Source organism: Callospermophilus lateralis, chromosome 20 (genome assembly GCF_048772815.1).
Source record: "Callospermophilus lateralis isolate mCalLat2 chromosome 20, mCalLat2.hap1, whole genome shotgun sequence".
Classification (NCBI taxonomy): domain Eukaryota; kingdom Metazoa; phylum Chordata; class Mammalia; order Rodentia; family Sciuridae; genus Callospermophilus; species Callospermophilus lateralis.
Genome location: NC_135324.1, coordinates 10,666,656 through 10,738,744, shown reverse-complemented (window position 1 = coordinate 10,738,744; position 72,089 = coordinate 10,666,656). Strand labels below are relative to the sequence as shown.

At 39.2% G+C, this 72,089-nt stretch overlaps 1 protein-coding gene across 1 annotated transcript; it reads left to right on the top strand.

Moving 5' to 3' along the window:
• Positions 1-22,659: 22,659 nt before the first annotated feature.
• On the top strand, positions 22,660-68,207 carry Arl8b (ARF like GTPase 8B). The gene is made up of 7 exons (XM_076841125.1): positions 22,660-22,966; positions 55,126-55,206; positions 57,161-57,234; positions 57,643-57,736; positions 61,097-61,164; positions 61,443-61,513; positions 65,974-68,207. Exons 1-7 carry the CDS (start codon positions 22,844-22,846, stop codon positions 66,021-66,023), a joined length of 561 nt encoding a protein of 186 aa, XP_076697240.1. The 5' UTR covers positions 22,660-22,843; the 3' UTR covers positions 66,024-68,207.
• The last annotated feature ends 3,882 nt before the right edge of the window (positions 68,208-72,089 follow it).

Below are 72,089 nucleotides of genomic sequence, written 5' to 3'. Positions count from 1 at the left end.
TCAAACCCAACCCCACCAAAAAAAAAAAAAAAAAAAGGGTCAAAGAGGGAATTAAGGGTTGGGGTTATAACTTAGTGGTAGCGCACTTGCCTACATGTGTTAGGCACTGCATTCAATTCTCAGCACCACATATAAATAAATAAAATAAAGGTCTGTTGATGATTTAGTCAGCTTTTTCTCTGCTGTGAGAGAAAGACTTCACTGGCAAGATACAAATATATACTCCAAAGCCACACCCCAATTCCCAGCTCCTCCAGCCACACCCTACCACTTCAGTTAATCCTACTGGGGATTAATCCACTGATTAGGCTAAGGCTATACCCCCACAATTTCTCCTCCAAACCTTCTTGCATTGTCTCACATGTGAGCTTTTGGGGAATATCACATCTAAACCATAACAACTGACAACTAAAAAAATATTTTAAAAAGAGGGAATTAGAGGAAAACAATTTGGAGAGAGTTGTGATGAAATACTCTTCTCACTCTCACCCCCAAGGAGAAAATTGTGTGTGTGTGTGTGTGTGTGTGTGTGTGTGTGTGTGTTGGTGGGGGGGCGGTGCTGCCTGTCATATTAAACCTAGGGAAAGGGGCTTTAAAAGACCAGTCAGAGGACTTGCCTAGCATGTGTGAGGCACTGGGTTTGATAGTCAGCATCACATAAAAATAAATAAGTAATAAAGGTTCACTGGCAACTAAAAAAATACATATATTCGAATAAAAGACCAGGTAGAGGTGCTGTGGATGCAGCAGACTCAATACATTTTAAAGTAATCTAAAATGTGTCAAAACAGACATGCACCACCATGCCTGCCTCTGACATGGTTATCAACAGCACTCCCTTTCACTCTCAGAGGGTCCCATTAGATTTGACAAATTACATGATCATCTTTTGGAGTAGAACTAGCCGGTATGCTATGAATGGGGTTGTGATTCCCTAAAATGGTAGGCTGCACTCCTAATTCTCAGAGCCTCAGAATGTAGCCTTATTTAAAATAGGGTTCCAGGAGTGCTTGACCACTCAGCCACAATCCCAACCCTCACCCTCCCTTCTTTTTAAATTTTGTTTTGACACAGGGTTTTGCTAAATTGCTTATGGCCTCCCTGAGTTGCTGAGGCTGGCCTCAAACTTGTGATTCTTTTGCCTCAGCCTCCCAAGTCTCTGGGATTAAAGGCAGGCATCACTGTGCCTGGCTCAAATAAGTTTTCCACTGGATCTTTATAGACTCAAGTCAAGCCAGCCTAGAGTGTGATGCCCCAGAAGGTCATGTGTGAGACAATGCAAGAATTTACAGAGGTCAAATTATTAGACCATTAAAACCTTAACCTAATCAGTGATTAATCCACTGATACGAATTAACTGGCTGATAACTGTACCAGGAGGAGGTAAGTCACTGGGGGTGTTCCTTTGGGATGTATATTTTGTTTCTAGTGAATAGAGCTTTCTCTGCTTCCTTACTGCCATGTCCTGGTCTGCCTTCCTCTACCACACCCTTCTGCCACGTTGTCTGCCTCTCCTTGGGCCCAGAGCAATGAAATCAGACAACCATGGACTGAAACTGTGAGTCAAAATACATGTTTCCTCCTTTATATTGTTCTTATTAGGTCATGTGATCACAGCAATAAATATGCTGACTAAAACAGGATATCACATATATATAATGCCAGCAACTCAGGAGACTGAGGCAGGAGGATTGTAAGTTCAAGGCCAGCCTCTGCAACACAGTGAGAACTGCAGAGATCAAGCAAGACCCTATTTCAAAATAAGGGCAGAGAATGTAGCTCTATAGTAAACTCCCCTGGTTTAGTCTCCAGTACCAAAATATATATATATTGAATCCAACACCATCAACACTGTGATCTTTAACTTCTAGATTCCATAACTGGGACACATTGAATTTATAATGGTCCATTATTACTTTTGTCCTAAGAAAATAAGATAGCAGGAAATGGAAGCAGCCAAACTTGTCCTTGTCCCTTCCCAAATATCCAGTCTACACCTGCAGCTCTGCAACTGGGGTCCAGGAGAATCTTTTTTTTTTTTTTTAGGACTAGGGATTGAACCCCAGAGTGCTACCACTGAGCTACATCCCTGTCCCCTTTTCTTTTAATATTTATTTTTTAGTTATAGGTGGACTCAATGTCTTTATTTTACTTTATGTGGTGCTGAGGATCGAACCCAGTGCCTCACACATGCTAGGCGAACGCTCTACCTCTGAGCCACAATCTCAGCCTCCTTTTTGGTTTTTATTTTGAGACAGAGTCTCACTAATTGCCCAGGTTGGCCTCAAACTTGTGATCCTCCTGCCTCAGCCTCCTGAGTAGCTTGGATGACAGGCATGTGCCACCATAACTGACAGGGATCAGGAGAAATTTTTACTTGAAATTAATTTTTTTCCCTCAAGTTCTTAAGGTGTAACTGAGCTTGAAAGGCATTCAGTGATTTAAAGTGACAGCAGGATGCTTTGTTACCTAACAATGACCATGGGCAGGGAAAAAAATCATCACATGGGGTGGAGCTGTGCCAAGGGTTACTTGGAACAGCTGCAGTAACAAATGGGCGTGTTGTGGTAGAGAAGTAGACATAAGAATAAACCAACAGCGGGTCTGCTGGTTTTTTTTTATTACCCTTCTGCTGATAGTGCTGACAATGCCAGCGATAAAAACACTCATTCTCTCCCTAGGGTCCTCTCCTACAGCTCCCACCTGCTTGATATGTCATTGCTCTAGGGAGGACTGAAAGAATGGACAGGCATGAGCCAGAGACAGTGGTGGAGATAAAAAAGACTGGGCAGTGGAGAATAGGGATGGGAGGACCAGCTCAAAGATGGCCCTCCTGACATGCCCTGATATACTCTGAGATAAAAGCCACTGTATAATCCATATTCCAGCCCGCACATCACGGGAAAATTGAAATATCCAAAACAGATCGAGAGGAGCAGATCAACTTCTTATTTTGTGCCTTTAACAGAAGGAGTGCTGTAAGACTTAACCAGCACTCTTGCCCCTCCCTAAGGCCTCACTAAATTGCCCAGGCTGTCTTTGAATCTGAGATCCTCCTGCCTCAGCCTCCTGAGCCGCTGGGATGACAGGTCTGTGCCACTGCACCAAGTTTAGGAATGAGTTCAGTCTCCCTCTTCTGACATATTGAAGGTCTGTGGACTTGCCAAGAATACAATCTTTGTGGGCTGGGGTTGTGGCTCAGCGGTAGAGCTCATGCCTAGCACGTGTGAGGCCCTGGGTTTGATCTTCAGCAACACATAAAAAAATAAATAAACAAACAAATAAAATAAAGATTTAAAAAAAAAAAAGACTACGATCCTTGCCATTGTTTCTGAACCCCCACTTGTCTCTAATTTCTTTGCCTGTCAGGGAAGGGGAGGCACTGTCTCTTTTGCTTTTTTAAGGACCTAGGTGATACACATTCTCATCCTCCCCCAAAGGAAGCTGAGCTTTATTCCTCTGGGTATCTCCAAGCCCATCAGGTTCATAGCCTGTTAATTAAATTCTTCCTGAAATTTCTCCATAGAAGGTCCTCTGAGACAACCTGGAGTGCCTGGAATCCAGATTGTAAATGAAAAATCCCTTTAAAATGATCCTTTGTTTTTGATGACCCTGGCCTTACATAGACTCCTTGGACCTTGCTGGAAATGAGAGTTAATTCTCCTGGGCCCACCAATCTAGTAGACACATGAATTAGAGGAAGACATTCCAGGGTTGGTCGATATTTCATTTCATTCATCGGATCTGGAAATCCAACAGGGACCACAGGAGACCAGGAAGGTCTGCTAAGCCTGGCTCCTCCGGGGTGTTTTTCACATGGAAATGAGAAGATCTGAGGAACTTAACTGGTAAAGCAGCAATAGCTGGGCACAGTGGTGCACACCTGTCATCCCAGCAGCTCTGGAGGCTGAGGCAGGCAGGAGGATGACAAATTCAAAGTGAATCAGGAACTTAGTGAGGTCCTAAATAATTTAGTGAGATCCTGTCTCTAAATAAAATGGAAAAAGAGCTGGGGATGTGGCTCAGTGGTTAAGTGTTCCTGGGTTCAATCCCCAGTTCACAAAAAAAAAAAAAAAAAAAAAAAAAAAGAAGAAGAAGAAGAAGAAGAAAGAAAAAGAAAGCAGTAATCAGGGCTAGTCATGTAGTGTTAGAGAGGCAGGATTGCCAACCTCCTCCAAGGAGCTCTTCAGGGACTCCTCCCTATAGAGTGGGTGGTTCCCATGGTGTGCTGCTGGAGTTCTGTTTTCTTTTATCCAGATGGGAGCATCGGCCTCAAAGGTAGTGCCCAGTTCAACACTAGCCTGCCTACTAAAAAACTGGGGCAAGTTTGATCCACAGACACTCAGGAAAAGCATCTGATTGTCTTATGCTGTCAGGTGTGGCCTCAATTCAAACTCTGATGGAGACTCATGGCTGCAGAGGGAAGTCTAAACTTTAATACTATCTAGCAGCTTGGTTTGTTTTGTACAAAGGAAGGAAAATGGTCTGAGGTCCACTATGTTCAGGGTTGTTCTCTAAGGGAGAACCCCACATTATATCAGCAGTGCAAGCTGGACCCAGCTAGGACTGCTGCCATGATCAAAAGTCTAAGGAGATACCTGCCAGGGTAGAAAAGCCAGGGAAAGCCCAAGGATTCCCAACCCCTACTAACTCTGCCAGCAGCTCTCATGTCCTTCCTATCTAGGACCCCTATCATCTACCCCTAGAGGAGGATAAAACATACTTCGGCTTCAAGTAATACCAGGAGCGGGATTTGGGCCAACCAAATCCCTTTTCCCCTTCAAGGAAAGGGGATTCCTTTTCCCCTTCAAGACCTGAGGCAAATAAAGATGGGCTCAGGGAAGTTCTCAGAGGATTCAGATAAATACATTAAGGTGTTCCAAAACTCATGTCAGGTGTTCAGTATTACCTGGAAGGCTATTATGTTATTATTTAACCAAATTTTGACCTCTAATGAAAAGGAGACTGTCTTAAAGGCAGCCGAGCATTTTTGGAGATGATCTGAATCTATAAGCAGGTCTTGAAATTATTGGAAGCTGTCCATTACCTAGACAGGTAGCAGTAATTCACTACTGGGGACACCAAAGGGAATAGATGAAATATCAGAAGGTAATAGGTAACCAATAAGCCAGGGAGGTATCCAAGGGAGAACTATGTCAGCCATCACACTTATCTCCTTTACTTTGGACTGAACCTTCCCTGGATCTAAGACCTCAATATATTTGGGAGGAACTACAATATGCTTTATCTAGAGGAGGGGCTCCCCTTCCCTCCAGATGGATACAGACAGAAAATAATAAACTTTGCTCACCTGCTAACTCCCAATGGAAAATTCTACATACACTCTATCAGTCTTTCCACTTAGGAGTAGAAAATACTCTTAAGATAACTCAAAGAGTTATTTGAAGGAAAAGTCACACCCAAAACTGTTCGTCAGGTAGTCAAGGCAAATATGCCATAGAAATAACCCACTTTACTAAAAAGGCCTCCAGGACTGAAGGGAGCAGGAAAATTCCCTGAAAGAATTGGCAACTTGATTTCATTCATGCCTAAGAGAAGTGGATTCCAGGATGCTAGTCATGATAGATACCTTTACTGGGTGGGTTGAGGTTTTCCGCTTCAGAACTGAACAAGTGAGAGAAGCGGCAAATTGTCCCTGGATTTGGATTGCCCTGCAGCCTTCAAAGTGATGATAATGGAGCAGCTTTCAAGGCAGCTGTCACTCAGGGAAGAGCAAAAGCCTTAGGTATAGAATATCATCTTCACTGTGCCTGAAGACCTCAGTTATCGGGGAAAGTAGAAATGGCTAATAAGAATCTAACCATGCATTTGAGGAAGCTCACTCAAGAAAGTCAGTATCCTTGACCTAAGATGCTTCCTCTAGCCCTGTTCAGAATCAGAAATACCCCAGGAATGTTAGGACTTAGTCAGTTTGAGCTCTTACACGGGAAGCCATTTTTTAAAAAATGATACCCTGGGGCTGGGGATGTGGCTCAAGCGGTAGCACGCTCGCCTGGCATGCGTGCGGCCCGGGTTCAATCCTCAGCACCATATACAAAACAAAGATGTTGTGTCAGCCGATAACTAAAAAAAATAAATATTAAAATTCTCTCTCTCTCTCCCTCTCTCACTCTCTCTTTAAAAAAATAAATAAATAAAAAATAAAAAATGATACCCTTAAAGATCAAGAAGGTGTTGACTTGGTATCTCGTATCACAAACCTAGCCAAATTCCAAACTGAAATCTGTAAGTATCCCGAACATGAGCCACTTATTTCTCCAGCCTTACCCTGGTGACTTAATAATGTTGGAAATATTGGGGGTCCTGGACACCCCAGGAGCAAAAATAAACACTAGGAGCCTAATCAGCTCTGTCAACAGGGCAAGAATTTTACTTCCAAACACAGAAGTGGGCAGAGCAATCAAAACCAAAGCTGAGGCTGGGATTGTGACTCAGTGGTCACGCACTTGCCTAGCATATGAAAGGCACTGGGTTCGATTCTCAGCAGCACATAAAAACAAATGAAGAAAATAAAGGTCTATCAATGTCTAAAAAAAATTAAAAAAAAAAAAAAGAAACAAAGCAGGTGTGTTCGGCCTTTATCTCTGATGCAAGGGTACCTGCTCATTGCCATGGGTAACATTGCCCACGAGTCATTGCCCATTGGTCAGGGATGACCTCACAATCTTTGGCATGGACAGTTATTAGGGAAAGAGGGTACTTGACCACTACTCATTGGTGGACTTGACTATCTCCTATTGGGTTATTTAAAGAAATATAGTCTTTCATTGTCTCTGCCTCACTTTGGTCCCTCCTGGTGGGGAAAATTCACTTGGATTGAATGCCTTTTGGCACCTGCACAGTTTATCTTTTTTGGCTCGGTGCAGGGGGACTTTCTTCTCACCTCCTGTTTATTAAGAGGCTGTGAAATTTTTGGGGGGATGGGTATCAGGGATTGAACTCAGGGGCACTCGACCACTGAGCCACATCCCCAGCCCTATCTTGTATTTTATTTAGAGAGCGGTCTCACTGAGTTGCTTAGCACTTCGTTAAATTGCTGAGGCTGGCTTTGAACTCGAGATCCTCTTGCCTCAGCCTCCTGAGCCACTGGGATTATAGGCATAAGTCACCAAATCCAACAAAAGGCTGTGAATTTTTAACCCTCTGGTGTTGATTGCTTGTAACTTTCCATTCTGTTCTTCCCTCCAGCTGACTTTGTGACATCCCAAGTCATTTCATGTTTAAAGGTAAATACTGTATTCTGAAAATGGACCACCAGAATTTCTGTTTTACATAGTAATGGTCAAGACTGACCCCTCAAATTCCCCTGATCCACACCCTATCTAAAAGGGACTTTTTCTGTGATTTTTTTCCCCACTCCCTCTGCAGTAAAAGTAATTAGATTCACCACTCCAGAGTTAAATGATGGATATCTAACTCTAAAACTGGACTAGAGTACTTCAAACCCCCACCAGACAAATCTCCTCCATATACCTGTGAACCAGTAAGAGATCTCAAGTTCCTCTTTTAACAAGCTGGAAACCATTAACCTGCAGATGGTAGTGGAGATGAGTCTACCCATGAGCATCACAGATGACTTCTACCACGAACTTCTCAATCGACTTGATGGGAAAACCCAACTGCTTACCAGTCATCGCCCCCTCTCAGCTTGAAGCATCTAGAGAAGTCACTGCCCAATTTCCCTATAGCAGCAAGGGTTTCCTTATCAGAGTGGGAATGGAGAGTAGGGAAGGGACAGTAAAGGTCGACAAGAGGGCAAGTACCAGACAGCCATCCCAACATGCCACAACATGTTATAAAACAGTTCCTGTTTCTCAGAAAGAGCAAAAATCTTCATCTCCATGAAAGCAAGTGTATAATCTATAATCCGGCCAAGCCTGCCACAGGACAATTGAAATATCAAAAATCAATCAAAAGGAGCTTATCAACTTTTCCTCAGATGCCATTAAAAGGAGCACCAGGAGCACCGTAAGATTCAAACAACACACTTGCCCTCCCAGGTGTGCTGCTTCTGGGGGTTCTGAGTCTTCTCTCACTTTCTTTTTTAATAAAATGCTTGCATGCTTGCTTACCTTGGTGCCATTCTTGGTGTTCATCCTTCAACTCTGGGGAACAAGGTTCTGATCTTTACTCTTGCCAGTAGTGTGGTGACCCCTGTGATTCCAGCATCTCTGAAGACAGACAGGAGGATCCAAAGTTGCAGGCCTCACCTGGGCAATTTAACAAGCCCCTGTCTCAAAACAAAACAAAACAAAAAATTAAAAGGATTGGGGATGTGGCTCAGGGGCTCTCTAAATTCAATCCCCAGTACCATAATGAGTTCAATCAGGATGATTGAACTCAGGGGCTCTCTAAGTTCAATCCCTAGTACCATAAAATGAAATAAGATCAAATAAAACAAAACAACAGAACAGATATGGTGGCACAGTCCTATAATCCTAGCTACTTGGGAGGCTGAAACAGGAGGATCTCAAGATCCAAGTCCAGCCTTGGAAACTTAGTGAGACCCTGTCTCAAAATTAAAAATAAAAAGGGGTGGGGATGTAGGTCAGTGGTAATGCACCTCTTGAGTTAATTTCCTAGTACCACAAAAAAATATTAAATAAAGGAAGGGACAGTGGGAGATTAAAAAAAAAAAACTTCAAAAAGCAAACTGTTGTCTAATCCAGCATTTTTTAACTGAGGGGCAATTTTGCCTTTTCCCCCATAACATTTTACTTATTTTGTGGTACTGGGGATTGAAAACGAGGACATTCTACCACTGAGCTATATTCCAGCCCTTTTAATTTTGCAGAGTTTGGCTAAGTAGCTGAGGCTGGCCTCACACTTGTGATGCTCCTGCCTCATTCTTCTCAGCAACTGGGATCACAGGTGAGTGCCACTAGCTTTGGCTTAGAAACATTTTGAGTGTGTGTGTTTTGGGGGGGGGGGGTTACTCCTGGAGATGGGGTGGGATTGCTATTGGCATGTGATAGATAAAAGCAGGGCTGCTGCTGAGCATCCCACAGTGATCAGGACCACTCCTCACAAAACAATTATCTATCCCTATCTTTACCAAAAGCTCAGTCCTTGTCCCTGATGCCAATCCAATAAAAACCGAGGACACAGTTTTGAGAAAAATGAAGGTTTATTGCTTTGCTAGCAAAGGAAAAGCAAGCACAGGAGACTCCTGTCCCAGAGGCTATAACTTTGCCCATCATCAGGAACAGGACGCTTTTAAACAGGTGACTCAGAGGCTACATTCCACATGTTCTCTGTTCAGACTCGTAACTCACTTGTTAATTTGGGAGATAGTCATTTCTGAGATCTTCTGTGCCATCCCCAAAATCTGAATTACTTTCTTTCTATGTTGGGTATGAACTGGGGGACAGATAAATCTGCCAAAAATGGGGAAGAAAGGTAATCCTATTTCCTCTGAAATTAGGGAGGGGTAGATATAAGGGAGGAGCAGAGAGAGAGGAAGAGAAAGAAATATGTCCATTTTAAAAATAAGTTGCAGTGGCAGAGCAGCAAGGGCCATATTGAAAGCATAAAATGGACCACAGTTACATTATTTTTTAATATGATATCCATATAATACATCTATTATATGGCCTAAGTTTTTGTTTTAGTTATTTGTGATAGTAGAATGCACTTATATACTTTGGTATATCCTACATAGATGGGATATAATTTCTCATTTTTCTGAGGACACATATTATAGAATCCCATTGGTCATACAGTCACATACATACATACATTAATAATGTCTGTTTCATTCTACTTTCTTTTTTTTTTTTAAATATTTATTTATTTTTTTAGTTTTCAGCGGACACAACATCTTTGTTTGTATGTGGTGCTAAGGATCCAACCCGGCCGCACGCATGCCAGGCGAGCGCGCTACCGCTTGAGCCACATCCCCAGCCCTCATTCTACTTTCTTATCCCCACATTCCCTGCCTTCTCCTCCTTTCACTTCCTTCAACCTAATCTAAGGTAACGCAATTCTTTTTTTTTTTTTTTTTGGCATGGTAATTCTTCATACACACGTATACCACAATTTTTGTATCTCTGTTTGTACATAAAGTATGTGGACACCCAATTAAATTTTATTCTGGGCCAAATATGAGGGACCATGGTCCCGGGTGACACAGTTCTCTGTTGACCAAGCCATGCGTCTGGCCTACTGGTCCCTGACGAGCAGTGGCCCTCGGGGGCTTGAGCGTGGCAAACATGGCCACCGGCCTGTGGAAGCCGCCAAGCAGGTGTGGAGGGCCTGAGGCACTAGCGCACTAAGGTGTACCCACCTGTCACCCTTAAGTGTCCAGGCCTAGGTGTGGTACTGACGCCTGGGGCAGGAGCCACTTCACATAGCACTGCAGCCCAGAAGCCGTGAGCATAGAGGGTCTGACGACCTCAATCTATGGACCTCAACCTCGCTTCCGAAAGGAAAATGGAGGCGGACCCTCCCGGAACAAGGGAAGTCGGGAATTGAGGTTGACCAATAGCGTTAGTACATTTTCAAACCCTAATTAGCATAATTTTGGACCAATAGCAGCAAACCAAATGCTATATAAACCCCTAGACCCTCACATTTAGTTGGAGAAAATATGTTATTGGGTCTCTTCTTGCGCTGCAAGACTTCTGTCAGTAAGTTTTACTTTTTCTGGTGGGGTGGTGGGGGCACTGGGGTTTGAACTCAGGGGCACTGGACCACTGAGCCACATCCTCAGCCCTCTTTTGTATTTTATTTAGAGACAGGGTCTCACTGAGTTGCTTAGGGCCTTGCCATTGATGAGGCTGGCTTTGAACTCGCCATCGTCTTGCCTCAGCTTCCTGAGCTGCTGGGATTACAGGCCAGCGGCCCTGCGCCAGGCTAAATTTTATTCTTAAATTCACTCATCGTGGTCTGTGGATTTCTTCTTCAAATTTACAAGCACCTTGGAAGAAGAAGGAGTTGATGGTGAACTCCTTGGGTTTATTGCAATACCAGAGGCTATGGCCTGCCCTTCAAAGCTGGGACATTTTTTGGCAGCAGAGCCCTGAAAACTTATGCAGGCAGGCCCCACCTGCCAGCAAATGTGGAGAAACTCCAGTCTCACCAAGAAGCAGAAGCAGAGTATCAAGTTTCATCTCAAAACTTTGGTTTCGATGGACCAAGGACTCAACATGCCCCTGAGTGACATTTCATCACGGAAGAGATTATGTGAACTTGTATGGTCACAGAACAAAAGTCTTTGAATCAAAATTTTAAAAGGAATGGCATTCATTTACACCTAAATACTGAATTTTGTTCATATGAAAATACTGGTTCTTCTGCATGCTTAAAGATCCCAAATGACTAAGAAATTTTTTAAAAGTAAGTCATAAATCAGTTTATTATTTACCAGTTACATCCAAGGACAAGGTAGGCAGGATACAGTGAACCTGAGAAACCTCTTTCATAGGTTATAGATGTCACCTTACAGAATTATTAGCTTTAGGGTTGGTGGAGGCTAGAAGTCAGCTAAGCTTAGTGATATATTCTAAAATATTTATCTACTAATTACCAAATGATTCTTAGAGTCTACGATAGCCAAAGATAATTTTGGCTCTTGACTTCCAACATTCCATCTCTCCACAATCCTGATGTTCTAGTCAGCCAAGTTCAGGCATCTGTAGGAGTTTAATAGAGATGCACCTTCTTTGAAGAACTTCAGTTCCTGGTCCTAAATGCCAACAGTGCTTAGGATGTGGCAATCTGATCTCCACATTCCTTTCTCCCCCTTCCCCCTTTTTCCTCCCATCCCTATTTTCTACCTACCCCTCTCTCCTCCCTTCTTCTCCTCCTACTTCCACTACTACAGATTGAATTCAGGGGTGCTTTACCACAGAGCTACATTCCCAGTCTTATTTATTTATTTGTTTTGAGCTTTATGGTTATATATTGTAGTTGTGTTTATTTTGACAAACTTATACATGCATGGATTCCCAAGTCCTTTCTATTTTGAAACAGGAGACCTCAGCTGGCCTCCAATTTGCAATCCTCCTGCTTCAGCCTCCCAAGTTGCTGGCATTACAGCCACCCAGGCTACCATGCCTGGCCATGATTCTCTTTCCCATAAATATTTAATATCATAGTGAAACCAGAGTTTTGAGATGGAATTTGATTCACTGACTGTCACAAGCTGTGGGTGTGTGTGGACTATGTTGCACATAGTAGCCTAATGAGGGGATAAGTCTGGCATTGGGAACCACCTGTGGCATCCCCACAGGGATTGATTGCCTAATGCAGGTGAACCTCCCCCTTAAGCTCTGCCAGAGATCCCACACAGCACCTCAGATGGGTGTGACCTGACAACATATCAATCAACCTGCTGACTGCAAGAAATCTTGAAGCAAGACTCTGCCCTGGAAATCTTATCCCTGTCTTTGATAGTCCCAATATAAAAAAAAAAAAAAAAAAAGCAAGCCCGGGCTCCATTTTGCCAGCGTATAGAAGCTCTATCCATATGATTGGCTATCCCATCCTGCCCCCAGTTTTTGAAACTACTTTTTGTGTCCTGTGTTTTTTTCAACATTCTATTTTTCTTATCTTTTATTTCTCAGCCGGCCCATTCCACTGAGGGGAACTCCATTCCCGCCACCCACGTGGGATGCCAGGGAGAACTGCATTTGCTGGCAGGTGGGGTCTGTACAAACCACAGGCCTCTGTAGCCCAGAAGTGTTGCAGCACTTAATGGCAGGCCATGTCCGCCAGTGTTGCAGCAGTTCCCAGCAGCCTCCCATCAACTTCCTCATTCAGGATTCTTACCTCCTGAATTGGAAGAAAAAAATCCACAGACCAGGATGAATGAGTATAAGAGTAGGATTTATTAAAGAGTAGATCCGGGGTTTGGGGTGTACATGCAAGATCAAAGCCATCCTCAGCAACTTAACAAGGCCCAACTCAGCAGGACCTTGTCTCTAAATAAGATATAAAAAAGGGCTGGTTTGTAGCTTACTGGGCCCCTCGAACTCAAGACTCAGTACCAAGGAGGAAAAAAAAAAGAAAGAAATACAGACAGAACTCTTAGAGTGCAAAATGGAACTCCAAAGGGCCTCAAGTGTGGTTTATGTAGTACTTGGTTCTTGGCTATTGGTCCAAACTTATGCTAATTAGAGTTTGGAAATGTATTAACGCTATGGTCATTTATCCAGTCTGAGTTCCATTCCTTATGCCCCATTTCATTTTCTCCAGGAAGTGGGAGGTTGAAGCCTTTGGATGGGGCTGTGTTGCTGCCTGGAGCAGGCTTTGTAGCAGGTGTTCATGCTGTGCCCAGGCTTGGCTGCCTGACATGACAGGTCTGTGTACCCTGGCTTGCCTTGGCACTGGCTGGGGGGACTCAGGCCTGCTGTGCCTGTATGGCGGGCTCCGTGGGGTTGCAAGCTATGCTCACTGCACACTTCAACCCACGCGGCTGCCACTCGGCTGCCGCCTCGTGCAGGGCCCAGGAGGCAGGCCAGCTGCGTGGCTTTGGCAGCCAGGGAGCTGGGTTAATAGACTGTCAAAGATGAAAGCGAATTATGTCTGGAACCAACTACTGGAGTACAGGGGATTTCCAGGTCAGTATGATATCACAATGGTAGATTCTTGGCTATTTTGCAGTTGACCAAACCAGCATTAAGAGTGAAGGCCAGGGGCTGGGGATGTGGCTCAAGCGGTAGCGCCATGCCTGCGGCCCGGGTTCGATCCTCAGCACCACATACAAACAGAGATGTGTCAGCCGAATACTAAAAAATAAATATTAAAATTCTCTCTCTCTCTCCCTCTCTCTTTAAAAAAAAAAAAAAAAAAGAGTGAAGGTCAGGGGCTGGGACTGTTGCTCAGTGGTAGAGTAGCATGTGTGAGGCACAAGGTTCAATTCTCAGAACCACATGTAAATAAATAAATAAATAAAGGTTCATCAATAACTAATAAAAATATTTTTTTTAAAAAAAGAATGAATGTCAATGTGAACTATGGACCCAAGTTAAACTATAACAGCATTGGTTCAATGGTAATGAGTGCAGTTGAGGAAACTGTGTTGGGAGAGGGTATATGGGAATTCTGTACTGTCTGCACAATTTTCTATAAAAATTTCAACCTTCTCATATATGTGTGTGTGTGTGTGTGTGTGTGTGTGTGTGTATATACATATATATGTGTGTGTGTGTGTGTGTGTATATATATATATATATATATATTCTTTTAAGATAATTATCTGCCATGAATGGTGGTACATGCTTATAATCCCAGTGACTTGGGAGCTGAGGCAGGGGAATTTTAAGTTGGAATCCAGTCTGGACAACTTAGCAAGATCCTGTCTCAAAATAAAAGTCAGAAAGGCTGGAGATGTGGCTCTTTGATAAAGCACTGCTGGGTTCCATCCACAGTACCAATAAATAAATACAAATACAAACATACATAAATAGAATTATCTTCTTTCCCATGCAGGATTCTATTCCTGAATCTTTCAATGAAGATGCTATGATAAGATTTTGAAACTAATAGGTGGTTTGGTTTGGTTTTGGAATTGGAGATTTAACCCAGAGGTGCTATACCACTGAGCTACATCCTTTAGAATATAGTTTAATTTTATTTATTTATTTATTGCCAGTAGGAATTGAACCCAGGGACACTTAACCACTGAAGCACATCCCCAGCCCTTTTTATTTTTTTTATTTTGAGGTAGAGTCTTGCTCAGTTGTTTAGGGTCTCACTAAATTGCTGAGGCTGGCCTCAAATTTGGGATCATCCTTTCTCAGCCTCCAGAGCCACTGAAATTACAGACTTGTACCAGCATACCCTGCTGAAAGAAGAGGTTCTTCTCTAAACCTCTAAGATACCTAAGCAACTGAGCAAGAACCTGACTCAAAGAAAGAAAGAAAGAGAGTCCCTGAGTTCAATCCCCACTACTAAAATAAATAAGTAAACCCTTCATAGATAAAGGAAACTGAAACCCAAAGAGAGAACGTTACTTGCTCAAGACAACATAGTTATTTAGTTTTCAAAGACAATATTTTTTTTTTTTTTTTTTTTTTTTTTAGTGCTGGGGATAGACCCAGGGTGTTGCACCTGCTGGGCAAGTTGTCTACTTCTGAGCTACATCCCCAGGCCTTTTCATTTAATTTTGCAACAGGGTCTCTCTAACTTGCCTAGGCTGTATTTGAGCTTTGATCCCCCTGCTACAACTATGCCCCACCATGTCTGGCTCAAGATAAGAACTTTCCAATTCAAGGTAAAACTTTTCATTCCTAGCAACATACTTTTTTCATTCTCAGAGAGCAACCTTTATATAACACACATTACGTTATCTGTTTTCTACCTTTGGAATTCTCATCTGATTGGCTTTTCTTAAAACGGGGTTGACTAGTTCAGGTTTTAGAGTGAGGATATTGCTTCTAAAGAGAACTGAGTGGGTTGGGGTGTGGCTCGGTGGTGTACCACTTGGCGAGAGGTCCTGGGTTCAGTCTCCAGCAGGACAAAAACTGATAGCTGGGTATGGTGACACATGACTGGTTCCAGAGGCTCAGAATGCTAAGGCACGAGGATGGCAAGTTCAAAGCCAGCCTCAGCAAGTTAGCAAGACCCTGTCTCAATATAAAAAATAATAGAAATGTGGTTCAGTAGTTCAATCCCTCATACTAAATATATATATATAATAATAATAAACAGAAAACTTACACTCTTCTTTTAAAAGCTGGAACTAGCATTCTTCTTGATCTGCAATGAAATCTATGGCTGATGAAAAAAAATTTTTTTTTGGCAGGGGTACAGGGGATTGATCCCAGGGGTGCTTTACCACTAAGCTACATCCCCAGTCCTTTTTATTTGTTATTTTGAGACAGGTCTTACTTAAGGGACTTGCTAAGTTGTTGACACTGACCTGGAATTTGTGACCCTCCTACTTCAGAAATTCTGGTTCCTCTCGAATGACCCATCCAAATGCAAGAGTGTCCTATGAATAAGGCTCATGTGCTGTCACTTTCAGATGCTAGCAGGGTGATAATCAGCCTAGTAGGAATCTATGCAGTGTGTCACACCTATCTTATCCTTTGGCCTATACTTTAATCCCCTTAGACAAATGCAAAGCTAATAAAATAGAAGCCTGCAAGATGGGACTTCAGAGTCCTCATACTGACTCTGAAATCCTCAGACGGACTTCTTTACTCAAAATGGCATTATGTTATTATTATTAGTAGTAGTAGTAGTAGTAGTAATAGTAGTAGTAACAGCAGTGGCTAACCCAGGCATGCTTAGCCACTAAGTGACATCCCTAGCCATTTATATTTTTTTATTTTGAGACCTGGTCTTGCTAAGTTGCTGAGACTGTTCTCAAACTTGTAATCCTCCTATCTTAGTCTCTGGAATAGCTGTGCACTTCCACACCCAGCCCTGTTTTCTTTTCTTTTTCTTTTTTTTTCTTTTTTTTTAAAGAGAGAGAGAGAGAGAGAGAATTTTTTTTAATATTTATTTTTTAGTATTTGGCGGACACAACATCTTTGTCTGTATGTGGTGCTGAGGATCGAACCCGGGCCACACGCATGCCAGGCGAGTGCGCCACCGCTTGAGCCACATCCCCAGCCCCCAGCCCTGTTTTCTGATAGGTAAAACTTGGATGGTGTTCAGGGATTTATCCAGCTCTGATGCTATAAAATGTGACAGTTCTTATATAACAACTGCATATCTCTTGCCCTGTCCTTTGTCATCCTCATTCCCATGGCTCTAGGATTCCCAACTCTTATCCATTCATATCTTGTAAATGGGTCTATGTATCTGAGCACCTGACTTTGAATTCCCATTCTTCCAATTTAAGCCTAGACAAAATTCAAAGGGAATAGTGTCTCTATAGGACTTTGTACACTACTGAAGTGGCTTTAATAGAAAGTGCTTCCTGATAGGAGCAGTGACATATACCTGTGATCCCAGCACCTTGGGAGACTGTTGGGAGGCTGAGGATCACAAATTCTAGGCTAACTTGAGCAACTTAGTGAGACCCTGTCTCAAAATTAAAAATAAAAAGGGGTGGGGATGTAGCTCAGTGGTAAAGTATCCCTGGGATTAATCCCCAGTACCTAAAAAAAAAAAAAAAAAAAAAAAAAAAACTTTTTCAATTAGGTCTCCTAATTGAAAACATCAAATAAGGGTGGCATCCTTATCCCTGTTTTATAGATGAGAAACTGAGCTCCTGAATTGTGCAGTAATTGTCCTGAGTCACTATTTTTCAGAAATAATAGCTAGCATTTAGTGGGTGTTGAGTCCTTGCGTGGCTCTAAGAGCTTTATGTGGAGTCATTCATTCACTTCTTTGAATAGTCCTATCTTTATAGCACATGAAGGCCTGAGAAACCAAGTACTTGTACAGTTCACGCAGCTGATTGGTAAAGGAGCTGGTATTGGAATCAGTCATCTGACTATGTAGGCTGTACTCAGAAACTATATCACCTGCCCCTTCTCTTTTGATACTGGGGATTGAACTCAGGGGTGCTCTACTACTGAGCCACATCCCCAGCCCAGCCCTTTTTGTGATTTTATTTTGAGACAGGGTCTTGCTAAATTTCTGAGACTGACCTTGTACTTGCAATTCTCTTGCCTCAGCTGCTGGGATTACAGGTGTGCACCACTACGTTCAGTTTTGTCTTTATTGTTAATAAAATGTATTTAATTATACATTAATTAATGAAGCTATACAGTAATATTTACAAGATGTTCCCACTTTTGTAAATAAAAGAATGCTTAAGAATGGGGTGCATTGGTGTGATCTCAGCTACCTGGGAGAATGAGGGATGAGGATCACAAATTCCAGGCCAGCCAGGTGGCCAGGGCAACTTAGTGAGATCCTACCTCAAAATAAATAAAAAGGTCTGTAGCTTAGTGGTACAGTCCCTGGTGGGTTCAAGTCCCAGGACCAAAAAAAAAAGAACCAAAACTGATCACTTCGGAGATACAGGGTTAAAAATGCTCAAAGATGGTTTACTTTTGTTTAAATATACTTCTCTATTTATTTATTTATTTAGTATGGGGGACTGACCCCAGAGGCATTTTACCCCTGTGCTGTATCCCTAGTCCTTTTTATTCTATTTATTTCATTTATTTTGAGGTAAAGTCTGGTTAAACTGCTGAAGGCCTTGCTAAGTTGCCCAGAGTTGCTAGGATTACAGTTATGCACCGCTGTGCCTGACTGTTTTTTTATTATTATTATAACCCTTTAGTTTTTATGATAAAAATAATTTGTAATTTCTTCTTTTTTTTTAAATGGGAAATCAAATTCCACAGTTGAGCAGTGGATTTTCCATTGACTAGTGATTTTAGAAGTGGAAAGAATTATAATAACTGTAGACAAATGTTCAATTCCTCATTTTAAAATTAGCTTGGGATGGGGATATAACTTTGTGGTACAGTGCTTGTCTAAAGTGCAGAGCACTGGGTTTTATATCCAGCACCAAAATAAATAAATAAAATGAGCTTTTTTTTTTTTTCTCACTTGTTCATTGTCCGTCTCTCCCACTAGAGCAGAAGTTATGTGATAACCAACACCTACATGCTTCTAACAGCCCAGTCCCAGCAACATTCCCTAAAGCAAAGCCATAGCCTGCTTCTGCTCTTGCCCTCTATATTTGTTTGCTAGGGCTCCCATAAGGAAGTGTCGTAAACTGGGCCGCTTAAAACCTCAAATGTCTCACAGTTCTGGAGGCTAGCCATTTGCAATCTCAGGGTCACAGGGCCTTGTTCTCTCTGAAGCCTCCAGGAGAGGAGAATCTGTTTGCTGCCAATCCTTGGCGCTCCTGGGCTTACAGGTGCCACATTTTGATCCCTGTCTTCTTTGAAACATGGCCATCTCCCCTCAGCTGTCTGGTCTCTTTTCTTATCAGGACAGGAGTCATAGAGTGTCACCTGATTCCAGTAGGATCCTATATTTCCAAAAATGGTCATGTTCCTTTTTTGAGGGGGGATGTGCTGGGAATGGAACATAGGGCCTCTTGCATGCTAGTCAAGAGCTCTAGCACTGAGCTGTATCCCCAGTTCTTTTGATTTTGAGACAAGATATCACTACGTTGCTGAGGAGCTCCCTAAAGTTGCTGAGGCAGGCGTTGAAGTTGCGATCATCCTGCTTCATATTCCTGATTTACTGGGATTATAGGTGTGTGGCAACACAACCAACAAGAGATAGGACTTAAACAAATTTATATATATATATATATATATATATATTTTTTTTTTTTTGTACTGGGGATTGAATCCAGGGTACTTTAGCACTGAGCCATATCCCCAGCCCTTTTTAATATTTTTATTTAGAGACAGGGTCTCACTAAGATGCTTAGGGCCTTGAAACAAATCTTTTTGAATGGAGGGGAGGCACATAATTCAACCCATGAACCCATGACACTCTCCCACGCTAATACTCCACAGATCTACTTCAGTGAACATTTTTTTCCGGGGGTGGGGGGACTGGGGATTTAACCCAGGGATGCTTAACTACTGAGCTCCACCCCCAGTCCTTTTTATTTTTTTGTTTTGAGACAGGGTTTTGCGGAATTGTTGAGCTTGGCCTTGAACTTGCAATCCTCCTGCCCCAGCCTCTCAGGTTTCTGGGTTTACAGGTGTGCACCACCACGCCCAACTTGAATGAACTTTTAAACATATACATTTCATCTCTCTCCCGATTTCTCATTACATGGAACAACATCCAAACTAGAATCCCCGTTCTGTACTCCATCTGGTTCCTGCCTTTTTCTCCACCCACCTCTTTCCAACCTGGTTTTCCTAATCTCTGCATTGTCTTCATGTGCCCCTAATGTTTCAGGCTCCTTCCCCTTCAGGTCTTTGCTCTTCCTTCTTCCCAGAATGTGCTTCTCCCGGAAATCTGCCTTGTTCTCTTTCTCACTTCCTCCAAGTCTTTCCTCCCAGGGCTCCAGATCTAGAGAATGGAGTTCACTCCTGCCCACTCTCTCTGTTCCTGTTCAGTTTTCTTTTTTTTTTTTTATACCAGTGATTGAACCCAGAGGTCCTTAACCAGTGAGACACACCCCCATCCCTTTTTGTATTTTATTTAGGGACAGGGTCTTCATTGATTTGCTCTGGGCCTCACTAAATTGCTGAGGCTGCCTTTGAACTTGCAATCCTCTTGCCTCAGCCTCGGGAGTTGCTGGGATCACAGACATGTGCTGCTGTGCCTGGCCTGTTCAGTACTGCGCCTCATTCTATTCCATGTTTGTTTGTTTACTAGACTTTGTCTCCACTGGCAAGTAAATTCCATGAGGGCCACTCACACTGTCTGGCCACTGGAGATCAAGTTCATACATGCTAGGCATACGCTGTACTACCAAGGTACATCCTCAGCCCAGGGGCACCTTTATTCCCTTACTGGAGATTGAACCCAGGAGTGGTCTGCCACTGAGCCACATCCCCAGCCCCTTTTATTTTTAATTTTAGCCAGGGTTTCCCTAAATTACCCAGGCTGACCTGGAACATTTGATCCTCTTGTCTCAGCCTCCCCAGTCAATAGGATTACAGGTGTGCCACCTCACCCAGCGCAAAGGGATTTTTAAGAAATTCAAAATTCTTGCAGATATTTTTAATTAAATTCTTCCTCCTCCTCCTCCTCCTCCATTTGGTCTTGGGAATTAAATCCCAGGGTACTCTAGCACAGAGCTATATCCCCAGCTCTTTTATTCTTTTTTTTTTTTCCTGAGACAGAATCTCACTAAGTTGCTGAGGCCTTAAATTTCAATCCTCCTGCCTTAGCCTTTCAAATAGCTGAGATTACAGGCATGTGCCACCAGCCCAGCTTAAAATACTTTTTTTTTTTTTTTAGTGCTGGAGATTCAACCCAGGGATGCTTTACTACTGGGTTACATAAACAGCCTTTTTTTTTTAATTTAAAAAAATTTAGTTGTTGATGGACCTTTATTTTTCGTTTATTTATATGTAGTGCTGAGAATCAAACCCAGTGCCTCACACATGCTAGGCAAGCACTCTAGCACTGAGCCACAACCCCAGCCCCCTTTTTTATTTTTTGAGACAGGGTCTCACTAAGTTGCTGAGGCTGTCCTTGAATTTGTGGCCTCCCAAATTGTTGGGATTAAAGTTGTGCCCCACTGCACGCAGTTTAAATTACATTTTGAACAGGCAACCCACTTAGGTGGCTGAAAAATCAAAATGGTTTGAAAAGGTTCCTGGAGAAGTCTAATTTCCATTCCTGTACTCCATGTAGTTCCCTCTACCCCCACAGGAAAATGTTTTTATTATTCTCCCAGGATTTCATTATGCAAATACCACATATTTCCTTATATATTCATATTTTCCTGTCTTATACCAAAATACCATATATACATATATTTACATATATATTCTTATTTCCCCATCTTACACCAAAGATATTATTATATACACAGTCAGAACCTTGAGTTTCTGTTTCTTGAAAGTATTTCCTGGACATCATTCCAATGGTTTAGAACTTTCTTCTTATTTTTCCTTTACAGCTATGGAGTGTCCCCCCAGAAGACACATCATTATTTATTTTATTTTTCAATTTTTGCTAGTGGGGATGGAACACAGGGGTGCTTTACCACTGAGCCACATCTCATCTCAGCCCCTTTTCATTTTTTATTTTGAGACAGGGTCTTGCTAAGTTGTTTAGGGCTTCACTAAATTGCTGAGGCTGACCTTGAACTTGTGTTCCTCCTGCCTCAGCCTCCTGAGTTGCTTGGATTACAGGCATAGACCAACATGCTTAGCCACAGCATAGTTTATTTTACCAGTTCCCACTGATTTAAACATTTGATGTTTCTCATCTTTTGCTATTACCAAAAATGTGGGTCAGGGTTTTTAATTTATTTTTTTATTGTTTTATTTATTTATTTATTTTTTGGTACCAGGGATTGAACCCAGAGGCACTTAACCACTGAGCCACATCCCCAACACTTTTTTTTTTTAGTTGTTGATGGACATTTATTTTATTCATTTATTTCTATGCACTGCGGAGAATTGAACCCAGTGCCTCACCACATGTGAGGCAAGCACTCTACCACTGAGCCACAACCCCAGCCCTCCCCAACCCTTTTTATGTTTTATTTTGAGACAGGGTCTCACTAAGTTGCTTATGGCCTAGTTGCTGAGGCTGTCCTTGAACTTTTGATCCTTCTGCCTCTGCCTCCTGAGTTGCTGAGATTACAGGTGTGTGCCACCACACCCAGCTCAGAGTTTTTTATTCTATGCTAACCTCTCCACTGCTCAGTCTTTTTTTCCCCCATATTTTTTTTATTGGTGCAATATAGTTTACATAATGGTGGGATTTTTTGTGATGTATTTGTACATGCACACAGTTACCACCATATAATTTAAACCCCCACAAATCTTGAAGTCTTCCCGCAGAGTACGTTGTCGACGAACACTCAGAGAAAACTTGAATAAGTGTATAGACGAGTGGGTGAATGCATGAGTGGACGAATGAAGGGCGAATGAACCATCAATGAGCGAGCCAAGGAGACATGCAGGATGCAGGGCACTGAAAGCTGTTCAGGTGCAGTTGGCCTATGTGCTGTGCTGCGACGAGACCCCCCGCTAGGTGGCGCTGCAGGCGGCGGGCGCGCCTGGCCAGGCGGGGATGGTCGCTCTTGCCGTGCGCGCCGGCTGCGGCGCGGGGCCCAGCGTGGGGGGTAGGGCGAGTCATATGACCCGCTTGGCTTCCTGGCTCCGGCCGCCGCCGCCCGCCCGTGTCCGCCCGTGTCGCGCCGGGGCCCCGAAGAGCCGTTGGCGGGGTCCGGGCTGAAGCCCGCTCGTGTGGAAGTGTTCGTGGCCGTTGCCTCCCGCCGTCCCGTCCGCCTTCGCTCAGCGCCGTCATCATGCTGGCTCTCATCTCCCGCCTGCTGGACTGGTTCCGCTCGCTGTTCTGGAAGGAGGAGATGGAGCTGACGCTGGTGGGGCTGCAATACTCGGGCAAGACCACCTTCGTCAATGTCATCGCGGTGAGCGTCCGCCCTGGTTCGGCCGCCCGCGGGTCGGCGGGCTCCTCCCCTAGGGCTGGGGTCAGGTCGCCCCCTCTGGGCGCGGCGGGACGGGCGGGGGCCTTTGGCCTGACGGTCCCTTACCCGGGGTCCGGAGGCGGCTTTTCGCGCGCCGGCGGCCGAGGTCGGCAGCGGCAGGGTTAATCGTGTTTGGTCTCCACGAAAGAGCCGTGCCTTTCAACGCGACCGAGGCCCGGGGACGGGGTCGCCCGGAGCTTGTCACGTTGTTTAAAGTGCTGTTGTTGTGGGGCTGGGAGGGAGTGCGGAGTCTCTCGGTTTGGCTCCGTGTGGAAGCAGCTCTAGCGTTACACTCCAGTCCGTCATTCTCCCCTTAGGGTGGGATTTGGCGTCGAGTGAGCGTAAAGAAAGAAGAGCCCTTTTTTCAAGTTGCTGCTTGGGACCAAGTGGCCCATTGTTGAGGCCAGGAGAGCGGTGTGGGCGCCCTACAGAAGAATTCTGAGGGCCGCTTGACCTCTCTCTGAATTCACTTACTAGTTTCCACTGGTCTTCCTAAGGTCGAAGATTCAGCCGATGGCAGAGAGGAGGGACAGTTCCACCGAGTCCACGGTAGTCCTAGTGTTTATGAAGCCAAGGAGTAGGGTGTGGGTGTGTTTTGCAGAGCTAATTGTTGGATCTTCTGCAGTCAGCGTCACGTTAACTGTCTTGCAAAAGGGGATTTGTCTTCTGCGTGTGCTTCTCACTTGAGAAGGGACTGCCAGGAACCGAACTTATGCCAGGCCCAGGGAATGGGTGTTAGGGCGGGAAATGGCTCTGAGAACTTATATACAATGCGGTGTTTATTCAGCAGTGGTTAAGTAGGATGATTATTCGGTTTTGCGTTTTGGGTTGGGGAAGGAATAGGAGTGAAGGATTTCTCCTCTGTCTTTACTTAGAAAGTTGCTGTGATTCAGTGTTGTTTGGTAGGGGCTTGGACTTGCCAGGGATGAGCTTTAGAACTGTTCTGAAGAGAGATTGCGGCAGTTCTTTCGCCTTTTAGATGACTGTTGAAATCTTTATTTAACTGGCCGTCCAACTGGTTTGGTTACAGGAGTGATTCAAACACTTGTTGGAGAAAATACGTAGCTTGTGACTCTTAGTCCTTGCAATATAGAGCAACAGGGGTGAGTAAGACTTGGAGGAAGCAAGATTAGTAGAAATCAAATGTCTTTTGGAGAATATTGCATATAAGTATAAAGGAAAATTGCCAACGGGTTTTACTCCTTTTGTAATATTATTATTTTTCTTAAAATGACTGTCTTTTAAATATCTGGTGTGACTAATAAGAAAAAAACAAACTTTAGGTCATGTATTCATATTAAAACTTTAATATAATATGAAAAAGGTGAGGCTTTAGCCTGAGTGGCCTAAATTTTCTGATATTTACTTAAGAATTGTAGTCACCTTCTAAATCCCATCCCTTTGACAAGGTTGATTTGTGCGATCAACTGCTTCTTGCAGAAAACTAGTTATGCATGGAAAATATTAAAAAGTTGAGTGAATATTGAGAAACTTGTTGATTTAAGTACTTATATCTTCAGTAGACATTATAACTTAATATTATAAGCTTGAACTTTGATGTCAAGGAACCTTGATTTTGAAATCTGGATCTGCCACAGCTTCCTTGAGTCCTTGCTTCTCATCAGTTACAAGCAGATAATAATATGTTTCTTTATTCTGAGGATTAAATGCAGTGGAAAATGTTCAGTGACTAGCAGTATGCTAGTAGGGGTAGCTAAATGGCAACTATTGTTATTATTTGTAGTGTCTCTATCTATTTAATGCAGAAACAATGAAAAATACTGAGAAAGGCACTCAGCTGTGATTGTTTCCTTTGAATCTCAGGTTGTACCTAATGCCAGCTACAGTAGTAGATTTAAGGCTGTTGTAAAGTAATCACATCATGCTCTCTCCTTTCACATTAGTTTATTTTAGTTAACAACAGCATAACTTCTGCAGAGATGTTGAATTCACAGTGACACAGTGGTTCTTACTATTAATCTTAGATATTCTCTTTGAGGTAAAATGGTGTGGAGAGGCTTTGTTAAGAAAATCTGTCATCACAAAAATGATTAGGATTTATCAATTAACTTGATGTAATCATTCCACATTATATAATTCATAAAAACAATTCTGATTCATTAATTAAAAATAATATTAGTTTTAGAAAAGGAGTAAAAACCTGTACTATAATTGACATTGGCCTTCAGAATGCTGAAAGAGGTACCTTGTAAACCTTAGACTCTGATTTTTTTAATCTTTACTTTATTAATTTATTTTTATGTTATGCTGAGGATCGAATCCAGTGTCCCAGATGTGCTAAGCAAGTGCTCTACCATTGAACTGTAACCCTGACCCCTAATCTGTGATTCTTATAGAATATATTGAGGGTGAAGAAAATGTTAGTGATTTAAAGGATTTTTAGATAAAAATGATGTATCTAAAGTATTAAAACAATCCAGGTATGGTGGCTCATGTCTGTAATCCCAGCAGCTTGGGACACTGAGACAGGAGGACTGCTACTTCAAAGCCAGCCTCAGCAAATGTGAGATGCTAAGCAACTCAGGGAGACCCTGTCTCTAAATAAAATACAAAATAGAGCTAGGGGTGTGGCTCAATGGTCAAGTGCCCCTGAGTTCCATCCCGAAACACCCCCCTGCCCCCCACACACAAAAAAAATTAAGCCTTATTAAAAATATTTTTTGAACAAATTATTAACTAATCAAGTATGGATTCATCAAACTTAAATATTACTGTATCTATCTTAAAAGGTAAGACAGATTTAATAGATATAATTTATCTTACTCAAAAGGTTTGTGAAGCTGAACTACTTAAAAGTAGGGTTTGGTTCAATTCTAAAAGATGAGGCTGTTAAGTTAAAGTTACAGAGATGTTTAGTCTTCAAATACTTACTCATAGGGTTGTGTTTTTTTTTTTTTTGTTGTTGTTTTTTTAAAGTTGCGCTGGGGATTGAACCCAGAACCTACTACATGCTAGGCAAGCACTCTGTCACCTCGCCCAACTCATAGGGTTTTGAAACTGAAACGATACCTCATTTTATCTAATATTTTATGAAGGAACATTTGATTTACATAATGTTCTCTTTTGTTTTGAACATTCTAAAAAGAAACACCCGTGGACTTAAATTTTATGTTGTTTCAGGGAATGAAATAAAGCCCGTTGTTAACTACTCTGGCAGTTATTGCATAATAAGTCATGTGTGTTTTGTGTATAGTGAATATTGAGTAATCTCTGGAACTCTTACAGTTTATAGTATAGTTACCTAGAAATAATGAGTATGAATTTGCCAAAATGTTGTACAACAGATTTTTATAAATGGATAAAATGGATATTGTTATGAAAATTTATCTATACTTAAACAGATTTTGCTAATCAGGAAGGTTAGTCCATGGAAATTAATTACTACTGAGAATTAAGAAAAGAAAATGTGTGGGAAGATTGTAGAAATCTGAATCCAGAGTCCTTTTTTTGGGAGGGGGTGGTACTAGGGATTGAATCTGTGGTGCCAGCCCTTTTTATTTTTTATTTTGAGACTGGGTCTTGTTAAGTTTCTGAGACTGGCCTTGAACCTGTGGTCCTTCTGCTTAGCCTCCCAAGTTGCTAGGGGATGACAGGCATGCATCATTGTGTCCATCTCTAGTGTCTTTTAAAAAAAGAGTTTGTAACAGCCTTCCTTATTCTAACTTTACCCTTATTTCAAAGAGTGGCCAGGAAGTCCAGAGAGGCAAGTGAAATTCCAAAGTTAGCAATGCTAGGAAATAGCAAGGATAGAGTTATAACCCAGGAAAATGCACTTTCTTCTTTTTCTCCCGACCTCTTTGGATCCAGCTGAGGTTAGAATCAGAGAGTTTATAGTTGGAAGATTTTAATCGTTTAAAAATAATTTTCATGCCTGGTGTGGTTGGTTGTGGGGCCTGTATTCCCAGCAGTTCGGGAGGCTGATGCAGGAGAATCAGAGTTCAAAGCCAGCTTTAGCAAAAGCAAAGCGCTGAGTAACTCAGTGAGACCCTGTCTCTAAATAAAATACAAAGTAGGACTGGCGATGTGGCTCAGTAGTCTAATGCCCCAGAGTTTAATCCCCGCTACCAAAAAAAAAAAAAAAATCATTTTTGTGTGCTGGTGATGTTGGGCAGTGGTAAAGCACTTGACTAAAGTATGTAAGATCTGGGTTTAATCTTCAGCATACACACACAAACGCAAAAACTTTTCTCACTATAATATGCTCATCTATTTAGCAGAGCTGGGGATCAAACTCAGGTCTTCACACATGCTTTGCAAGTGTTCTACCAATGAGCTATACTTCCAGCCCTCTAAATTTGCATGGCATTTTTATATTCAGGCACTTTTCTTATCTACCGTACTGGGGATTAAACCTCTGGCACCCTGTCACAGAGCTACATCCTCAGCCCTTGAGTCTTGCTAACTTGCCCAGACTGGTCTCCAGCTTGCCTCAGCCACCTATGTGCCTGTGCTTACAGGCCTGTGCCACTGTACCTGTCTGCATTTAGGCATCTTAAGCATGTGTGTTTGGCAACTATTACATGTAAGGACTTGAAGTGTTTGTGTGTATTATATATGTTATATATACACTCATGTATATGGACATTAGGGAAAGGAGTGAATGATAATCAGTGGAAAGGAAGAGTAGTGGAAAACTATGTTGACATATTTAAATAACTGGCTAATAGGCATTGTTGAGTTAATGGACTGATTTTTTTTGGTTGTTGTTTTTTTTTTTTTTTTTGTGCTGGGGATAGAACCCAGGGGAGCTTAACAACTGAGTTACACCCCAGCCCTTTTTAAAAAATATTTTTATTTAGAGACAGGGTCTTGCTGAGTTGCTATGGCCTTGCTGAGTTGTTAAGACTGGCTTTGAATTATAATCCTCCTGCCCCAGCCTCCTGAGCTGCTAGGATTACAGATGTGTGCCACTACTCCTGACTGGACTACTTTTAATATATGAAGATTAGAAATATCAATGTATATATACACATACACACCTACTTGTATGTGTGTGTGTGTGTGTGTGTATACACACACACACACACACACACACACACACACACGGGTGCTGGAGAGAAAACCCAGTGCCTTGCTTGTGTTGACCAAGTGCTATACATTGAGCTATATCCCAAGCCCTAATTTTGGGTTTTATAACATGATTTATTTAATTATTTTGGGGATAAGAATGGCAAAAATCATTTTTAAGGAAAATGTGCTATGGTTCAATTTACATGTTTAATAAATCTGAAACTTTGAAAGCTAATCTTCCCATGATGTGGTCTTCAAATATAGATTCAGAATGTTGGAACATGAGACATCCTACCACAGATGGTCTCTTTAAAGGGTTTTTGTGTACGTGTGTGTGTGTGGGGGGGGGGTTGCGTGTGGTAGTGGGAATTGAACCCAGTACCTCGTGTACTAGGTAAGCCCTCTGCTACTAAGCTACATCCCTAGCCATTTATTTTTATTTTTTGTTTGGGACAGGGACTCGCTAGGTTGCCCAGGACTTTGAATTTACAATTATCCTGCTTCAGCCTCCCTGGTAGCTGGAATTACAGGTGTGTGCCACTGTGCCTGGCCATAGTTTATATATTTGGTTATTTCCTCATTATTGGACATTTGAACATTTTCCAGGATGTTGCTGTTGTACATCATCAATTTGATCTGCATTTCCTGAGGATGAGTTCCAGAGTTGACATCATTAGATTAAAAAATTTAAAAATATTTTGTGTCAAATGGCCAAATTGCTTTCTAGAAAGTATGTACTCCCACTGAGAAGATGTTCTGAACAGTTTTCTTATATAAAGTTGAACATGAGCTAAATACTTCATCCTTTGATATCTGTAGGGCAAAACACATTTAGTTTTATTGATGAGATAAACTAATATTATGGGAGCAGGAGTGCCAGGGATTGAACCCAGGGACACTTATGCACTGAGCCATCTCTCCAACCCTATTTATTTATTTATTTAGAGACAGGGCCTTGCTAAGTTGCTGAGGCTGGCCTTGAACTTGTGATCCACCTGCCTCAACCTCCTGAGTGACTATGATTACAAGTCTGCACCACTATCCCCAGCTTAAACTAGCAGTATTTTTAAACTATTCTGCTAGCTCTGTTTCTGTGTAATATGTCTTTAAAAGTTCCTACTTAATGTTTCAGCAACTTCCAGGACTGAGACTTGACAATTCTTTTTCCCTTTATTGAACTCTATCAGCAAGTCATATAAATGGAAATTCAGCTTATCCTCTTTTCCTGTCACGATACTGAATTTGTTGTAAACTTATTGGTGAATTCTGACATGCTTCTTTGTATTTCTCATTAATCCATTGGACATATTACATTGGTCCTATTACATTTACCCACCCCCCTTTTCCCTTTTCCTTACAGATTATCTTTTCTGTGTCAGAAGTTTAATAAAGTTTGCCAAGTAGACTACTTTTTTTGCCCCCACCCCCTGCCCTGTAGTAGGGATTGAATCTAGATGTGCTCTGTCACTGATCTTTTTCAGTGCTGGGGATCAAACTCAGGGCTGCTAACATTGTTCACTTAGTATTTAAAATCAGGTGATAATTTAAAGCATTTAGTTTTTCTATGATGTGAAAAAGCCAAACTCTTTAATGGAGTAGTTTCTTCAAAGTCAAAACCACAAGCCATACCTTCTATTATGCTATTTTTTTAAGGTTACACTATTTCTTAAATTAGATATGAGTCTTGTATTTGGATCCAATTTCATAGTTTGCTTGGTTTTCTATACCAGAATGACATTCTTATTTCCTAAAAGGAATTTTTTCTTCTTTTTTTAAAATTTTACTTTAAATTTATTTATTTATTCTATTGTTATACATGACAACAGAATGCATTTCAGTTCATAGTACACACATAGAGCACATGTACCTAGGGTAATGATGTCCATCTCATTCCTACCCCCATGTCCCTTCCCTTCTTATTCCTCCCCTTGGTTCTATCTAAAATTCCTCCATTCCTCCTTTGCCCATGCCCATTATGGATAAGCATCCGCATATCAGAGAAAACATTCGGCCTTTGTTTTTTTGCAATTGGCTTATTTCACTTAAGGTAATATTCTCTACTCCATTTAGGGTAATATTCTCTACTCCATCCATTTACCTGCTAATGCCATGATTTTAGTCTCTTTTAATGCTGAGGTAATATTCCATTGTGTATATATATCAGAGTTTCTTTATCCATTCATCTACTGAAGGGCATCTAGGTTGGTTCTACAATCTAGCTACTGTGAATTGTGCTGCTGTAAAAATTGATGAGGCCGCATCACTGTAGTATGCTGTTTTTAAGTCCTTTGGGTATAAACCAAGGAGTGGGATAGCTTGGTCAAATGGTGGTCCCATTCCCAGTTTTCCAAGGAATCTCCATACTGCTTTCCAGATGGGTTGCACCAATTTGCAGTCCCACCAGCAGTGTATGAGTGTGTCTTTTTCCCTACATCCTCGCGGCTGGGATTGTAGCTCAGTGGTAGAGTGCTTGCCTAGCAGGTATAAGGCACTGGGTTTGATTCTCAGCACCACATTAAAAAAAATAATTAAAGATACTGTGTCCATCTACAGCTAAAAATATTTTTAAAAATTATCAGAGTAGGTATACTGGTGCATACCTGTAATCCCAGTTGCTCTTGATGCTAAGACAGAATTAAAAGTTTGAGGCCAGCCTGGGCGCTTAGTGAGACCTATTGCAAAATAAAATATAAAGGGACGGGGACATAGCTCAGTGGTCAAGTGATTGCCTAGCATGTGTAGGGCCCTGTGTTCAACCTCCATCGTTGTAAAACAAAACAAAAAAACTCAACCAAAATAGTTTAGGACTTATCTCTAAGAATATATATTTCTACAATGATTGTACTGGCAAAATAAGATTTTAGATATGTAAGAAGTGATATTTAAGTTTGGAAATGGTGATCTTTTCTCCTAAACTGGGTTAGAAAGGTAATTATTTGTTGTAAAAAACTTGGATTATAATTGGCAAAATGATACTAATATTTTTTGTATCCATGTACTTTGTAGCAGTTGCTTTAGGATGTACAAAAGTGTTATTATAAGAATATATTTTGAGCCAAAATTTGGTTGGCGTATGAGTGTGATATGTTAATTTGGAGTATGTTCAAATTAAGTGACTATATGTGTTAGAATGGCATAGAGGTTAAGACTTGAGCCAAACTCTGCAAGTTGTGTTATCTTTGTCAAGTTGTTAAACCCCTCAGTGTGTTTCCTTCTGTGTAAAGTAGAAATAAAGTACTGTCTATCTTATAGAATTGTTAACAAGTTAATGTGCCTAAAACACTTTGAACACGTTCAAAAAGAGCCCATCAAAAGTGCCTAGCATGTGTAGGGCCCCTAACTGCTAGATTACTATAGTATAATCTTCTTAAGGGTGCGGATTGCTGTCTCTTTCACTGATGGATTCCAAGCCAAGTGGCACATTGCCTGGCATGTACTAGATACTCAAATATTTGTTCAAATGGATAAATACTATTCAAAATATAAGCAAAAAATGTATTTGTGAACTCATGTTCATATTGCATCATGCAAAGTATAGCCTATTAATAAGAATGGTGTTCTGGATTCCCACAGATTTGAATATTGATATGTCCATATCACTTAAGTAAATATTCTCTGGTTTATTTTTTACTTCCATAAAATGGAGGTCATCACAAAACTGGTCTAGAATGGTGAGAATTAAATAATTAACATATGCAAAGTGTTTAGCACCGTGCTAACATATAGAATGAATTCAATAGGAGTAGTATAAGATATGATTATTAGCTTTTATGATCAATTCCTTGTTGTTGTTGTTGTTGTTACTGTTACTGGGGATTATACTCAGGAGTGTTCTACCAGTGAACTACATCCCCATCTCTTTTTATTTTGAAATAGGGTCTCCCTCATTTTCTCAGGTTGGCCTTGGACTTGCCATCTTCTTGCCTCAGCGTGCAAAGTAGCAGGGCTTACAGACATGCTCCACCGAGTCTGGCATATTCAATTACATATAGATTTCACTTTTATATTTTAAATATTAATTGCTTGTATTTAGGAAGTCTGTTGTTTTTCTTTTGTTGAATCATTGGAACACATTTTAATTTATCATGCTGAATTTGATAACAGATAAACTGGTGGAAAAAATGTTTTTAGTTTCTAGGTAGGCTAGTAAATTTTAATTTTCTTGCTTTATTGCCTAGACAAAAACATTGCGGCACAATATTGAATCCAAGTGTGGAGAGGGTGCATCTTTATTTTGTTCATAATCCTGGAGGAGTATTTGTTTGTTTGTTTGTTTGGATTTGTTTTTGGTACTGGGGATTGAACTTGGGGGCCCTTTACCACTGAGCTACATCTAGTCCTTAATTTTTTTGAGACAGGGTCTCACTAAGTTGCTGAGGGTATTGGTAAGTTGCTAAGGCTGGCTTCCAAGTTGAGGTCCTCCTGCCTCAATTTCCTGAGTTTTTATTGCTGGGGGTATGCACCACCACACACAGCTGTCACAAACCAAGATGCACATGTGTATTGTTTTGTTTTCATGGCTTGTTCTGTGGTTCTCACCGAGCTATAACATGGCTTGTGAGACCTGACCAAACTTGCCACACCTGTGTGCTGTGCCTTCTGGGAGGAAGAATATTCCTTAGAAATTCATGCTTCTTCTACTGAAATGTCCTGCTCCTGAGGTTCTTCCTCATGTTCTAGTCAGTGCCCACAACCTGCACCATGTGCATCAGTGCTGCCATTGCCATAGGTCACATAGGGCAAAGCTGCCTAGGTTAGTGGTTATTTTTGCTGGGGGGAGAGAGTACTGGGGATTGAACTTGGGAGCACTAGACCCCTGAGCCACATCCCCAGCCCCATTTTGTATTTTATTTATAGACAGATTCTCACTGAGTTGCTTAGCTGCTCGCTTTTCCTGAGGCTAGCTGCTCAATTTTGAACTCAAGATCCTCCTCCTTAAGCCTCCTGACCCACTGGGCGTAGGCTAGTGATTTTTGATGGACCTAGTTATGTAGTTTTTCCTTTGAAGAGGTAAAGTTGGATCTGAAGTATTTCTTGGTTAGAATAAAATTGCAATTTTTATTGTAGAAATAATTCTAAACAAGGATCTGGAAATGTGACTTGTATTTTTTTTTTTTAATCCAACCATTGACTAATGTCAGGAGCCCAGACAATGCATTTAACTTCTGTTCTTCAGTTTTGATGTTTGTAAAGAGTGAATAATCATTCTGAGAACCTTATGTTCTTTGAGAGTGAGTGCTATTAGTTCTTACACCTAGAACTCTTAGGCATAGATCAGAGAGTTAAATAAAAGTATAAAGACTCCAGTATTAGATATTGGTTGATGAAATTTCAATCTCTTGGCAGAAGGAAAAAAAAAAAGCATCATGCAACTTTATGGCAGGGATATGAAAAACCCAACAGGAAGAACAGCGTTTGGCAATAGTATTTGCCCTCTAGTGCTCTGTGCAAGTGTGTGCTTAGAGTGTAATTTTAAATTTTAACCAGGATTTAAGATTAGAGTGGATTTTTTGTTCATGGCTGCAAGTTTGTAAACCCCAGCAGGTATTCTGCTGTGTTTGGGTTAACTCATTCTCTTCTAGGTGAGAAGTGGCTTCAATGGACTGCATGCAGACTTGCCTCCAAGATATAAAGGGATTTAGTGTCATGCGACTGTTTGCGGAGCTCTCTCTGTCTCTCTCTCCTTCCCAGCTAATGCTTTTTTTTTTCTTTACTGTCTTCTTGAAAGCTCATTTTTTCTGTAGATTTTTTTTTATGCCAGTATATGGACTTCATCATTAGTAGTGCTAAAGACTGAACCCAGGCCTCACACATGTTAGACAAGTACTCTACCACTGAGCTATAGCCCCAGCCCAATGGAGACTCATGTTTTCCCTCCATAATTGAGCTGTTTCATTCTAATATTTTTGGACTTCCTTATTTTAATCTCATTTGTTCAGTGACTGAATTAATAAATTTTAAAAAATGTCTTTCTTAAAAACAATCAGGCCGGCATGGTGGTGCATGCCTGTGGTTTCAGCAACTTGTGAATCCAAGACTGGAGGACCATGAGTTTGAGATCAAACTGGGCAATTTAGCAAGACCCTATCTCAAAAAGTATAAAGGACTGTGAGTGTAGTTTGGTGGTAGAGTGCCCCTCACTTTGTAGTGCCAAAGGGAGAAAAATCAATTTTGTTTTTGAGAAATAGAAAGTACAGATACCCAAAAATCTTTTTAACATGAAGATATATTTATTACTGTTTAGTTGTTTATCCTTTGAGTTTTTTTATATGTGATAGCCCTTAATAAATGAATCTTTTGATTATAGCTATTGTTTTCCACTTGTTAATTTTAGGATGTTGGATTAAATCAGGGCTTCATGCATGCTAGCTAAGTGTTCTACTACTGACCCAAAACCCCATCCCTTTTTCACTTTTATTTTGAGATTAAGTTACCCAGGTTGACCTCAAACTTTATCCACCTGCCTCAGCTCCCCTGTAACTGGATTTATAATGCTTTGAAGTATTCAGAGATACAGTTCATTTCGGAACATGTAAACATTTACCTTAAAACAAGTTAGGAAAACTATCTTTGCTGTGTTATTCTTTGGGGTAGCACAGATTGTTCCTAAACATCCTACAATTGCTTAATCACCCTTTCCCCCATACACAGGGAGCATTCAATAAAAATTTCTTCTATTATTTAATTAATGAAGCAATTGACTATTTTATAAAATGTCTTCCTATAACATGTTTCCCTTAAGTAGGTGTTCATTGGCTTTTTTTAAATCATTTTTTTAGTTGAAGATGAACACACAATATCTTTGTTTATTAATTTATATTTTATGTGGTCCTGAGGCTTGAACCCAGTGCCTCATATCTGCAAGGCAAGTGCTCTACCACCAAGCCATATCCCCAGCCCATGTTCATTGGCTTTTGTAAGGTAAAGCTTGGTCAAGTGACACAGTTGTCAAATGGTCTGGAGTTCAATTCCAATTCCTAAGAGGTGATAAATCTGAGCTCCATACTTGGAGACAAATCCTTTAGAATCTTGCTTTGCAACTTGATAAGTACAACTCTTCCACGAATTGAGACTTGAGACTTGTTTGGAAATTGTATATGACCTCTTAAATGTTCCAGATTCATTTTTAGCTTTCTTTGGCTTTTTGTAGCTAAATGTCATGTTAAGTATGCCTTCCTGGCTCTTTAGCACATGCCTCTGCTATCCTTCCAGGAACCCTTATACTTTCAATACTTATTTTGGAAGCTTTTGGAAGAGGGGATTAAATTTGCCAGTGAAAATTAGCAAATGGGTGTGGGGAGAATGGAGGACGTAGGCATTTGAAATACATGTTTGACTGATAATGATGAAAAATGGGGCGCCTAAAATGCCAAGCCTTTTGCTTTTCTTGGCCTGCTGGTGCTCCTTGCCATTAGATGGCCTATTCCTATTGTTCAGATTCCAGATCTTTGAAGCCCCGCCTCAACTCCTCTAGTCAAAGTTAATTTCTCTTTGCTTTGTAATTTATTTATTTATTTATTTTAGTTGTACTTGGACACAATACCTTTATTTTATTTATTTTTATGTGGTGCTGAGGATCGAACCCAGGGCCTCGCACGAGCTAGGCAAGCATTCTACTGTTGAGCCACAACTCCAGCCCCTCTCCTTGCTTTGTTTTTATAGTGCAGGCCCCAAATTGCATTTCTCTGTGCTAATTACCTGAGTTTGGGGGCCCTTTTAGTTTTCTCATTGGTGATATGGAAATAAAAATTGTTGCCCTATGGGCTTACGATGAGCTAAACAATCAGCACAGTGGTTGGTATAGAATGAAGGCTTTTTAGTTGTCAGTTATCATGGGATGTATTATTTGTGGGGTAAACAGGAACATGTGCTCCACCTATATGAAAGAAAGATAAAATGGAACCCTTTCCCCTCAGGTGAGCTCTGAGTTAGGGACTCAGTTTCAGAGGGTTGAGTTCAGGATAGAGGTATACTGGGCACAAAGGACCATTTCTGATTTCTTGGAATGGACTTTTAAAAAAGTGACACTGGGAATTGAAGTGCCTCCTGAACACTAGACAAGCACTCTACCTCAGAGTTACATCCCCAGCCTTTCTAATTTTATTTTGAGATGGGTTTTGCTAACTTTGCCAACCTGGCTTGGTACTTACCATCATCCTGCTTCAGCCTCTTGAGTAGGTGGGATTACAGGTGTGTGCCAGTGTGTCTGGCTGTTTAAAATTACTAATTTTTAATTGACACATTCTATTCATAAACACAGCATAAATTGGGCCCCCACCATGACTTTTCTCTACTGGTCACTTCTGTTTTCATAAGGTCTCTTTTATTTCCTTTTTTTTTTTTCTCCCTCTCTTGCTACTGCATATGAGATCCTTGCCACTTAGCATAATATTCTTCAACTCCATTTTCCTGCAAATGCCATAATCTCATTGTTCCTTATAGTTGAATAAGATACCATTGTATGTGTATATACCGTGTTTTCTTTATCCATTTATCTATTGATGGACACCTAGGTTGATTCCATAACTTGGTTATTGTGAATTATGCTGCTGTAAGTATGGGTATTCATTTACCGCTATGGTATACTGACTTTAATTCTTTAGGATAAATACCAAGGAGTGGCATAACGATCATATGGTGTTTCCATTCCTACTCTTTTGAAGAACCTCTGTTCTGATTTCCATAGTGGTTGTACTAATTTACAATCCATCCAATAGTGTATGAATGTTCCTTTTTCTTCCAGCATTTATTATTCTTTATATTCTAAATTAATAGCTCAGGGGCTGGGGTTGTGGCTCAGTGGTAGAGCGCTTGCCTAGCATGTGTGAGGCACTGGGTTTGATCCTCAGCACCACATAAAAATAAATAAAATAAATATAGTATGTCCATCTATAACTAAAAATATTTTTACAAATAAAAAGCTCGGTTTTTTTTTTTTTTTTTTTAAAGCTGGAGATTGAACTCGGGTGCTTTACCACTGGATTGGATTGTATCCTCAGTTCTTTTTATTTATTATTGTGAGACAGTCTCACTAAGTTGGAGAAACTGGCCTCTGAACTTGCCTTCTCCTGCCTAAGCCTCTTGAATAGTTGGGATTACAGGTTTTCGCCACCATGTCTGGCTCATCTCAATTTCTGATTCTTGTTGTTTTCTGTCATTCTGAGATAGAGAGAGACTAAAATAATAGTTCTTTGCCAGAACCCATTATAGATGTGCTAGGGTGTTAGGGATATCTAGTTGAAAAATTTATTAGTCTGTTTGATTTGTTTTCTTGTTAATAAATTTGGGTTTGGTAAAAGAGTTTGCTTGCTCCAACTTGAATTTTTTTACTGGTCAAAGTAGAAAACTAGCAGTTATCTATTTACAGTCTCTCCATTGACCATTGAGGTTTTTTTGTTTTTGTTGTTGTGGTGGTGGTTGTTCACCTAACATTGACTTCATGCTTCTCTACAAGTAGACTCTTGCTTATGTTGTCTGCAAATAATCTTCAAATGCCTTAGGCATTGTACTTAAATAGATTAAGTATCTTTAGGGCTTTTAAGTTTAGCCTTGGGTGTAAATTCAAGTTTTGTTCCTATTTTGCTTTGTCTTTGATCTTTTTTTTTTAAAGACAGTTTTTAATATGTATTTTTCAATTATCGGTGGACACAACATCTTTCTTTGTATGTGGTGCTGAGGATCGAACCTGGGCCGCACGCATGCTAGGCGAGCGCGCTACCGCTTGAGCCACATCCCCAGCCCTGTCTTTGATCTTGATGTCAGGTTTCTTTTTCTGTAAAAGGAGGCCAGGAAAGTGAATAGTATGTTGCTATTGTCATCATTATTATTTTTATTAATAGAGTTAACCAGTGATAGGTATCCTAGCTGCTAACAGTGATATATTCTTCATGCAGAAATCATGTGTAACTGGAAAACATTATTGTTACCCCCATCTTCTCTGCACTTGTAATTCCCTGCTAGACTCCCACCCTAATGGTAGTAAGTGGGATTATAGATAGCTACTGAATAAATAATGTTAGTATCTAGAAGAAACTGCAATTTGCAACCTGAGCAGCATGCAGTGACTCAGTATTTCATTTAAGAGCTGAGTTTCATTGAGAAACAATGATGATAACACTGACCAGATTAATGGAGTGGTATTATAGTGCTTAGTGTTTCTTTAGGGACACACAGAGAGAGCTAGACTGTGAAAAAGAGCATTGAAAGAGAATGTATTTAGTCCCTGGCTTTTTCTGTTGGCAAGTCACATAACTACCAGAGAAACTGTGGATGCAGAGATGACTTAATGAAATATAAACAAAGAAATAGCCAAAGGTTTGGTGCTTTTTAGTTTAAAATATTCTTAGCAAATTAGGAACTGCTATTTAAAAAGTAAATGATGTTACTAAAAAGTTTACAGTGGGGAGAAAATAGAGCTAAACTCATACTATTAGTGGAGACAATACCACTGTAAATTCACAGGCAAAAAATAATTTTTAGAAGTAGGCAATAAAGAATTAATCAGTTAAAATCTAGGTGGTTTGTTGTTTTTTTGTTTGTTTGTTTTTGTTTTTATTACTGGGAATTGAACCCTGGAGGTGCTTTACCACTGAGCAGGGTTTCAATAAGTTTTTGAGGGCATCACTAAATTTCTAAAATTGGCCTTGAACTTGGAATCCTCCTGCCTTAGCCTCCCCAGTGGCTGGGATAACAGGTGTGCAGCACTGTGTCCAACAAAATCCAGGTTTTAATGTACCTTAATAAGTGCCAAGGTTTGCTTCTCTAGAGTCTGATGGGCAAAATGATGTTTCTCAGCATTTTCTTGTTTCTGTTACTGTTGTCAAGAATGCATGTGCAGGCCTGGTGTTGTGTTGCACACCTGAAATTACAGCACTTCAAGAGACTGAGACAGAAGGATCGCAGGTTAAAAATCAGCCTCAGCAACTTAGTGAAGCCCTAAGTAATTTATCAAGATCTTAAGATTTAAAAAGGAGTTGGGGATGTGGCTTAGTGGTTAAGCATCCCTGGATTAAAAAAGAAGAATGCCCGTACTAGTCCATAAAGTTAAAGGGAGGATTGCTTACATGTTTTATAATACACAGAGAGATAGCTAGTAGGGTTTTAGTGGCTTCATTTATCTGTCTTGTAGCAAAAAGAGAACTGACAAGGGACCATACAGATCCTGTTATCTGGAGTGATATACTATAATTCTTGGTCAGTTTTAGAGGATTTTTTTCATTCTATTTTTTTTTAATGTGTTACTGGATTGAACCCAGAGTCTCATGTATGCTAGGAAATTGATTACTCATAATACTGAGCTACAACCCCAGCCTGAATTTTTAATAATTATAGGTGATACTATACTTAATTGCTTCAACTTTAGAGATTTTTTAAAAATCTATTTTGGAAGTGGGGGGAATAGGGTCTCCCTGTATTGCCCAGGTTGGCCTTGATCTTAGAATCCTCTTGCCTCAGCCTCCCAAGTGGCTCATTTTAATTTTTAAAGATTCTGTGTGTCAGCAGGAATTATGGGCTAAATTGTAACCTAGGAGACTGTTTCTGGGTAACTTCTCAGTAATGTCTCTGACATTTAATTGCAGACATAAGTAGCCACTAATGGACGTTGCAGTTTCGATAAGCAGTGAAGTTTATTTTCCTGCAAGTAGAATTAGGCAGAATTAGAATATTTATAAAGTGCTCGTCACTGGCTAAATATCTTCACAACTCAGAACATCTCCCGTATAATTTCCCTTCAAGAAATGGAGTTGAACAGGAAGCAAAAGTAGTTAATGGATATATTGGACCTGAGAATTCTGAATGAGTCAATTCAATTCTGCCATTGTCCTGTCTCAAAGAAATTAGGACAGTATGTGATTCAAGACTTGAAGGGTTCCCAGTGGTCTTTCTAGTAATCTATTTTTCATAGGTAGCAATGGCCTGTGTAACCTCCCTAGGCAAGATATGATTGGTTTGTATTCCTCACTTTGGGGACTATGTGGCCATTTTAAAAAGTAGTGCTTTCTTATTAGTTGTTCATCAAGAATGATCTCCCCCTTGGGGTCTGAGGTTGTAGTTTAGTGGTAGAGCACTTGCCTAGCACATGAGGCGCTGGTTTTGATTCTTAGCACCACATGTAGATAAATAAAAACCCATCAACAACTTAAAAAAAAAAAAAGAATGAACTCCCCTTTCTGGGGGCGTAGGGGGCTAAGTTCCAGTGCTTTAATATTATCCTTAATTCTTTATTTAATGAATGTTGGAACAGGTTTCCAGACAGTTTTTCTGTCTGTAACCTGAGCTACTCGGAAGCCTAAGGCTGGAGGATCTCTATTTGAAGTCAGACTGAGCAATTTAGTGAGACCCTGTCTGAAAATAAAATTTAAAAAGGACTGGAGAATGTAGCTCAGTGGTAGATTGCTTGCCTAGCATGTAAGGCTCTGGGTTCTTTCACCAGTCCTGCAGACAACTAAAACCAAACAGCAACAACAAATGGAATCAGGAATATGATCAGAATTGAAACCAAACTCTGAGAGAAGCAATTGTATATGTGGAGCTGCGGTTTGTCATATCCTGAAAATTCTAGGCTGGAGTAGTGGTTCTGAGAGGGAATGGTTTACCCTCAGTAACCTCCTGTGGGAGGTTTGTATATTTTAATACCCGACCAACCTTTTGAGGACAAAATGACAGCGTAGACTGTTCTCTTTCTCTCTTCTTCCCCACCCCTGTTTGTTATGGGGATCATACATAACTAGGGCCTCACTTGTGCTAAGTAAGTGGTCTTTGCTGAGCTATATCCCCAGCCCTATAACTATCTCTTAATCATGGGCTGTTGGTCTGTCACACAAACCCATTAGTTTATAGAAGTTTACCATGAATTGGCATGAATACTATAGCTGTCATGCTACCCCTCTTGCTGTTGTTATTATGTTATATCTTTGTACATGTTTTAGGAACATGGATCAGTCTTTTGACCACTGTGAACCTGTCTATAATACCCTAAACATGTGCGATCTTGTCTGAATATGTGAACTACTTTTTGGTAGCAATGTAATGCTGGACTCATAAAATGAGTTGGGAAATGTTTCTACCTCTTATTTTGGGGAAAGGTTTATGTAGAATTGGGGTGATTACTTCTGTATATATTCGGTAGAATCACCAAGGAAACCACCTAGGCTGATTTCTTTTTAAGAAGAGTGGAGATTATTAAGTTCATTTCTTTAATAGGAAGGGAACTATTCTTTCTGGGAGTATTTTGGAAGGTTGTGGCTTTGAAGAAATAGGTCTGTTTTGAAGTTGTTGATTTTCTGAGCATCATTTATAGGGTTTTCTTATTTTCTCTTTAATATCGATGGGTCTCTAATAATGTCCCTTTTTTCATTGTTGGTATCAGCAGTTTTTATCTCCTTTTCATTGTCAGTTTATCCATTTCATTTATCCTTTCAGAGAAAGTTTTTGTTTTCCTTTATTTGCTTCCATTGTTTTTCTGTTTTCAGCATTACTAATTACTACATTTATTGTTTCCTTCTGTTTGTTTTAGATTTGTTTTGCTCAATTCCTAACTTATTTATTTCTCTTTTTTCTTTTTTCAGTACTGAGTATCAAACCCAGGTCCTTGCACATGCTACGCAATCAGTGTATCACTGAGCTTCCCACTTTATTTTACTCTGTTTTGGAGACAGAGTCTCAGTAAACCCAGTTTGGCTTTGAACTTGCAATCCTCCTGCCTCAGCTTCCCGAGTAGATGGGATTGGATTACAAGTGGGAACTTGTTGCCCAGCTGTCTTAACGTCTCTGACCTGAGAGATGAATGAGACCCCTCAGAGTAATTCCATTTACCAGAACTCTGTACTGAAGTGGTGTGGGCATGGAGGGATTACGCTTGTAATCCCAGCAGTTTGAGAATTTGAGACGGGGGATTATAGTTTGAGGCCAATCTCAGCAGTTTAGCAAGACCCTATGCAATTTAGTGAGACCCTATCTCAAAATAAAAAATAAAAATCTCAAGGTAGCTTAGTGGGTAAGTGCCGCTGCATTCAATCCCAGTATCAAAAATAAATAAATGAGTAGTATACTGAAATGTTTACATATTTGACTTTACATTTTTAGAATGGCTTTAAAAACAACTTTCAACTTTTTTATTATTCTGATTCTACCTTACTATAATAGGTCTTAATGAAGACTAGGCTTTTTATTTTATTTTTTATTTTTTATTTTTTTTTAAAGACAGAGAGAGAAATAATTTTTTTAATATTTATTTTTTAGTTCTCGGCGGACACAACATCTTTGTTGGTATGTGGTGCTGAGGATTGAACCTGGCCTGCACACATGCCAGGCGAGTGCGCTACCGCTTGAGCCACATCCCCAGCCCAAGACTAGGCTTTTTAAATTTGTTTTACTGAGTATGAAATTAATTTTACTGTATATAGGTTAAAAATTTGTAGTGCATACTGAAGCCTTTTCATAGGGGAGTCTTTGTTAAGATTAAAGAATTTATATTACATGTATCATTTACTAATTTGGATCATTGGGGTTGCTCTAGGAATCCCTCCTTTTTAAGTTCACTAACAGAAGTCCAGGAAGGGATTTGAAAGGAAACTTTATTTATTTATTTTGTATTTTGTTTTTTTGAACAGGAAGCATATGAATATGTAGAAAGTCATAACAGTGAAAATAAGTCTACTTCCTACTACCCTAAGTACTCAGTTTTCCCCAGAAGGAAGGAAAGTTTTAAATCAAGTTACTTTAAAACTGATTTTTGTATGTTTTTGTGGTGCTGGAGGTTGAGTGCAAGCCTCCTATATGCTAGGCAGGTGCTGTACCACTGGAAATATTTGATAGAAAGAAAAGTAAAATCAGCAAATGTTAGAGAACAACCACTAGAATGACATTTAGGCCTGAAAATGCCAACCTGAATTGCTGTCTCCCCCCACACCCATGCTTCTGACTTTAGAATCTGTCACATCCTAAATCACAGCAGTTTTTTGTTTTTTGTTTTTTTTAAAGCATGTAAAGATACAGATGTTCAGTAAAGATTTGGTGTACCTTTAATGTTCATGGGAAATATGCTTATATACTTTAATAATTGACGGGGTAATCAGTACTGTATTTGTTAGAGCTCTCTAGCACTGATTTATTTTTTCTTTTAGGTTTTTTTTGGCGGGGGGTTGGTATTTGGAATTGAACCCAGGGGCATTTTATCACTAAGCTACACTCCCAACGCCCCCCTCCTTTTTTTGGTACTGGGGAGTGAATTCAGGGGCACTTAACCACTGAGCCACATCCCCAACCCTTTTTTGTATTTTGTTTAGAGACAGGGTCTCACTGAGTTGCATAGGGCCTTGCTAAATTACTGAGGCTGGTTTTGAACTCACGATCCTTCTGTCTAGCCTACCGAGCCACTGGGATTATAGGCGTGTGCCACCATGTCTGGCTCCCAGCTTTTTTTTTTTCTGATTTTGTTGTTGTTGTTGTTTTGTTTTAACACAGGGTCTCGTCAAGTTGCTAGGCTGACCTCAAATTTGTGATCCTCCTGCCTTAGCCTGTTGTCACTGGGATTACAGGCCACCATACCCAGTTTAGTGTCCTTTTTTGCATTGTTATTGTTTTAGAGGTTCTGAATACCTATGTGAGTAAAATTGCTTCACTGCCACTTGGTTGCTGGGTGGTTGGTTGAGGATGCTCACTAGCAGATTAATTCATAGACTACTAAATTTTTAAAATTTCCTTCAGGTTTTGGGGCATGGATTTAGTAATATCATTATTAGGGTGCTATTAAAGAAAGGCATAGTGAATATAGGAAATAGTCGCTAAGAGACCTTTTGAAATGAATGTTCTTCAGGAGAAGAAGTTAGCAAGAATGAGATTTTTCAGACTTCTAATTGAAATTGCGTTTTGATGAGCATTTGAATCCTCAAGAGTTATCTTTGTAAAGGAGGTTACTTCAGAGTAGCTTCATTGATATTAGCAGGCAGTAAGAATTAATTAGTTATTTCAAATGAGTTAGAATTAGGTTGACAATAAAGAATTTAATTAGTTGGGTACTTCCTATACCATTATCTTTTGTTTTGTAGGACCTAGGGCCTCCAGGCAGCTACTGCTATTTTCCTTTTACTTTTTTCCTGGAACTTGGGTTAAGCCCAAAGCTGCTTTACCATTGAGTCACATCTCTAGCCTTTTTTATTTTTTTAAGACATGCTTTCAGTAAGTTGCTTAGGGCCTCACTAAGTTACTGAGGCTGACCTTGAATTTGTGATCCTCCTTCATTAGCCTCATGAGTTGCTGGGATTACAGGTGTGCACCTAGCCTACTATTATATTTCATAGAAAAGTTGTTATATAAAGAATTCTTGTCTGTTATATTCATTTTTTAAAAACTTGATTGTATGTGTGTGATGGTTGCCTATGGTCTTACAAAGTTCGTGAGACTGTCCTTGAATTTGTGATCTTCCTGCCTCTCAAATCATTGGGATTCTAGGTATGCACCACCATGCCTGGCTGATATATTTAGTTTTTATAGCCAAATGCTAAAGAAAACACAATGAGTTTTTTACTCAGTTCTAATTGCCCTATTCAAAAAGAACTATTTGAGATCCATATTGCTGCTATTTCAAATGTTCTGTATCCTGACAATGTAAGTAAAACTTTACACTTCCAAAATAAACTATCCAGCCCCTGTTTTCCAAGGCAAATCTAACTGCTTGTGAAATTACCATAAACATAATCACATGGAAAAAGCACATCAGCCTAGTACATGCCTCCCAGACTCAGGAGATTGAGGCAGGAGGGTGAAAGTTTGAGGCTAGCCCGGACAATTTAGCAAGACCTTGTCTCCAAATATTGTAAAAGGGACTTGGGATGTAGCTCAGTGCTAGAGCACCCTGGGTTCAATCCTAGTACTGTAAAAGAACAACAGAACACCTCACATTTTTAATGCTAAAACATGGAGACTTGCCTTCTGGAATCTTTAGGTTTCAGGAGTGACCCTCAGACTAGAAGTTTATCAAGAGCTCCCTTTGACTTTGCAGAGAAGCAGTGCTTGAGTGGTTTGTGTGGAACAGCACAATAGTAAAGAGTTAAATATTACATCTCAACAAGTTTGAGTGGGTAAGTTTGTCTCATAGATGAAAGGAGACAAACATTTAGCACTGTTAGGCTAGAATTTTGGGAGCAGAGATTTTTGTCTCTGGTGACTTGGGAAAGAAGAAAAGCAGAGGCAGGTATGGTGGTGCACACCTGTAATCCCAGCTAATGGGGTTGCTGAGACAGGAGCATCACAAGTTCTAGGCCAGCCCAGCAATTTAGCGAGACCTTAAGTAATTAATTAGCAAGACCCTGTTTCAGAATATAAAGGACTGGGGATGTGGCTTTGGTAAAGTGCCTCCAGATTTAATCCTCAGTATAAGAAGAAGAAGAAAAGCAGAGAGAAGAGGATAGTAAACATTTGAGTGTTGAAGGAGATAGATTAGCAATAGGCATTTAAGAGAGGCAGCCAAAAGGAAAGCGGAGAAAGAACACCCTTTCATTCTTAAGATTAACTTGTTAGAGTGCTCTGTTAGTGACATAGCTAAGCAGATACTTGATACCCTGACTCATTTTCAAGCAGCACAATAGGTAGATAGGTGTTCTTTTTGGAATTGTCTTGTCCTATTTTAAATTTCATTTTAAAAATTATTTTTAACAGATACATATTATGTGTATTTATTATACCCAATAAAATTACAGAATAAATATACATATTTATGGGGTATGATTTCATGTTTGAATACATGTATGAATTTTGTAATGTTAAATAAGGGTACACCTGTCTCTTTATTTTTTCTTTATGGTGAAAACATTCATTCAAACTCTTCTAGTTTTTTTTTTTTTTTTTTTTTTTTTTTTTTTGTACAAGGAATGGAACCCAGGGGTGCTTAATCACTGAGCCACATCCCCAGCCACTTTTTATATTTTTATTTGGGGACAAGGTCTTGCTAAGTTGCTTAGGGCCTTGCTAAATTGCTGAGGCTGTCATTTGAACTGCTCAGCCACCAGAGCCACTGAGATTACAGGCATGTACCACTGCACCCAGCTTCTTCTAGCTTTTTGAAATATATAGAACATTATCATTATGTACAGTCACCATACAGATTTTTTTTTAGCTGTAGATGGACACACTACCTTTATCTGTCTGTCTATTTGTGGCGGTGCTGAGGATCAAACCCAGGGTCTTATACATGCTAGGCAAGCCCCTCTGCCACTGAGCTACAGCCCCCTTTAAAGTATCTTTAAGGGCTTAAATGTTACTATTTCAGAGAGGCCTTACTAGGCACCCAGTCATCACCTGATTGCCTTGTTTTACACAGCAGGTAGTTAATGAACACTATTTTTGATTCTTAATTTCCCTTTCCTTCTGTTGAAAACTGAGACAGTAACTAAGTGAATGTATAAAGGAAGAGTTACAGTAGCCTTATAGGCTTATAAGGCCTCTAAGGAAAGAATGAAAAGCAGTAGGTATTTTTACTTTAGGATGTTACAGATTCATCATCTGTGTATGTTGTCACAGGCACACAAAGATAGGGGTGTAGATTAGTTGCCAATCATTGCTAGCAGTCTCTAAATTGGTCTGCCTGCCTTGGAACACCTGGGTGACAATTCATGAATCGTTAGCATGAGTGCCCCAGCTGCTTCTCCTTTGTCTGTGCAGACACCCTAGATGAAAGAACCTATCACTCACCTATCACTCATTGTGCCCGGGTTAAAGCCACTGCCACTGGTTTGTGTTGGTAGACTACATGAAACCTGGGCATCCAGACCATAGTCTGCACGAGGGGCCATCTGTGGCAGGAATTTAAAATTGCCTTCACTACCTTTGTGGCTGGATTTTTTTTTTTTCAAGGAGTTATAAGATTGTTTTTGAGTCCATATTATTGCACATTATTCCAGTTTTGAAAGGATAATGTTGGAATGTTATGACTTGCAAAAGTTTTGGTTTGCTTTAGAGAAATACATTTCTGAGTAGATTTCTCTGAAGTAATGGTTATCTCATGTGGAGAATCTGAGCCATTCAACGTAAGGAGAGGCCTTAGAGACTGAGGCAGGAGGTTAGCAATTTCAAGACTAGTCTCAGCAACTAAGTGAGACCCTGTCTCAAAATAAAAAGTAAAAAGGGGCTGAGGATGTAGCTTGGTGGTAAAGTGCCCCTGGGTTCAATCCCTAGAACCCAAACAAGATAACAGCAACAACGCAAAATAAACCTAAAGAGGCTTAATTGGTTTATATCCCTTATGACTCAGAAATTATCATTTAAAGTTTTTGCATGCTGCTTAATCTAAATACTGAGCAGAATTCTTCCTTTGAACAACAGCCCATTAGAATTTTGAGTTGCTCTAGTTTTTTATAAGATATAACTGTTCAAATGAATTTTTTAACATGCTTTTAAAAACTGTGTTCTGTGGGGAAAAATTATGTCTGCATTTGGTGATAAATCCAGATTTATGCAGAAAATTTGAGAATAGGTCATTGTCTTATGAGGTTTTAAAGTACAGTTGTCTATAGTATTCTGAAATTAAAAGAAAATGAATGCCATATGATCTTTGAAATGTTATAGTGTAATCATGTTATTGAAAGATCATGAACATATTTTCTAGCCCCTTAACAAGCACAGTCAGATGTGGTAGTACATTCCTGTAATCCCAGTGACTTGGAAGGCTGGGGCAGGATCACAAGTTTGAGACCAGCCCGAGCAAATTTTTTTTTTTTTTTTTATGGAAATCTGGATTTCTCCATTTACTTTGCATACTTTTATTTATTTATTTTATTGGTTGTTCAAAACATTACATAGCTCTTGACATATCATATTTCATACTTTAGATTCAAGTGGGTTATGAACTCCCATTTTTACCCCGTATACAGATTGCAGAATCACATCGGTTACACATCCGCGTTTTTACATAATGCCATATTAGTAACTGTTGTATTCTGCTACCTTTCCTATCCTCTACTATCCCCCCTCCCCTCCCATCTTCTCTCTCTATCCCATCTGCTGTAATTTAATCCTCTCCCTTGTTTTTTTTTTTTTCTTTCCCCTCACAACCTCTTATGTGTAATTTTGTATAACAATGAGGGTCTCCTTCCACTTCCATGCAATTTCCCTTTTCTCTCCTTTTCCCTCCCACTTCATGTCTCTGGTTAATGTTAATCTTTTCCTCTTGCTCTTCCTCCCTGCTCTGTTCTTAGTTGCTCTCATTATATCAAAGAAGACATCAGCCTGAGCAATTTACCAAAACCCTGTCGAAAGTGGTAGAGCACCCTTGGGTTCAATCCCCAGTACTGCAAAAAGAAAAAAAAAAAAAAGTGAAGTAAGGGGAATATCACATTTGAATATGAGGTATATGTTCATAACTAATATAAAGAAGAAGAAAATATATTAAAAATTTCCCTGAAACTAAGAGGAGGTTGGTCTTGGGAGAATGTACTCTGTAAAATTCACTTTCTAGTTTATAAATATTAAAACATTAAATTAGCTTATAATCTTTAAGAGGAAAACAAATTATAATTGCAATTTTAAAGCCAAGAGGTCTTTTCCTTATACCAAGCCTTAAGGTTTTCCCCATATTCTAATTCCATATGTACCTGATGTAACATAAGGGATGGTGGTGTTTGATTATTCCAATTTTTAAAATTATTTAAAATGTTTTATTTGGAAATTATTGCAGATTTATAGAAAAGTTGTGGGAATAAAAGCATTGTGAGGAACACCAATATGCCTTTAAAATTTGTTTTCATTTTTATTTGTTCTAATTAGTTATACATGACAGTATAATGCACTTTGATATATCATATATAGATGGATTATAATTTCTCATTCTGGTTGTAGAGGATGTAGTGGGTCATATAGTTATATATGTACATAGGGTATTAATGTCTGATTCATTCTTCCATCCTTTCTATACCCATACACCCACCCCTCCCTTTAATTCCCTCTACTTAATCTAAAGTAACTTTATTCTTCCTCACCGTCCCCCGCTTATTGTAAGTTAGCATCCACATATCAGAGAAAACATTTGACCTTTGTTTTTTTCGGATTGTTTTATTTTACTTAGCAAGATATGCTCCAGCTCTCTCCGTTTACTGGAACCATAATTTCATTCTTCTTTAAGGCTGAGTAATATTCCAGTGTGTGTGTGTGTGTGTGTGTGTGTGTGTGTGTGTGTACACGCCACATTTTCTGTGTCCATTCATCTGTTGAAGGGTACCTAGGGTGATTCCATAGTTTAGCTATTGTGAGTTGAGCCGTTATAAACATTGGTGTGGCTACATCACTGTAATATGCCTTTATCTTATTGTTAAAAAAATATTTATTTTTTAATTGTAGTTGGACACAATGCCTTTATTTCACTTGTTTATTTTTGTATGTGGTGCTGAGGATCGAACCCAGGGTCTCGAAAGTGCGAGGCAAGCACTCTACCGCTGAGCCACAACCCCAGCCCCTAATATGCTGATTTTAAGTCCTTTGCATATAACTGAGGAGTGGGCCTTTTACCAAAATCAAACTACTGTCAACACATTTCACTGTTAGTGTATGTATGACCTGAAATCATTCATATTTGTGAAACATTTGAGGATGAGAAATGTGCACCTTGGCTCTTTATACCTAAATGTGTATTTTGTAAAATTAGGGATACTCCCTTATATGACTATAGTTTAAGTTGTCAACTTTAGGACATTTAAAAATGATGTATCACAGTTTTTAAATTTTCTTTAAATTTTGAGATAGTATCTTGCTAAGTTGCTGAGGGTCTTGATAAATTTGCAGTAGATGGCCTTGAACTTGGGATCCTCCTCCTTTAGCCTCCCAAGCCACTGAGATTACAGGCTGTACCACCACACCCACTGCTTATCTCTATGATTTTTTCTTCCTGTTTTGTTGGTTGACCCAGTGATTTTATAACATTTTGCCCTCTGGTGTAGAATCTATTCTAGGGTCAAATACTTCATTTGGTTGTAGCGTCTCTTTAGCTTCCTTTACTGTGAAATATCTTCAGCCTTAAAACAAGACCACTGTACTTGGCACATGAAAAGAATTTTTTTTTTCAGGCTAAAAGCAGAAATTTAATAAGAGATTTTTGTGGTATTCCTTATTTCATTCTGTTTTTATAAAGCAGCCTGATAACCAGTACCTTAAAAAAAAAATTCTTGGAGAAAAAAACTGAGTTGTTTGTCAGAGAAGGTACTTTTCCACTGTCTTTTTAAGTTTATTATATCATATTTGATTGCTAGTATAGATATACAGGTCAAACAGAGAAACTTCTTTTCCCATGTTGTTAATAGCATGCTTTCTGAATTAGTTCATTTAAAAGAACAATTGTAAAATCTAGTCTAGTCCATTTAGAATGATCCTACTTTAAAAGACTGAAATGTGCTAGGCTTTCATTCTGTTCTCAGCAGGGTCAGATATCACAGTTTATAAGTAATCAAAGCACAGCACATCTCTACACTGAAACACAAAGTTGATGCCTCCCCCATCCAGATTGTTTTGAAGTGTCAGAGTGTCTTTGGTGAAATTCTTTAACTAATATAGGTTCACTGTCTTATGTCTTATGCTTTCCTGGTGTTGACTTTATGTTGGTTTCTCTCTTCCCTTTAATTTTTTTTTTTTTTTTTTGTTACCCTTTTCTATTTGTCTCACTTCTGAAGTCTCTAGTAATAAATTCTGCATGATGGAGTTGGCATTGTTTTTCCACTGCTGTAGGTATTTATCTGCTTACTTAAATATATTTTAAATGAAAAACCTATGGTAAAACATAAAACCATAAATGTTAAGAACTTTCTGTGACTTTAGAGATAGTATTCCAATTCCTTCTGGATATGGAAGCTGAATTTCAAAGTGGGTCCCATGACTTACTGATTCCCTGACTTTGAGAATAGTCTCTTTACTGTTTTATTTTGCCCAACCACATTTTTTGTGCTAACTAGGCAAGTGCTGTACCGGTGAGCTTTGTCTCCAGCCCTGAAGTACTTTATTGATAGAAGAGTTCCAGTATTTTCGTCCTTTGTAGTTTAATAATTCTTAGTTTGTTCAACACATGTTTATAGGCATCTTGCTGAACGCAAGATATTTTGAATAAAAACTCAAGTATACTTGCTTACCTAATTTTCAGTTGTTCCACATTATCAACAGTAACTAAATTATAGGAAAATTATTGTTAGCACCTGCTGTCTGAGAAATAATGAAGAGATGCATACCCCAGTAAACTGCAGCCCTGTGCATCATTTTATTATTATAATGTAGCATTATAACGTTTATAGTTATAAATTTTCACTGCCAGAAGGTACTTGGAAATCTATTTCCTTTTTCTATAAAATGGTAATGATTTGCCTCTTCCTATGACATGACTTTTTTTTTTCTTTTTTTAATTGTGGAAAATATCTTAACTTTTTTTCCCTACTTTACAGTATTAGAACTTGAATCTAGGGTTTGGACCCAGTTCTGTGCTAACCCTGACCTATATTCCTGGCACTTTTTGCTTTGTTTTGTCTTGCTAAGTTGCCCAAGCTGACCTTGAACTTGCCATCCTATTGCTTCAGCCTCAGTTGCTGGGATTACAGGAGTGTGCCATGGTGCCTGGCCCCTTAACCATTTTTAGGTTCCATAGTATTAAATACATTGTTGTGTGACCAACACCACTATCTATCTCTAGAAGTTTGTTTTTTAATCTTTGTGTTCATTAAAGGGAGTTCCTCAGTGTCTCTTACCCCAGCTTCTGGGAACTTTCATTGTGTTTTCTTTTTCCCCGGTGCTGGGATTGAACTCAGGTTTTGCTACATGCTAGGAATGTGTTCAGTCCCCACCATTCTTTCTGTTTCTATGGATTTGGCTCCTTTTAGGCACCTTCTATAAGTGAAATCAGAAAATGTCTTTTTTTTTAGACTGGCTTATTTCACTTACCATGATGTCTTCATGGTAATCCATGCTGTAGCTATGGAATGTATATATCACATCTTGTTCATTTTTGCTCAAGGACATTTGGGTTGCTTCCACCTTTTGGCTATTTGTGAATAACAGTGCTGTAAATATAGGTATACAAAATGTCTTTTTAAGTCTCTGTTTTCAATTCATTGGGGTATGTACCCAGAAAAAGAATTGTGGGATCTTATGGTCTAGACTGTTTTCTGTTACTGTAATGAAGTACCTGAGGCTGGTAACTTTAACTGTACAAAGTCTGGTTGTGCTGCCATCTTTAGAGAGCCAATAACTTAAGAGACTTTGAGAGGAAAATGTTTCATTAGCAATAAGCCTACATCAAGGGAGATAGGAGGCTGTTCCCCTGTCTTTCTTACCAGGAACAAAAAAGGTTTATATTGAATCTTTTGTGGAAATGTCTCAAGTCTCAGGTAGGTTGGCGCCATGGTAGTTTATCTTGAGAAGTGACCAGTTCTGGAATGTGGGTTGTGAGCAACTATCTTGGTTTGGAGATTACCAGGTGTTACCAAGTGTCCTTATGACCCTAAGAAAATTGTGATTGTTCAGTCTTGTGGTTTGAAGGTCTGTGCATCTAGTTTCAGTCACAGACATTCTCTGCTTTATACTTTTCTGACAGTTATCTCTTGTGACATTTCTGTAACCTAGGAATAGGGAGTGCCAGGGAACCTATTGGTAGATTTTAACTAATTGTCCCTGTCCCCTCCCCCTATCCTAGGGATTAAAACGGGGCCTCATGTACATTAGAGTTCTCTACCACTGAGCTACATACCCAGCCCTTTTTATTTTTATTTTGAGACAGGGCCTTGCTAAGTTGCTGAGGCTGACTTACAACTTCTGGTGCTCCTGCCTCAGCCTACTGAGTTCCTGGAATTATAGGAATGTGCCATCTATACCAACGCTTTTATTTATATTTTTAGTAGCCATCTTAATGGGTGCTATCTCTTTGTGATTTTGATTTGTGTTTCCCTAATGATTAGTGACATTGAACATCTTTTCATGTGCTTATTGGCTATTTGTATATCTTCTATTATGATTAGTTTTTTAAATATCTTTATTTTTATTTTTATGTGGTGCTGAGGATCGAATCCAGTACCTCACACATGCCAGGCAAGTGCTCTACCACTGAGCCACAACTACAGCCCTGTTATGATTAGTTTTGATATATCTAGTTTTGATTCATGAATAGATTGTCACACAGTTCATATATATGAAAGTTCTGAGAATTAATGTCTAATATAAGTGAAATTAATGATTAGTTGTGCTAACATTTTTTTCTCAACCAAAACACCACTGAACAGGAGAGAATGAATGAACTTTTGGAGTTCTATAAAATGGGAATTTAGTTTGCTTGGGACTTATAGTGGCTAGCTTAAGTTATACAAAAAATTGGCTAGTGTTAGGGCCTTGAAAATAAAAATTGTCTTATTTATTCAACCAGTCCTTGAAACTAGTCTTATTTGTTTAACCATTTAGGTGTTGAGATACTCATTACTCTTAGTATGCTTACCTAAAAAGGTTAACTTATTAACCTTTTTGCCAAAGCAGCTGGAATATAAATACATAAGTCAGTATTTACTATGACTCATTAAGATGTCTTTCACAATAGCTGTCAAAGAATATGGCAAGAAATGTGTAAGAAATTATGCCAATTTTGATACTTTTCTGAAAGGTATAAGATTGGAATGACTCAATAGATAACCACATGCCTGAGACCAGATAGTGGTTAGATATTAAGAGTTGATAAAGGACTGTTCTTCTTAAGTTAATGTATTTAGTATAATTCTAGCTGATATATTAAAATTATTAATTTTTACAGTTTACTTGGAAGGTGGGAGATGCAGGAAGGCAATTTGAAAATGCTCCAAATTCTTGATCTACTATGTACAATAATACATAGAATAAGCTTTGATTTAAAAAAAAAAACCTAGTGTTTACTCAGGAATAAACAGACTGGTGAAAATTGAGAACCCACCTTTCTTTGTATAGTATTTAGCAGATCACTCTTAACTAGTTGGGCAAAGTGGACCTTTTCTCAGGTTTAATTTAATAAAAATGTTTATCATAAATTGCCCACTTTTCTTTAGGTACATTTTTACAAGGTATGCATGCCTCACCCAAATGGAAAACATAAAATATTATGTCTCAATACCTAGTGATGACTTTAGAATAAATCACTTGCTCTTATTTGTGCTTAATAGGTAGCCTATTCCTCACATCAACCCATAGGAACCCAGGAAAAGTATCTATAAACATATAAAAAAAGCTACAATATTTGCTCAGTAGATCAATAAGAAGTTCAATAATTATTTATACAATGAAGTGGTAAATGTCAGGAAATTCAAGAAGTAAATTGGAAAATTAGATATATCTTTTATCCTTAAATGTTTACATGAAGCACCTAATTTCTATCTTACTAAATGAAAGAGTAGATGTTTAAATTGATGGTGGAATGATTACAGGTTAGTCATTTGGAAATACAATCTTCCTTTAAGTTCCAAACTGATGAATATTTTAAATGTGAAAAAGTCATAGGAATACTATGACAAATATTTAATTGTAGTCTTATGATAGAATAGAAGCCCAAAAGAACAGTTGATTGTGTAAAAGGAAGAACTGCTATATGACAACATTTTATGAGCCTTATTATTATTATTATTATTTTTAAAATTTTTAATTTATTCTTTAGTTTTCAGTGGACACACTACCGCTTTAGCCACATCCCCATCCCGAGCCTTATTATTAAAAGACTAACTCATAAAAACTATTCAGCAATGAATGTTAACATTTATTGTCACACTAGTTTAATGAAAATAAAAAACAGAAGTTTTTCTTCTGGTTTTCTTCTACTTTGTGAAAATATGTGTGGGAGAATTTATAAATTTTTATTGTTTGTAATGTAAGATGCTTTGTTTCCAAAGTGTCTTTTTAATGGAAGAATATGCTTTTATATGAGCAAAGTAATGTTCTTCTTTAAGAGCTGGGGCTATGAGGAACATTTTCTAAAGTAGTTTGTTAGCACCACTAAAATATGAGTTATTTGCTAAAATGGGTACAGACGCAGTGTTGATGTTAGAAGATTATTCTCTTTATAAATACTGATTCATCTAACTCCAGACATTTTGTTTGTTTAGTCAGGTCAATTCAGTGAAGATATGATACCCACAGTGGGCTTCAACATGAGGAAAGTGACTAAAGGTAACGTCACAATAAAGGTACGTCGTTTTTTTTCTGTAATCCATGGTTAGAATACACAGCTTGGAAATTTTCCCTGTTTCTCTGGTTTTGCTTGAGTATTTTGCAGTTCCTAGGTAATGAATGGGCATGTAATCATTTTTGTTTCTTCATAAAGAATGTATAAGAGTTGAAATGTTGGGCTGGGGATGTGGCTCAAGCGGTAGCGCGCTCGTCTGGCATGCGCACGGCCCGGGTTCAATCCTCAGCACCACATACAAACAAAGATGTTGTGTTCGCTGAAAAACTAAAAAATAAATATTAAAAAAAGATACATTAAAAAAAAAAGAGTTGAAATGTTAAGTGCCATTAAAAATTAGCATATGGATTAGTAGAAGTGATATTTGGGATCTAGGTATTCCTAAGAAATAAAGATCTCATCTTCAGGATGTTTGGATTGTGGCATTACATTGTTTCATGAATAATATTTTATTTTATTTTTTTATTTTATTTTTTTTTTTAGAGAGAGAGAGAGAGAGAGAGAGAATGAGAATTTTAATATTTATTTTTCTTTCTCGGTGGACACAACATCTTTGTTTGTATGTGGTGCTGAGGATCGAACCTGGGCCGCACGCATGCCAGGAGAGCACGCTACTGCTTGAGCCACATCCCCAGCCCCATGAATAATATTTTATACTGAGAGGAAATTAGTTATTTATAATATTGATAATTTGATATTATGTCTTTGGCAACAATACCAACACCCAGTTTTTTTCTTCTTAGCCTAAAGTTGAAACTATAAAATAGGAAAAAGTTAACTAGTTCTTTAACATGATTTTCTTTTCAGAATGAGTTTGATAGGTTTATATCCTGAACCATTGTTAGGGATAATATTTTGGCATTTTCATTGTTGTTTTTTTTTTTAACAGTTACTAATTGCCTTTTTTTTTTAAGTTGTAGATGGACATAATACATTTATTTTATTTATTTTTTGTGGTGCTGAGGATTGAACCCAGTGCTTCAGGCATGCTAGGCAGGCACTTACCACTGAGTCACAACCTCAGCACCTCATTGGGATTACTTTTGATGCTTTGATTCAATCTTTTTTTTTTTTTTTTTTTTTTTTAAGAGAGAGAATTTCAACACTTATTTCTCAGTTTTTGGCGGACAAAACATCTTTGTATGTGGTGCCGAGGATCGAACCCAGGCCGCACGCATGCCAGGCGAGCGCGCTTCCGCTTGAGCCACATCCCCAGCCCTGATTCAATCTTTCATGGACATTTATTTCTAAAAATGGCCTGGACCATAATGACTGTTTTGCCCAGTTCTTGTGATTTGTAGAATCTGTTCATTAAATTCTTTGGCTTTTCTGATGAAACTCCTTATTTGGTCATGTATATATGTCTTTTTATACATTTTTCTGGTACCTGGCTAAGTTGGAAATCTTGAAAGTAAGTACCATGACTTAAGAGTTTTATGTAGCTCAGTGATCAGCATGGTTCTGTACAGAATAGGCTTAATATTTATTATGAAAAACACCTATGTGGGAATGGTGGCTGTATTGTTCATAGGATAACTTAAAAAGATTGGGCATTCAGACAGTTGAACTTTACAATAGCTTCTGAACTGTTGTTTTCTATCTTGGCATTGAAATCTGGCTGATTCATGGTTCTATAGATTTTGAAATTGTTACATTAAAGACATTTTTAGTATTAGAAGTGTATAAGTTAACAGGAAAAGGAAGAAATTATTGCACATGAACCAAGTCTTTGCTCAAGCAGAGTTTTAGATCTAATGTTAGCGTATTAAATATGGACATCAAGTTTAGAAGTGCCCCAAAGAATTCCCAGATTACGAACTTATTTGAGCTTGAGTTTTTAGGAGCACTTTGACACACTGTGAGATTAAATATGTCTTCCTGATCTCTCTCCCATTCTTCCTTCAGTGAAGTATTTGAAATACCTTTATTGAGAATTGTTTTGTCTTAATTTAAAGATCTGGGACATAGGAGGACAACCCCGATTCCGGAGCATGTGGGAACGGTATTGCAGAGGAGTCAATGCCATCGTGTAAGCTTTGTTAAAAATTTAAATCAATTTAGGCTTCTGAGGAGAAGGTTGTTTTAATACTTCTGAAGTCTAGGTCTTTATGTCAGGCAATAAAAATCTTTCTTTTCTAATTTCTTAGTGTAATTTCATTAACATGAGAGTTAAAAAAAGAATCAACTGTAGAATGAAAGCTTTATTTATGTTTGTTTGTGTAGCTAAGAGCTACAGGACATAAATGCTAGCATGTATTAAGTCTCTACAAACACTTGCTGAAAGCGTTTATAAATGCTGAACTTTTCTTTATCTAGGACTTTTAACAATTTTAATAACATTAAATCTTAAGAAAATTAAAAATCTATGTCCTAGTTGTCATCATCAAGGCACATGGAAAAGGTATATTGATCATTTCCTTTTTTTTTTTTTTTTTAGTTACATGATAGATGCTGCAGATCGTGATAAGATAGAAGCCTCTCGAAATGAACTACATAATCTTCTAGATAAACCACAGTTACAAGGAATTCCAGTAAGTATGGGTTATGTGTTACTTTATATTTATAATTACATTTATAATTATAGGATAATAGTTGTCACAGAGATCAGTTCTGGGGCCTTCTATGGATATAAAAATGGCCTATTATTATTATTGATATTTTGGTACCAGGGCTTGTACCCAGGGGTGCTTAACCACTAGCCACATCCCCAGCCCTTTTAAATATTTCACTTAGAGACAGGGTCTTGCTAAGTCGGTGGGGCTGACTTTGAACTTGCAAGCTTCCTGCCTCAACCTCCTGAGCCGCTGGGATACAGGTGTGCGCCACTGTGCCTGGAAGTCCTTATGCAAAATGGCGTATTACTTGCATGTACTCTACATACATCCTCCCATGTTGTTTAAGTCATCTCCAGATTACTTATAATACCAGTACATTATAAATGCTATATAAGTAGTTAACAGTATTTAGGGTTGACGACTATAAAAAAAGTCTGTACATGTATATTAGTTTCACTTTTTAAAAAAAATAATTTTGATCTTCATTTGTTTGAATCCATGGATGTCAAACCTGTGGATTTAGAGAGCTGATTGCATGTTATGTTTGAAATTAGAAAAATGTCGTCTTTTTAAAGGTCTGAAAGATTTATATTTCCTGAGTTATCTGCCATGTCCTAGGCATTGTTATTTGTGATGTCTTAATTAGGTGTCTGCTAAAGTCCTAGGCAACAGGGATATGGTGGTGCGTGGAAGTGAGTAAAAACAAACCGCATGCGCTCATGGAGCTTGTGGCTTAGTGGGCAAGATACATAAATAGCTAAATAATGCTTCTCTGATAATTTCTTTCTTTTTTTTTTTTTTAATATTCATTTTTTTTTTAGGTGTATATGGATACAACACAATGCCTTTATTTTTATGTGGTGCTGAGGATCGAACCCAGGTCCTGCCAACACTAGGCGAGCGCTCTACCGCTGAGCCACAATCCCAGCCCCCCCCTTTTTTTTTTTTTAAAGAGAGAGTGAGAGAGAGAGAGAGAGAGAGAGAGAATTTTTTAATATTTATTTTTTAGTTATCGGCAGACACAACATCTTTGTTTGTATGTGGTGCTGAGAATCGAACCCGGGCCGTACGCATGCCAGGCGAGCGCGCTACCGCTTGAGCCACATCCCCAGCCCCTCTCTGATAATTTCTATGATGACATTTAGAGGGGAGGTTTTATATAGTTTTAGGGTAAGAGGAAGGAGTCTGAGGAGGTGATGTGTGAACTGAGAGCTGAAGGATGTATAGGAGTGTGTGGGGTGTGACAGATGGAGGGGAAGGACAAGGAAGGCCTTTTGCTGGTAGGAAGTAGGCCCTAGAGCTCAGAGTTGAGTGGGGAGAATGGGGTAGAGCATGGCCTGCAATGTTGGAGCTGGGACACTAGAGGCCGCACTGAGCAGGACTGTGGGAAACCACTGAAGTGTTTGCAAGGATCGGATTTAGTATTTGAATATATCACTCTGATTATAGTTACAAATGAATCGAAGTGGTCAAGAAGGAACTATGAGGACAGATTTAGGAAGCTGTTTTAGTAGCCCTGACAAATTGTAGGATGTTGGATTAGGGTAGTATTGTGAATGACATGGGGAGAAGGAAATAGATTTTAGAGACATGTAGGAGCATAGTCCAACAGATGCAGCAATGAATTAAAAGTGAAGGATAAAGAGGAATTCTGGCTCCTGGCTCTTGCAGTTAGATGGAAGGTGGTGCCATTAGTTGGGCTAAGGAATGCTGGGGAGGACCAGCTTTAGCCTCTCGATAAAATCATGAGGGCCTGTGACTTCAGTTACATTACCTCCATTAATCCTCGCAACATATTGAGATTAGTGTTTTTTCCCCCATCTTCATAGCCGTCATTAGACATTTACCATCACAAGGCCAGGTTTGAATCTGTTTCTGACTTCAGGTCTTATTCTTTTTCTTCCATATTAAATACTAATTCTGTATACCATAAATAAAAATCAGTTTTATTTTGGTCATCATAAGGATTCTCACTTTCAAGCAATAGAAAACTGATTTAAGATTGGGGTGGGGCTGGGGATGTGGCTCAAGCGGTAGCACGCTCGCCTGGCATGCGTGCGGCCCGGGTTCGATCCTCAGCACCACATACAGACAAAGATGTTGTGTTTGCCAAATACTAAAAAATAAATTTAAAAAAAAAAGTTTAAAAAAAAAAAAAAGATTGGGTGTGGTGGCCATGCACACCTATAATCCCAGTGACTCAGGGGGCTCAGACAGGAAGGTCGTAAGTTCAGGACAGCCTGGGGCAACTTAGTGACACCCCTCTTAAAAAGAGGTGGTGGGCTTTTGGGGATGTAGCTCAGTGGTAGAGCTACTTGTTAATAGCATGTGTTAGTCCCCAGTACCACAAAGGGAGGAAGACAAAGAAAGAGGGAGGAATGAATGAATTAAGGGTATTGGGGAAAGTTAGAATGGTAATTGAGAAGGTTGTTTCTGCTTTCTTTTGAAAGCATATTTATATAACAGTCATGATAACAGTATATAATTACTGTATTCATCCTGATGCCTACACTTATCCATTGTCATAGAGTATTCATAAGTGTATAAGTATACACTGTATAAGTATATTCTATAGAATGGACCCGAAATTCTGTTTTATTATTTATGTAGGTTCTACAGATTGCACCCAGGGCCTTGTGCATGATAAGCATGTACTCTACCACTGAGTCAAATCCCCAGCTCCTGGATACTGGTTTACTAAAATTCTGTTTCCATGTTCACACGAAGTATGATTGAGATTAAAAAAAGAAAGAAAGAAAGAAAGAAAGGCTTTCCACCCTTGATTAAGATATGTTCTTATTTTAGTTTTGGTTTATTAAGATACAGCAATGTATTTGGGACTGGAGTTGTGGCTCAGCGGTAGAGTGCTTGCCTACCATGTGTGAGGCACTGGGTTCGGTTCTCAGCACTACATATAAAAATAAGTAAATAAAATAAAGGTCTGTCAATAACTAAAAACATATTTTTAAAAAAAGAGAGAAATAACAATGTACATCATAAACTTAGAAGGTTTCTTTTTAGAGCTGTGGATTGAACCCAGGGCTTTGTACACATGTGTGAGCTCTACCACTGAGCTACACTTCCAGCCCAAGACTTAGAATGTTTTAAATAGAAGTTGCAGTTGCATACCGAATTAAAGGCATCTATGAGGTAGGCATTAAGTGAATATCAATATGAATAATTGAATGAACGAGATAGGCCACCAGTTATGCAAATATGCTTTAGTATTGAGGTATGTATTAACATTAATTTTAACATCTTCAGATATCAAAATGATATGCTTCTGTGATATTTTTGTATATAAATGTTTATCCTTAATATCTTTTCATTTTAAAGGTACTAGTACTTGGAAACAAGAGAGATCTTCCAAATGCCTTGGATGAGAAACAGCTAATCGAAAAAATGTATGTCTAAGAATGAGTTATCTTTTTTAAAAATTTAGTTCTAAATCATGCATTATGCCCACTGTGTTGTTTAGCATCATTACATCATCCAGGAATTATTGTAGTCCTGTTTTTTGGTAAATAAACTTGGCCTACGAGAGAAGTGAATCCCTAAAGTTTTAGTAGTAGTAAAATAATTTCTTCAGTGTACTAATGAAAATAACAAGTAAAATCAAGCAGAGTGGTCAGTGTGACAGCTATTCTAAGCACACATTTATTCTTTGAACTGTTTCTTACAGGAACCTGTCTGCTATTCAAGATAGAGAAATTTGCTGCTATTCAATTTCTTGCAAAGAAAAGGATAATATAGGTAAGAAATGACTGATATTTTTGGAAGGAATAGATATCATTGGAAGGAATATTTAATACTTCTTGCTGTTCATTTTCCCCCATTTCTGATTAAGTGACTTTACAGAGTACTATTGCTTTTGCCTCAAGAAAAAACTTAGACATTATATGTTTTGACAACAAATGTAATATTCTAAATCTTATATGCTATTTAAATAAATTCAATAAAGTCATGAAGTTAAACATTATGTAATATCAGTTTATTGTATTAATTTTCATAGATCCAGTATCCAGCAGTGCTTTACAACAAAATGAGTTTTGAAATAAGACTTTACAAACAGGCATTGTAACAACTTTTTCAGTTATCAAGCCAGTATATTACTGTAATGTGTTACCTCTCTACTGGAAGCAAAAGCCAAGAATACCCTTTACCTACATATTATCTGTAGTAATTTCTTAGAACTGTCACAACAGAGTACTATACACTTGGTGATTTCTAACAACAGACAATTATTTTCTCATGCCCAGAAGATTAGATGTTCAAAATCACAGCTGTTGGCAGGTTCATGCAGTATCTGAAGGCTGGGAAGGATCCAGCCTTGCCTCACTCTAGTTTGTGTTGGATGCCATCTGTGCTCACCGTTCCTCAGCTTATAGATACATTGCTCCTGTCTCTGCCTCATGGTCATACTTCACATGGCTTTTTCCCATGGTGTGCACATAATATCTTCTTTAAAGGACACTAGTTGTTGGATTAGGGCCCACATAACCCAGTATGATCTTATCTTAACTAATTACTCCTGCAGAGACCCTGTTTTCAAATAAAGTCACATTCTGAGATTCTAGGTGGACATGAACTTTTAGGAAGACACTGTTCAATTTAGGTCTGTGTTCTCAAGGTCTTACATACCTACCTGCTTACATACCATACGTGCATACATATATAATCACTGCTCACTTCAGTCTCTTAACTAATTTTATGAGAGATTATTGAACAAATATGTATTCAAATAAATGTAATAAATAGTATATAAAAAGTACATTTAAAAATAATTCTAATTTTCCCCCCCTTGGGCTGTAATCCAGCATGTGTTGGATCTTATCACACTTAATGTTTTTTCAAGTTAATTCCAGTTTGTCCTCCTCTCCCCTACCCCAACCCCTAACCCCAGTTCCAGACATGTTCTGATGAGCTCTTAGTGTTGATAGCTATTCTGACCATTTCCTTTAAAGATAACCTAAAAGCAGTGTAATCCCTGATAGACACAAATTTTCCTTTATTAAGTGGATACAATAAGTGACTTGTTATATCAGGAACATTTAGTTAATTTGACAACAGACCCTACAAAGCCTCTACAAATACTTAGACTATGTTTTTAAAAAATTCTGTTATGTGTGAGTGTAGAAAACTCTTGTTAAATTTTAAGGTATGCTCCTAAGGGAGCATTTGTTCTACCCCTGTGTTTGTTGGTGGGGAATTTTCCCCTCAGGAGATGGTTTGTTTTTTTTTTTCTTTTTGGTTGTCACAAATAGGAAAGTGATGCTCGCTTTTGAGTAGAGACTGGAGATGTTGATAACTTGATCCAGACCCCACAGCAGAGAATTAACAACATAAAACATCAATAGTTGCAAGGGTGAGAAACCTTGCTCTATAGTAACTGTAATTTTTAGTACATCACACTATTCTATAAAGACATTACTCCCTTTTATTTTCTTACGTGTTTCCTAAAATAGAAAACAACAAGAACTTTAAAGGGAGAAAAATGATCTTTTATTTTACTGATGTCATAAAATAACTAAATTTCTTGTGGAGGGGGAGGGGTCTCTTGAACCCAATTATGCAGGAGATACAGCAGAGCTGGTGAGAACTTATGCTGTTTGAGGCTGATCTTAATAGTGTGCTGGATGGGTCAGTAGTCATCATGTTTGTAATTTCAAAACTGTTGATTCACTTAAAGTGTTACCAAGTCTAAGGAAACTAGAATCAAAGTGAGTAGTTTGTAAATCAGAATGTCTGTTTTTTGTTTTGAACAAGAAATAAAACTAACAGTTACATTAGATATTTGTGTCGCACATGAAATACCTCAGTTTCATTCAGAATGTATTCTCAGATCACATGGGGGACAGATTACCTCTGGGAAGATGATCTTTGCAAGGACCCTTTATACTGTGACTTTTTTTTTTTCTTCTTCTTCTTAGAAGATGAGTCTCCATCTGTATAGAGCACTTCTTTTCTGCATTTTAACCTGGCCTCAATGATTCATCTGTCTGTAGAGCATTATTGCCTGTCCAGTGTCCACAGAGGTTTTTGTTTGTTTTTTAATGCATTTCTTAAACATGTATACTTGGTTGTTCACTTCAGAGTCACCTTTCCCCCTTATTACTGCCTCAGTAGGGATGTGAAGGACCTGTTTTAACAGTTGTGTTAAATCCTATTCCCGTGAGCAGGTCATATTTGTTCAGATCTCAGATCTAGACTCTTCTTTATAGTATGCTGCTTACGTTTTCTCTAATGCATGTTAGTTGGGAAACTGGAAAATCAAATTTATACTTTTCTTTTAGGCTTGGGGCCTAAGAGAATATAACTACTTCCAGTAGTTTCTCACATCCTTTAGGTGGGCGACACCCCCCTTTATTCTTTCTTTCTTTATTTTTGTGGTGCTAGGGATTGAATTTAGGGCTTCACACTTGCCAGGAAAGTGCTTTACATTGAGCTCTCTCATACCCAGGCCCCTGCTCCTTTATTATGTTACTTTGAGGGAAAGCCTTGCTAAGTTATCCAGGCTGGCCTTGAACTTTTTTTTTTTTTTTTTGGTAGATGAGCACAATACCTTTATTTATTTATTTGATTGCTTGTCTACTTATTTATTTTATAGTTGTTGATAGACCTTTATTTATTTATATGTGGTGCTGAGAATTGAACCCAGTGCCTCACACATGCCAGGCAAGTGTGCTACCACTGAGCCATAACCCTAGCCCCTTTATTTATTTTTATGTGGTGCTGAGGATCAAACCCAGTGCCTCACACATGCTAGGCAAGTGCTCTACCATTGAGCTATAGCCTTAACCCTGGCCTTGAACTTTTGATCTTCTTGCTTTAGCCTTGGGAGAACACATTTTAAAGAACACAGAACAGTAATTCAGTATCCTAACTTATTGCCTTTTCTCCTCAGTCTGTGTTCTTTTCCTCATTGATGTGAGCTGCGGTAGCTTTATCTGCCACCTATATGATGAGAAGACCTTGCTAGTCCCCACGTCTTCTCTCATCTGCGGAGCTACCTCACCTGCTAGACACCTTGGCATGTGGTTCCCCACAATGTAATGTGCCCGCAGCTGCATTCTTTGTCTTTTTCTCTCAGAGCTGTTTTTGAGCTACTGCCTTTTTTAGCAGGGACATGACTGAGGTATTCATTCAGGCCAGAAGATTCTTTCTCACTTAATGCCTATAGTCACTTACCAGGTCTTGTCAGTTCTCTGTCTCAATCTGTTCCTTATTCCACTCCATCCATACAGTGCTTGGCTTCCTCCAGGCCTTTATATCTTTCCTGTTCCAGTTGGAATACTCAGCCTCCATCTTGCCAAACCTCCACATTGTCCTTTTGTTGATATTGCTAGCTTATTAAATAAAGTAAACTGATAGACCTTCTCTGCTGATAACTTTCCAGTGACTTCCTGTTGACCTGAGACTACAATCTTGATTTGTTAGCACATAAGACTGGAGTACAGAGTTATCTGTCCCCCTGTAGTCTAATGGTTTTCAACACAGGATGATTTTGCTCCCCAGAAGACATTTGGCAATGTCTGGAGATGTTTTTGGTTGTCACAGTGTATGTGGGGTAATAAGGGAATTGTAGTGGTTAAGCCCATGGATGCTGCAAAATATTCTACAGAGCACAGGAAAGTCTCACCCTGCAACACAGGAAAGTGTTAATGCAGCTCAGAGGGTGAAAAGGGAAAGGCTGTGGAACCCTTGCTGTGGCCTGTGCTGTAGTGACACCCCCTCCTCCAGACCTGTGCTTTAGCCACACTTGTCACTCACAGTCCATCCTAGTTGCACACTGGTTTGTGCCCTTTTTGATTCTTTGGCTTTTGCAGTCTCTTGACTGACATTCTATAAGGTACCACAAACCCAAATGATTACTTGTGTCTTTTTATCATACTTAAAAGTCTTGGGATACAGGAGGCTCTCCCACATCTTTGCATTTCTGTCAATTTACATGCAATAATTGCTGTTATAGGCAGTGAGTAAAAGATGGCTTCAGTTATTCTTTACACAATTTCATTTTTTAAATGAGCAGACTCTCCAGTCTCTGATAATTTCTCATATTATCCTCATGAAGCTCAGGTAATGGAGTACAGCTACAGTGAAGCAGAAGAGACCGCTATGTGCCTTGAACTGGCTGCATGTTAAGTATTGTCTGTTTGACATTTAGTTTTTTAATTTTGGTATCTTGACACTTTCACTTTTCCTTCTGTCTCTAGATATCACACTTCAGTGGCTTATTCAACATTCAAAATCTAGAAGAAGCTGAAACATCTCCTGAAGTCTTCCAGTCCTTCTTGGCTATAATCCTAGAATTATTGTCCGTTCCTCTGAAGTACTTCCCAGAATACGGTCCTTCCTAAACCCAAGAAATTGCCTTTTTCAGAGTTTATTTCTCATGTGCACTGCTGAAGATGTGTATCCCTAATCCTTCATAAAGAATCAGCTAGAGTTGTCATGATAAAGTCGGCATACATGAAAAGGCTTCTCACACATAATTGTCTTAAACAGTGTGTAGAGCTTTTTAAACACACACACACACACACACACACACACACACACAACGACCATCTTAAATCAAGAAAATTGCATATTTCCCAGACTGGTCTTTCTGGGCCAGTGTTTTATATTGGTTTTCAGTAAATATCTATAATATTTCATTATAGAGTCCAGTAGCTTAATATTGATATGGACTTGATACAGCATGAAATTTCTAGTGCCACACACAGTATTTAGAAAACCTTTAAGCCTGACTCATGTGAGATATAAACATAATGTTTATCTTGTCTCACAAATGCATGTGAAATGTATAATTACACCTTAGGAATTAAAAAATGGTCTGCAAAGCAGAGGCACCAGATCAATGTTGGTTCTTTATACTGGAGACATCCTACCTGGTGAATTTTAAGAATGTTCTGCTTTCTGAAAATCTTATCAGCAGATGGCAGTGGGGACGTGGGAAGAGATGAGCATGCTGTTTTGTATCTGTCCAGATCATTACTATTTTTTTTCCTTTGAACACACTTTTTTAAGGGATTGGGAATTGAAGATTTTCTCAAGCTTTCATGAATTTAGAGTATTCCAACCAGTACAATAAAATCTGTTAAGAATGTCAGACTTGTTCAAACACCTGTTTGTTCTCCTGTCTCCAGTCATTGACTCAGTGCTGCTGCGTGACACTGTGACTCCTGACGTTTCATATCCAGTCACAACGTTGACTTTCAGCACAAGAGATGCTTATAAACAAATAAAATTCCTATTTTTCTCTTACCAGTATAAGGTTCGGCACTCTTTTGTCTGGTGCCATTAGACATCTTGATTATTGTGACAACTCTAGACCTGCCTGCTTTATCTAATGTAATCATGCGCAATGTCTACAGGTTGTTTAATAATCATACAGAACTGAGGAACTGAGGCTGTCTTTTGTTTGCTTCTATGATACAGAAACGTATAAAAACTGAAAATGAACATGTTTTGTAGCTTAGTGATCTCCATATACATAAAGGGACATATTAATACTGGTTAACTTGTAAATCGTTACTCATTGATATTGTATACTGGATAAAGCTCTGCACTACACCTGCTTCTGTGTTGCCTCACACCATGTGTGACTTTTGTTTCTTCTGTTAAGCAGCACTTACATACACAGTGCATTTCCAGATGTGTTGAGCACGCAGAGTGTAGTCAATAGTCAGTTCTTTAAGTGAATACAAGTTTTAATTTATAGACTGCCATGGCCTTAAGAAAATTCTGTACAAAATACTGCACTGTGTTGCATACATGCTATTTGTTTTTCTATATTCACATTTTAAACGAGGAGAATTTGTGCTTTTAAAGTTCTCTTCTTATTCTTTGAGGCATGTGGCATACTTCCAAGATGGGATGGGTGGTTCTGTAAACAAAGGGACAAACTTGCTACTGTAGATGGACATCATTAATGGTCACTGTGAACCATTTCAATGTGACAACTTGCTTGTGCCTAAAAGGAGGAATTGGAACTAGAATGTGTGACTCCGCGGGAACTGCGTAGGTTTGTTGATGGACCTATAGCTAACCCTTAATGTGTTTGTGTTTCTGTTCATTGCTTTTAGCATTTCAAGACATCAAAAGACTACTACCAACATTTTCTGTGCATAACCTCTGCATGTGAAAACTTAACAGTTACCGAACTTTGTAAATACAGAATTTTTTTATTTAGGTGGATGCATTTTTCGTCTGTTTACTCCTCTTCTCAGCTTTATTCAATAAATTTGCATTTTGAGGGTTGTATTGGCAATTTCACCATAAAATGTGCATCATGATGAAAGATGCAGACAGTTTTGGAAGGAGGCGGAAAGAAAATGACCATCAAGAGGGTCCATGGACCATGTGCTAGAAAGAAATCAACTCAGCCCTCAAAAAGTTGGGTCTGTGGGCTAGTTAAAATAGAAATAAACTTTTAAAATATTCACAATGTTGATTTTGTGACTTTTTTGTTGGGGGGATTTGCTACATCTTGTAAACTGTCACGACAGAGAAGATTTAGGACTTTTAAAAGGCAGGAGCTAGAAAAGCATTTTCTAACAGTTTAAAAAAAATCAAACCAAAATACTTATAAACTAAAATTGGTAAATATGCCTATTTACCAAATTCTGTTGAGATTGAAACTATTTTAAATACCAAACTTGATTTTCCCACAAAGGCACCTTTTCAGAGTAAAACATTTGGCCCCTTTGCCAGTATATTATTGTCTGCACTATAAAACAAAACAAGTTAATACTTCTCTCATGACAGTTATTGGAGAAATGAGAAGACATGACCTCAAGGGTTGGGAGTTATTAGAAAAGGGAACTTGACTCAGACCAGTACAGTTCTTGGCATACCTGGAGGAACAGAATTCCAGCTCCCGCCAAAACACAGACGTATGTCCATTTAGGAAAGTAGTTACATATTCTAGGGATAATGGTGGCAATATCAAGAAATGCCTTTGGAATAAAGTAACCAGAACCCCCAAATGTGGACAGGCCATCTCCTGAGGGAGAGTCAGCAGCCTGTTGGTGTGGGGCACTATTTATAGAGGAAGCTTGCTAGGCTTGGACTAGATGCGGGGCCAGAATGGAGCTGCACAGTTTCACATCAGTTTTCCCTGCACTTACTCATTGTCCTCAGTTAAAAGAATATGGGCCAAGGGTGCAGGGCTAAGGCCTTGCTGCTCAGGAGCTGGAATCGTTTATGGGTGTTCATGTTACTGCTGTTGACTGGTGACGAGTCCTTGCTTCCCCAATGTTGAAGAATAACACCAGAGAAGCACGCCGAGGCAAGGTCAGGGTGGAAAATTAGAAGTTTATTAAAGGACAGCAGAAAAGACATCCCGGAGGAAGAAGGGGACCCAAGAGATGGAATCCGTGGAAGTGCGGTTGTTTCCCCTTTTTACAGTTCTTTCAGTGATGGAATGAAGATTGGAAGGCCCGAGGGGTGGGACACTGGTGGGCCAATGAAGTAATCTGGGCCAGAAGGACTTCATTAACACTTCTTTGGGTTGGGCTATCCTCAAATCTGCTGGGGCTGTTCATTAACATTTCTTTGGGATGGACTTTGGGCCTAGGGCTTTTCTTGGGACTTCATTAATATTTCAAGAGTTGCTCAACTTTTCCGGAAATCCATTCTCAACATGGCCTCCATTTTAGGTTTCACTCGATATTAGACCTGATTTACCTAACTACACTGACTGCCTAATTTTAAATCTGGCTTCATTCTCAGCGTTTCAGTGGTTTATGGGAGCTTACTTTGATACTCGGTATTTCTCCCTTTATTCCCAGATTCCTATCTTAGTTTTATACTCAGTAAATGTCATATGGTTTTCAGTTTTCATACTAGAATTTATAAAGCTATCCCTTAATGGCTAACTGGATGTGTGATTGAGCATTTCCATCCTTAGGAATTGGAATTGGTAGATCCATGTAGTCAGTTTCATTATTCTACTCAAGGAATAGTGTGAGTGGGGAGATGGCTTTTCTACGATAGCTATTTAGCATCATTCCAAGTTTGTAGCTACTTTCAAAAACAGACCTAAAAATATCTATAGTTAGTTTCCTGGATTCTGTCAAGTAAATTAGGTGTTTTAGGTGTTCTGGCTACCTTACTGCACTTATTTATTTTTTAACTGAGAGACTAATTGCCTTGTCTGTTCTGTCTTTGTGGGATTCAGTTCCACTGGAATTGGTGGGCTTGATAATTCCAACCTCTCCGATGTGGCTGACGGAGAGCTAGATTGGAAATTTAAATGCTTTACTCTGGAAGTGTACCACTGTGGGGAAACTCAAGGGGTGTTTAAGGCATTTCCATTTTATTACAAACTTTTAAGGTCATGCCCTCACAACGCATTTGACAGTAAAGAGACTTGAAAAGGAAGACTGTCAGGCAAATAGTGGCCTTACTTCCTGTACCTTTGCTGTTGTAAAAGTTTGCAGCTGACTGCAGGTGTTTCCTGTTGGTTGGTAAATATTTTCCTGTCACAATTTCTGCTTAAAATTTAGCTATTAGTAAAAATGGGTACTTTTGTCACTGTTGCCTCTCGGGTGTTCTTAGGGAAACAGATGCAGGTCACTGGCAGGCTAGATGGATTGCAATGGTTAGCTTCTTAATTTAAGCAAGTGCAGTAGTCATTCATTATTCCATCTCCTTAACAAGCCCTCTCTTTAGTAAGGTAATTCTATTTTAAAATCTCAAAAGACAGCTGGCATTTAGATGTGCAGATTTCCCAGCAGGGATTAGGAGTGGGAAAAGATACCTTAGCCTCCTTTCTCTGGGAATTGCAGGTCTTGCATTCATAAAAAGAAGGCTTATGTTAGAATCATTTTAAATGCTAATGTAGTGTGGTCCTGTGGAGTGCTGGATTGTCACTTGGCAGAATGGGTTCTTTTCTTTGCCATTAAGGATGGTGTGTCTGGTGAAATGCTGGAACCCTGGTGGCACCTTAGTTTCAGATCTGTAAAATGAGAGGATTTCTGTAACAATTTCTCTCCATGACAGGCTATGATTGAAGCAGCCTACAGATCTCCATGGTGGTTAAAGAAAGCAGAGAAGAGAGAAAAAGGGCAGGGATTGTGGCTCAGTGGCAGAACACTTGCCTCGAATGTGTGAGGCACTGGGTTCGATCCTCAGCATCACATAAAAATAAATAAATAAATAATAAAGGTATTGTGTCCAACTACAACTAAAAAATATTAAAAAAAAATAAAAAATAAATTAAAAAATGCCCATTAGTCCTACTGAATGTGTTATTTCATGATCCTTCTATTTGAAAATAATCCAAAAATACAAAAATATATATTTTTTAAAAACTTTCAATTTTAATTTAGGAGCTGGGCATCACAGACATTTACAGAATGATATAATAATTTAGATTTCATTTGAAGGAAATGCTGTAAACATGCAGGCTTATATTTTGAAAGGCACTTACATATTTTAACATTTTTTTCTTTAGGCCACAGAAAAAAATGTTAACTCTGGTATACACTGAGGAAAAATACCTACTACCAATTTGGGGGTGAATTGTTTAGAGCTAATGCTTAACAGTTTGTAACTGTTCTGTTGCTAGGTTCTGCTAGAATTTATTTAGAGCTTTGAAGAAACCTGGAACAGTTAGAACATTCTGGCTTTCAAAGTAAAAAAGGGGGGAAGGGAACCAATAAAACCACTGTGTTCCCCTGTGAACATGGACAGAATTTTAACCAGTTGTTATCTAGTATCTCCTTCACCCAGCCTTTTTATTTATTTTTTGTACCGGGTTTGAACCCAGAGGCGCTTAAGCACTGAGCCAAATCCCCCACATTTCCACCCCCTTTTTATTTTTTATTTTGAGGCATGGTTCTCACAAAGTTGTTTAGGGCCTAAGTTGCTATTTTTTTCTAAGTTCTATTTAGAAGAACTTGGGATCCTTCTGCCTCAGCCTCTTGAGCTGCTGGGATTACAGTTGTGTACCACCACACCTGCTCCCACCTGGCTCTTCTACAACTTTGGCTTTTTCTCAGTGTGTTCTGTCTACACCAGGCAAAGTGCTATCTTATTTTAAAAGTTTGACATTTCTTTTTTCTTTTTTTCTTTTTTGGTTCTGGGGTTTGGACCCTGGGCTTGGCCTATGCTAGGCCAAGAAGCATACTACCTCTTCAGTTACATCCCTAGACCATTATTATTATTATTATTATTATTATTATTATTATTATTATTATTATTATTATTATTTTATTTTATTTTAAAGCAGGGTATCCCTAACATACCCAGACTGACTTCAAATTTGAGATCACTCTGCTTCAGCCTCCTGCCTGTGTCAGTGCCCCTACTGGTGAGAATCTGT

Coding starts and splice junctions, on each gene's coding strand:
- Arl8b (XM_076841125.1), top strand. CDS start 22,844: ATGCTGGCTCTCATCTCCCGCCTGCTGGACTGGTTCCGCTCGCTGTTC. Junction 57,235..57,642: donor AGAGGAGTCAATGCCATCGT/GTAAGCTTTGTT, acceptor TTTTTTTTTTAG/TTACATGATAGATGCTGCAG. Junction 61,165..61,442: donor AAACAGCTAATCGAAAAAAT/GTATGTCTAAGA, acceptor TGTTTCTTACAG/GAACCTGTCTGCTATTCAAG.